Below are 60,948 nucleotides of genomic sequence, written 5' to 3'. Positions count from 1 at the left end.
GGGTATTACATCTTGCTTGCATACAGAATCATTTTTTTTTTTTGATACTGTTTGCTCATCTTTGTTTTACTCTCTTTCCAGGTCATCCTCCTAGCCATTCCACAATATCAACAGCTCCTAGCAGATCTCCCAAACCCGCTGGTATAACAAACTTTATTTATTTTTTATTTTTTTATTTTTTTTTGGTCACTTATTTTATTGCCCCTTTATTCATGTCCTTCATTTTCAGGATTTGCCACATCTTCTGTTGCTATGGCTACCTTCAAAGATATACAATTCTCGTGTTGAAGCAAAGAAAATTTAATGCCTCTCTTTTGTATAAAGGTCGTTTACTTCCCTTTTTGTTTGTTTATTTTAGATCATGCTTCTTCAAAGAACTTGTGGCGAGCTACCTCTTCAAATTTGTTGCCTTCATCAACCCCACAAGTCCAAAGCACTGGTAAATTTTACTAATTTATTTACCTTGCTTTTTTTTTTTCTTTTTTTTTTGACATGACGCTTCTTTTTATAGGAGAAGCTTCTTTGGACGACTTGATGGACCCTGTTGAACTAGAAGGGTTAATTGCTAGGATCGAGAAACCTCCTGTTCAGTCCATCCCTCTTTCGCTAGGATCGAGAAACCTCCTGTTCAGTCCATCCCTCTTTCCTCTAGTGAGGCTGCTGTCCACATCCAGAAAGGCCTTTTTATCTCACTCCAGTCATCCACAATAAGCATTGAAGACATTATTACTCAATCCAATGGAGTTATTTCCCTTTTGAAGAGTTTTAAAGTGGACCTTAGTTCTCTTTACGAGAAGGTGAAAGCTTTGGTTAAATATTCTGTTTTATGGACCAAAGTATCAGGTACTCCTAATAAGGATGTTTCTCTCGGAGAACTTGAGGCCCAATATGAGGTCAAAAAGACTAATTTTGAAGAAATGGCCAGTTCTTATGAGGAGATGGCTTCTTCCGTTTCCCAACTTTCAGAGCATGTCACCAGTCTTGAAGGGGAGATTGCTCGTACGAAGGAGTTACTCAAAAAACTTGAGTCCGAATTGTCTTCATGCAAAGCCAAGCATTCTTCTTCCCAAAGTGATTTATCCAAGTACTCCAAGACTATTTCTAAATCTGAGAAGGATCTTCATGTCGCCTTGGATGTTGTTGAGCAATGCAAGAAGAAAAGTGCGCATTATGATGCTGTGAAAGAAGCACTTGATGTTGCTAGAGCTTCTTTGATGAATTGAGCTTCTTTCAGTCATATAGTTTTGCACCCTTGAATAATGTCGCTTTGGTTTATTTGAACTCTAGATTTTTTTTTTCTATTTGAATTCTGGATTTTTTAGACTTTGTTTAGCCGTACACAGTTTAAACTCTTGCGGGCCAGGAGCATTGTTTATTTATTGAAATTGTTTGTCGAGATTATTTTGCCGTTCACAGTTTAGACTCTTGCGGGCCAGGAGTATGGTTTGTTTGGTTTGTTGGGGTTGTTTTGCCGTTCACAGTTTAAACTCTTGCGGGCCAGGAGTATCCTTAGATTTATCACCTTGGATTTCGGTGAGGTGTTTTAGCAGTTTAGCCACATACTGCACCATTGGTGGTTTGTTTATTTTTTTTATGAAGGATCTAGGATTAATTGCATCATTACTAAAGATGTATATCCCAACTAGGTTGGCACATACACCTCAGCCAATCAAGTGCATTCCTAGAACCACCCATTTTATTTTGTTTGCCCTAATTTTTGCCTAGGTCGGGTTTTTTGACCTAGCGGGACTTTTTATTTTACACCCTAATTTTTGCCTAGGCTGCCCTTGTGGGTTTTCAAACTAGCGGGCTTTTTTTATTTTTTATTTTTTTATTTTTTATTTTTTTTTATGCCCTAACTTTTGCCTAGGCCGCCCTTGCGGGTTTTCAACCTAGCGGGCTCATTTTTTTTTTTTTTAAGGAAAATACTTTTTCAAGAACCTTGCATTGGTGGGAGGGATGATCCGCTCGCCATCCATTGTGATCAGCAAATAAGCCCCATTAGAATAAACCTTCTCAATGACATAGGGCCCATCCCACTTAGGCTCAAGCTTTCCTTTAGTCCTTCGAGATATGACTATTGGTCTTCTAACCATCAACACCAAATCCCCTTTCTTAAATGAACGAAGCCGGACTCGCTTATTGAAAGCGTTGGCCATTCTTTGCTGGTATATCTCCAAGTTTTGTTGAGCATATAGTCTTCTTTCATCCAAGGCTTCAAGCTCTACCATCCTTATTTTTGCACTTTCTTCTTCCGTTAGGGATTCCTGTATTGCTACTCTTAAAGAAGGTATTTGTACTTTGAGTGGCAATACGGCTTCCCCCCCAAACACCAAGGAATAGGGTGTTGCTTGAGTTGGAGTTCTATGCGAAGTTCGATAAGCCCATAATGCTTCTTGTAACTTCTCATGCCAAGTTCTTTTATTTCGCTCAACCATCTTTTTGATAATTTTGCATAGAGTCTTATTGAAAGCCTCCGCTAAGCCATTAGCAGGCGCGTGGTATCGCGAAGAATGGTTGATCTTTATGTTGTACTTGGAATATAACTTGTATAATGGACTACTTCTGAAGGGTTGCCCATTATCAGTTATGATACTATCTGGGACCCCAAACCTATAGATGATATGGGTTCGGATGAAATCTGAGACATTCCCACTCTTCATTTCTTTCAAAGCAATTGCTTCTGCCCATTTTGAGAAATAATCAGTGGCAGCTATGATGTATTTATCACCCGTAGCGGATGATGGCTTGATAGGCCCAATAACATCGATGCCCCATGCTGCAAATGGCCAAGAGCATGTTGTCACATGTAAAGGCTCTGGAGGCTGATGGATAAAATTTCCATGATATTGGCAAACTTGGCAACTTTTTGCATAATTAATGCAATCAGAAATCATGGTTGGCCAATAGTATCCAAGGCGTTTTAATTGCATATGTAACTTTGGACCACTTTGGTGTGCTCCACATACACCACTATGAACTTCCGCCATAACTTCATGAGCCTGTTCATTGGCTATGCAACGCATATACATTCCATCTAAGGATCTTTTGTATAATGCGTCCTTCCACATGATAAATTTTGTGGCTCGATGCCTTACCTCTGCCCTTTTTGCTTTATCTTCTGGAAGCCTACCATGTTGGAGGTAATTTATAAAGGGCTCACGCCAATCTTCCTCACCTTCTTTTGTTGTGGCTGCAAAAACTGGCAATACTTCTGAGATTTCAGTTAAGGGCCGTAGAACTCTTCTTTCTCCAACTGTAACAGTTATTGTCTCCCTATCAGGCAGGGAAAGTGAGGCAGCCAAACTTGCCAAGGAGTCTGCTTGAGCATTTATTCTTCTTTTAACATGGAAAATGTTAACTTTCTTGAATTGTGAAAGCAACTGGCTAGCCCTTTCGTGATATGGGGCCAAGCTTGCTTTTTTAACAATATATTCTCCACGCAACTGTTTTATCACCAACTCAGAATCTCCATAGACTAAGAGCTCTTCGATCGGTATTTGCAATGCCAATTCCAATCCAGCAATTACAGCTTCATATTCTGCCTCATTGTTTGAACATCCTTCTGTCAAGGCAAAGGAATGAGGGATTATGGCATTATTTGGTGTGACGAACACAACACCGATTCCAGATTTGTTATTTTTTAGATCTTCTTGCTTTTGGCCATTCGGACTCCTTGTTGCCCCATCGAAGTACATCTCCCATGCTTTTTGAACTTCAACTTGCATGACCTCTTCATCTGGTAGATCAGTGGCTAGAGGTGAATCATCAGGGATTAGGTGCGCTGCTAAAAAGTCTGCTAAGGCTTGACCTTTTACTGCTTTTTGGGAAACATATTCAATTGCAAATTGTTGGAGGATTACAGCCCATTTTGCAATTTTCCCAGAGAGTATTGGCCTTGACAGTATATACTTCAAAGGGTCAGCCCTCGATATCAATTTGACTTCATGCTCCAAGACGTAATGTCTTAACTTTTGCAAGGCAAACACCAAAGCGAGACATGTTTTCTCAATCGGAGAGTAGTTGAGTTCTGCACCAACCAGAGTACGACTTAGATAATACAAAGCCTGTTCTTTCCCTTGTTCGTTATGTTGGGCCAAAAGGGCTCCCAATGAGCGGTCAAGAGCAGCAATGTATAGCAACAATGGTTCTCCTTTGGTTGGGCTCATAAGTACTGGGGGTTTCATGAGATATGCCTTGATACTATTAAACGCGTTTTGGCATGATTGATCCCATTTGAAAGGTATACCCTTTTTCATTAGCCTTGAGAACGGCAAGCATCGCCCTGCTAAGTTAGAGATGAACCTTCTTATATAGGCTAATCTTCCTTGTAACCCTCTCAACTCCTTCAAATTTTTGGGGGGAGGCATTTCGAGGATAGCCTTGATTTTCGCAGGATCAATTTCGATTCCTCTGCTTCGAACTACAAACCCAAGGAATTTACTTGAACAAACCCCAAAAGCGCACTTTAACGGGTTCATCTTGAGCTTGTACCGCCTTAAGCGTTCAAAAATTTGCTTCAAGTCATCCAAATGATCTTCTTTATTTCTGGTTTTGGCGACAAGATCATCAACATAGCACTCAACGATGTTATGCAACATATCATCAAATATCACTGTCATTGCTCTTTGGTATGTTGCCCCTGCATTTTTTAGACCAAAAGGCATCACTGTATAGCAAAAGATCCCTTTTGGAGATCTAAAAGCTGTCAACTCTTCATCTTCGGGGGCCATTCGGATCTGATTATAACCCGAATATCCGTCCATGAATGACAAGGTTTCGTAACCTATGGTTGCATCAACCAAAAGTTCGGTGATGGGTAAAGGAAAGTCGTCTTTAGGACAAGCTTCATTGAGATCGCGGAAGTCAATACAAATCTGTATTTTCCCGTTCTTTTTCGGGACTGGGACTATGTTTGCCAACCAAGTCGGGTATTTAACCTCTCTGATGAATCCGGCTGTAAGGAGTTTATCGACTTCAGCCTCGATTTGGGACGTCAATTCTGGTCGTGTCCTTCTTGGTGCTTGTTTAACAGGCCGTTTCTCAGGATGGATTGCGAGTCCATGAACTGCAACTCCAGGATCAAGTCCAGGCATCTCGTTGTAGGTCCATGCAAAAACATCGCGATGCTCTTTTAGAAAAGAGATGTACCTCTGAGCCTCTCCCTCTGCCAAGTTTGCACTGATGAAAGTTGGCTTATTCTCTCCTTCATCACCAAGATTGACTTCGCGAAGCTCGTCAATTGTAGCCTGACCTCCTTCTTCAGATTGTGTTGGTATGGGATATGTCTCATCTTCAATCCCATCATCTGAGGCCTCTTCCACTGTAATCATATTTATAGAGAGCTTTTCTTCCGCGGCTTGATAGCCCAATCCTTCCTTGGTGGCCACAATAGGACTTCCTTGCTGAAGGGATTTGGCTTGTGCATGAGTTAGCACAGAGTCAAAAGGTGCTACTGTTTGTGTGGATACTTTTTCAGGATCAAGACCAGCTTTCACTAACATTTTTGTAATGTTTGCAGCATAACTTGGTCTTTTTGGACTTGCTATCTCCACAGTTTTGAGATTATCATCCTGAACTTTCTTTTCCATGTCACCAAGTGCATGGAACACTATAGGCTTCATGCCTTTTGCTTTCGCAGGGACTACAAATTTACGATAGTTCTCCACATATGTGCATTCTGCCTTCTGTAATGGCAAGACAAATGCATCTTTTAACTCCAAAGTTGGGTTTATCGGACCTAAAGCACTTGTCCCTGGCTTCCTTTGAGACTTTGGAATGTAGCGAAATGCCCTCTTTGTCGGAGATTTCACGCTTTTAGTATCTGTTTCTATTGAGCCCTTCACTCTATTTTGCGAAGCTTTTGTGTAAAAACGAGCATCCGCATAGTAAGCTTCAACCCCATTAAAGGGATCATTATCCGCAACAATTGTCCCTTCATTTATAGGTGGAGGTAATGGATATTTGATGCACTGATGGTAGGTAGAGGGCACCGCCATATGATTATGTGACCATGGTCTCCCAAGCAAGGCATTGTAGGAAGTGTCTACATCAATCACCAAAAACTCGGCATCTTCCTCGATGCCACCAAATTTAGTTCGCAATTTGATTTTCCCCATGGGGCGTTGTTCATTTTGATTGAAACCTTGAATCACCAGATGACATGGCCGTAATTGGGATAATCGAACCCCTATTATGCCCAAAGCTCTTTTTGGCAGTAAATTTACTGCGGATCCACCATCAACCAAAACCCGAGAGATTTTGGTGTTAAGAACAAGACCAGTGATGAACAAGGGTCGATTGTGATCTAGTGTTTCTGCATACATATCCTCATCACCAAATGCTACTGTAGACAGGCATGCAGTTGTGCTCTTTTGCCCCTTTTCTTGGACCTCCTTGCGAAAATCATCCGGATTGGACAAGGCATAAACCAATGACTTTCTAAGTTCTGGTGACATCATCAAGGCATCATTTATGCTTACCAAAGCTGGGGTCTTCTTTAGATGGGCAAGAACATCATATTTCACTTGCTCCTCTTCTTTTGGGACTTCTTCTTGTGTGACTGGTACTTGCAAACTTTGGCTTGGCTAATTACGGGGCTGTCTTTTATAAGTCAGATATGTCTTGCACACATGGACAACCTCCTTCCCGTCCCCTTCTTTAGGCTCGTCGCTTATTTGCACCATGTTCACTGATCCAACAGATGAATTTTCATCATCAATGATCATTTCTTCTCTTTGGGGATGCCTTTCCTTTGCATTTCTCAAATATCGTGAGTCCCATCTATAAAAGTATTGGGATTGTATGAAGGCATTTTTCATGACCTCCCAACTAGGTATAATAAACCCAGCAAGAGAACAATACCAATCAAACGCAATCCCATCTAGAGAAAGAGGAAATTGTCGTAGGCACAACGCTTGATTTTGAGCAGTTTTCCCGCATTGTCTCAAAAAAAGCTTTATATGCTTTTCAGGATTACCGTGCCCTTCATAGATCGAGAAATTTGGGAGCTCATATCCTACAGGGAACGGTGTTTGCTGAACCCATAGAGGGAGCAAATCTCTAGGTCTCATACTTCCCATATCTCGTTGGTCCAACGCGGATTCGAGCTTTTGCTCCGCGGTTCCTTCTAGCAACTCATATGTTTGAAGTGAAACACTTTCATCCTGTAATGGCTCCCACATTTCAAGTTCCATTGGCCATGGTGTGTAGAACCTCCTATAAAACCGTTCTACCATTGTGTCCCAATCAAGGATTGAATTAGGAGGAAGGCTAAAATACCAATCAGCTGCCCATCCTCCTAACGAGAGTACAAATTGCCGCAGAAGTAGTGCTTGACTTCGTACCGTGTTTCTACATAGTGCTAGGAAATGCACTAAATGGCGCCTTGGACATCCAACTCCATTATACAAGGGAAAATGTGGTATGGAATATCCTCTTGGGAATAAGACCATTTCAACCCATTCAGGATATGGGTGATTTAAAATCTGTTCTACACCAATCGCATAGTTTTGGAGAATTCTAGACTTTTCCTCTTTCAAAGCTACAATTACCTTCGCTTGATTTGTTCCCTCCCTTCGAGCAAAAACTCTCGCTTTTTCATCATCCTCTGGACAACTTCTGATTTGTATATCCGCATCTTGAAAATTCACATCCACCGAAATTACGTTGCATGAAAAATCAAAATGGTCACTGGACACACTTTCTCCATCGTATGTTCTTGCTGGCGAAGGGTACCTGGGAGAGAAACTTGAGTTTACGGATGACTCGAGGATATGTGGGGATTGAGTAGAATGTTTCCACATCTCATCATCCGATAGACTCAACTTCTTATCTTCAAAACGAAGCCGCTTTCGAGAAGTTCTCACAAGTTTCGTATCCGATCTGTATCCCATGTTTCTTTGGGACGGACTTACTACATACTCTGGAGTATTTATGTAGAGCATTGGAGGTACATGGGAGTACTTTGGTGAAGGTGAAGCCACTGTCCTTTCAGGAGTCACACGAGCCTTAGGGGTTACCATGAACTCTCCCACCGCGAGATTTGGTGAAGTAGGAAAATCTGGCATATGAATCGAACATGAAACATTGCTTCCTTCTTTTTCATCGTCACTTATCACAATAGGGGAGTCTGGTATGTGAATTGGACTTGAAGCACTGCTTTCTTCTTCTTCTTCATCATCACTTATCACAATGATGTTAAGGCATGGGACCTGAGTTATTGCCTCGTCTCTCTTCTTCTCAAAATAAGCTTTTAGCTCTGGAGATTGCAGTTCTTTAGGCAAAAATTCTTCAAGAGTGATGGTAATGCGAGGAGATTGTTTCAAAGGCTCATCGAGGACAAGCTTCACTTTCTTTGCTTTCTTTTGGCTCTTCTTCTTATTCCTCGCGTTTTTACTCACTTTGGTGCTTTTTACCTTTTTGGACGTTTTTGGCTTTCGCGCTCTTTTCGGAACAAAGGGCGCCTTGGCTCTGGATAAAGAACTTCGTCTTTTCTTCATTCCTTTTGATTGATATACAACCCATTCACCCTCGTCATCGTCATCGGCTGTAATTGGGTTCGCTGTCACTTTCTCAGGAGAGGGAAGCTCAATAACCCTCGAGTCAAAGAGTTCTTGAATCTTGTCTTTCAAGACAAAGCAATCCCTTAATGGATGGCTGATAAGGCGATGATATGGGCAATACTTTGGATCACTTTTCTTGCCTTCTTCATGCGGCCTTTTCACATCGGGGAGTGTAATCAACTTCTGCTCCAAGAGATCTTCGAACATATCCTCTACCAAGTCATCTGTAAAGGAATACTTCTTTTCCAATCTTTCCTTCATGGTGACCTTTTTAGTTTCCTTCGGTCTTTGCGCTCCAACCACAACAGGAACTCTTTTCTTGGTTTCAACTATTGCAGCCGCTGAGGTTTCAAGTCTATCTACAACCCTCGGCCTTCTTCGTTTGCCCAAGTGTAGTTCCATGTCATGTGCTTTGGTACATAAGTCATTGAACCCTTCAAAGGTCTGAGCCATGAGCGCTGTAGAAAGCTCATGTCGAAAATTATTGAGACACATGCGAATGAGTTCCAACTGCGTGAACTTTTGTGGGCATGCAAACGTTAAAGCTCGCCATCTTGCAATGAAGTCCGTGACTGGTTCGTTATCTCGCTGTTTGGTCTCAATGAGCTCTGGTACCCCAACACGTCTTTGGGTATTGCAGAACTGTTTGAGGAATTCTTTAACCATGAAATCCCAACTTTGGATTGATCCTTCAGGGAGATTCGAATACCAAGAAAATGCAGAACCTTCAAGAGATTGCACAAAGAGTTGTAAACACAAGGCTTCATTCTGTGCTATTGGCCCGCATCGCGAGAGGAAATGGGCAATATGTTGTCTCGGATCTCCCGTTCCTCCAAACATTTTGAAATCAGGCTGGGAGAAGCCATGTGGGAATGGAACGGTATCCACCCATGCCGGATAGGGCTTTGTGATCATCCGAAAGCCCTCGTCATCCTTTTCTTTAGCCTTCTTTACTTGCTTCTTCACCATGTCATCGATCATGGCCATAAGCATCGGATTTGCATTACTGCTCATTGGGTCAATGAAGAAATGTCCGTTGCCCCCTGTGAACTTTGTTTTCGGGACTTCGAATGATTCCTCCTCAAAGGCAGATTTTTTCTGTTTGTCCCCTGTTACTTGGGCTTGCAAACTTTTGATCTGTTCCATCAGGTGAGACATTTCTTGGTCCCTTCTCTCTAGCTGTTCCTGTAGCGAAGCTACCTTTTCTTCCAACAACTGAGGGTTTGAACTTTCTTCATCACCCACTTCCGTAACCATCACGGAAACACTTCTTGGCTTCTTACTTGTGGAGGATGACGATTTACTGCTCGCGGGGGATGACGAATACACTGAGATAGAGTCATTCCCTTCGCTTATAGTTAATCCCTTTGGTTGTTCTTGCTTTGCCATAGACCTTGTTACTGTCCCTGGCATAGGCATCGAAGTAGCAGTTCTTTTTGCTTGTTCAACCAACTTGGCAAATTGTTCCTCTATGGTGGTGGTGGAAACAGAATCTCTCTCACCATCAAAAGAGTTCAACTCTGACTCACTTGATTCTGTGGAATACTCAAGGTCATCATTATAACTACCAAGAGCCTTTTCAATTGCTCCCATAACGTTGGCTGCTACAGACTTCTGTTCTCCCTTTTTGAGGGTTTTGTTCCTCCTTTGCCTCTGTCTTTTTGGGTTTGAGGCTTTAGTGGGGGTTTTTGGTCGAACCCCTACAGGCATGGAAGAGAAAACTTGTGTCTCCTGGATTTTTATGATTGATGCAGCATTTCTCACAATTGGACTTACGAGTCGATGATTCGTCACGGATGAATTATATAAAGCCGTCGAATTGTTGGTCTTTCGTTGAGCCAACGAATCCACCACTTTCGATTGGGCTAACGAATTAACGTGATTTCGGGTTTGTCTGACCATCTCCTTGCCAATGTTCTGGATGATGGAACAATTTTCCACAGATGCCCTCTTCTAAGCTTTTTCCGCAATCATAATGGAGTGCTCCGCCTGTGTAATCAAAAGACCCAGTGTGCTTTGAATTGTACGGGCCTTGGCCAGGATAACAGCGACTGCTATTGCTTCCTTAGCATCCTTTGCTTTTCTAAGGAAGTCCCACGAGCACCTTGTTGCTCTTACTGTCATATATTGTTTGGCAGCCTTTAACAGATCTTCGGCTACTCTTTTGAGGTTTTCAGCCTTTTGGAGTAGCGAAGTGCTATTGTTTGTTTGAGCTCGCGGTAAGACAGCCAAGAGCTTTCGCTCTGGAGCCTCCCCATGAGCAGGCACTTCTGGTAAGACAGCCAAGAGCTTGCACTCTGGAGCCTTCCAGTAAGCAGACACTTCTGGCGAGACAGCCAAGAGCTTACGCTCTGGAGCCTTCCAGTAAGCAGGAACTTCTGGTGAGACAGCCAAGAGCTTGCGCTTTGGAGCCTTCCAGTAAGCAGGTGCCGGAGAGACTAACACGTCCCTCCAGGATTTTTGAATCCCCGTCGTAGGATTCATCGGTGTCTTCACAGTGAGTCCGTTGTTGGCCTTCATGATTGCAGCTTCCATATTCGAATCTATCGAAGCAAGGGACACTATTAAAATAATTAGTTTTTATAATTAGTTTTATTCTTCAAAAGATGGGAGGAGAAATAGGTCCCACCGGGCGTGCCAGAAATTTGTAGACATAAATTTTGAACCGTAGAATTTATCCACGCTTCGAAATCCATATCTCAAATATCCACTGTTCAAGCGAACAGTGTTGATTTTTTTTATATGCAGGCTCCTATTTCCGATTTGGATTTCAAATCGTTAATTACATACTTAAAAATAAAACCTCCGATTAATAAAGAATAAAGAACAGGAAATAGACTGGAATAATTTAACTTTATTGATGATTGGGGTTTAAAACCCTTGTTTACATCAAAACAGAGAATACTGGATACATTTAGAGGGATTGGAACTCTTTACCTATCGCTTGATATGCTTACTCTTACTGGTCTTCGAAATTTGTTGAAGATTGCAGGTGGTAGTGAGCGAGTAGGTTGCTTTGATGGTTGTAGATCGTAGTGGTTTTGCGTGAATGGGGTATATCTTCTCTCGCTCTCCGTATATTTTCTACGTTGAGGGAAAAGAGGTGATGGTGAAGAGTTGAGAGATGAAGTATGAGATCTGAGGTTTGATCTTGGGGTCGATGAGAGATAGATGAGAGATGTTAGGTCTGATCTCAGATTGAGGTCCCCTCCCTTTGATGACGGACCTCATATTTATAGGAGCTTCATTCATCATCAGATGCTTGGCCGCCAAATAATTCATTTGAATTTGAATAGTTGTTGCCAGAGAATAGATGATATCATATCTTCTCAGCCTCTTCAAATTTTGAATATTGGTTGCGTCAGATGACATCTATCTTATAATATCCTTCTGCTTGCACAGAAGTATTTTCTTGGACTCTAAGTTCCAATTTGAGACTACGTGAACCCATATTTGGTTTGTAGGCCCCGTGAAATGCGGGCCTACATGGTTCAACCGAATATTTGATTTGTAGGCCTGCTACTTCTTCCGCAGGCTCATATATTCGTTAGGCTTGTCGGGCCAACACGTGTTTGTTGATTCGCGGGCTCGTCGGGCCAACATGTATTCGCGGGCTCGTTGGGCCAACATGTATTCGCGGGCTCGTTGGGCCAACATGTGTTCTTTGATTCGCAGGCTCGCTGGGTCAACACTTATTCCGTAGGCTCATATATTCGTTAGGCTTGTCGGGTCAACACATGTTTGTTGATTCGCGGGCTCGCTGGGTCAACATGCTTTTAGACTCTTTACATGCCTTTTAGTCCGCAAGCCCAACATAAGATATTCATCAATCTTTGGTTGAAATTTATGTGCCAACAATGTCATTTAAAGAATTTGAGACAGCCTCTGAACTGATTTTTTCTCCTTCTAACTTGCCATAGCTCTCGAAACACCTTTTAGTTATTAGCACTGGCGGATGTGCATGGACCATTGGACTTGAACCACATGTATTCTTGCATTGCTAACAAGATTTTCATCCTTATATACAGAGATATACATGTATATCAAAATATAACAAGAAGTAGATTTGATCAATATATGTTGCTACTTGCTAGGTTTGAGAGAGAGACGACATTGTGTGTAATTACCTGGCTGTTGTTTAATTTAATTCGCATTACCAAAATAATAAAAACTTGGAATTGTACTAAAGCTAACCCTCAGCTGTTCACTTAAAATTGCCAGTGATTTTCATCTTTCCTCTACTATTGTTGATGGGAAGAGGAGTTGAAAAAGAGAGCTAAAACAAGAAAACGGAAACAATGCAGACTCCACTAAGCAGAAAACCTACAGAGCCGTCAAAGGAGTTAAGCCATGGGAAGCCTTTCCACTAACTGAGTTCATTGGTGTAGCAGGTCCATCCCTAGTTTATTTTTTTTAATCGATACCTTACACATATTTGTTTTGCCAAGCCAATAATATGATTCCATAAATTGTAGATATATAAGACACTTGGTAACAATTTTAACTGCAACTTTGATGTTAGTGAGAATGTTGATTCGCTCATAGGATAGTCCTTGTTATTTAGATGCTCATTGTCTTTTGCATTTACATATTGCATCAGGTTTCTTTCAATTTACTTCTTGCAGTAGTTGTTGAGCATTGTGTTCAAGTCTGCTTTCACACGTCATTTCCCCATGTTCAATTGCTCAAAACTGCTTTTGTACTTCTGGTGACACATGAGAGGTGAATTATAAGTTGATCTAGCTGAGGCTGGTGTTAAGGTTAAATCAACCAAAACCTGCATTAAACACCACCTTTTCTCTCTGCAGGAGTATGTAATTGGATTCTTTATGGGATTCTAAGTGTTGAATATAGCTAGTTTTGAATTTCAATACAAACTTTTAATGCATGTATGCAGTCTCACGTTATTATTAGATACTTTCACTTGCCATTTCCAGGAAGGGTCTCCTCAGCATAGCTATTGTCACCAGTGGAGCTGGTTTTCTTAGTGTTTTTTCCCCGAACTATGTGTCTTTGGTCGTTCTGCGTTGTTTGGTTGGCTTTGGTCTTGGTGGTGGGCCTGCGTACTCGTCCTGGTTTCTAGAGTTTGTTCCTGCTCCAAATAGAGGGACTTGGATGGTGATCTTTTCAACTTTCTGGACATTTGGAACTGTCCTAGAGGCTTCGCTTGCATGGGTAAGTCCATGTTTCCTTGCTGCTTCTTGTTGTTCTTCAATCAAGTCTTTGTTGTTGTCATTATACTTTTCCTTTGTTCCTTTTTTTCTCTTTAATAACGTATGAATTCTAAACCTGAAGCTAGACAGGGCTTCAGATGGAAGTAAACAAGGTTGCTTGGCATTGTTGGATTATATATGTACCAGCTTTCATTTTCTGTCTCAGCTTACATTCATGAGCTTAAAATGAGTACCCTATTTCGCTGTTCCTACTCAGAAATGTTTACGGTCGCCATAGAGTTGCCAATCTTGTTGTCGATTTTGCAATGAGATCTGCTACCTTAGCTGCTTAATCAACAAGCTTACTGGCATCATAACCTGATTTTGGAACTGTGGGTAGAGCTTAAACTGGCTATTATTCTCAAGATGGAAAGAATGCTGAATCGGGTAAAGTCAACTCAATTGATTAAAACAAAATTGGCACCTTATCTGGACAAGACTAGCAATATTTTGATAATCTGTGGATTTCCTGATGAATTGCCGACACATAGGCATGAACTGCCAATATAGAATATGTAGAGGTGTCTTGGAACTGTTAATCTTTTCTCCTTTGTTGTCGTTAGTGAGGAGATAAAATCTCTAAGTTCCATTCACAGTAGGTTTCTCTATGCTTAAGTTTCTCGGTTGTCTAAAAAGAAGAGAGCAAATCTTCAAGTTACATATGTTGTATGTTTCTTGATGTTATGGCGGTCCCATGTGATAAATACTTGGTTATCATCATCATCTGATGAATCAAAGTTTTAAGTTAAAAGACCTTTCCAAACTAATAGCTGCTTCTGACTTCAAAATTTGAAAATTAACCAATTGGGGCCAACTCAGTCGGTCAGAATCTTTGTTGATGTTAAGTGTTCAAGTCTTGTGAAAGGAAATATCCCTCTCCCCAAGCTATGGCTTCCCGTGTACAAAAAAGGGGGGGGGGGGGGGGGTGGGGAAATGGAAAGCTAGAAATGTCTCCTTGCTGTACGAATAGTTTCAATCTTTTGCTTTGATATTGTTTTGGGGCCCCTTTTGGACAAACCTGAAGTATGAATTCACCTTCTAATGCTAAGAAACACCAATTGTCCCATCTTCTCATGGTGGTTGAAATCGTCTAAGCTAATTTTATACCTAACACTGTTCCCCTTTGACTGACCACTAGTACTGTAGTAAAATATCTCTTAATCCAGTTGTGTTTCCAATCATAATGGGACGTGTTTCGATGACAGATTGCCTCATTGCCTAGGTTATGGGTACGCCTAGGCATGCTGCACTACTATGGGTACACTGCAAGACTCTTGGTTTGTGTATCTCAGCGGGTAGGAAGTGGACACAATGGTCTCTTGGTGCTTGATCTGTTGTGGATCTATCTCCCTTTGGCCTGTCCAACCGAGAGTGCTTCTCCTTACTCTGGTATCTCTTAGATATGTCTTAGAACTTTCAGAAATCTCCAGGGCACCATCAAGAGGAAGCACATCCTAACAACCTCCTCCAATAGTTACCCATATTTCAGGGCCTCAGAATTTGTCGGGGTGACATCCGGTTATCAAAAAAAAATACTTACCATATTTCCTGATGTGCAGTTACAGGATGCGCTTCCCTCTCCCAGTTAGAAGGATGCACTTCTTCATCTCTTTTGGACCCACTGAACTTGCATAAATAAACAACCTGATTAGAAACTCAGCTATCGCTTCTCTTGCGGGCTGCTTTGCTTCTCACCTGGTCACTAGACTCACTACTAGTCCCTAGTGCCACTTGGCACGTATCCCCCTTTCTGTTGACCTTTCATCATCATTATATCATGGACTATTTTTAATTATAGTATCATCCAAGTCTGGAATTTCATTTCATTTCAAGTTTCTAAGAAGCAGTAAATGTAGGACAGATGGGGAACTATTGATACTTCTCTTTTTGTCATTCTACTGCAGATTATCATGCCAAGATTAAATTGGAGGTGGCTACTTGCAGTATCATCTGTACCATCTTTTATGGCACTTCTCTTTTATGGTCCTACACCAGAGTCCCCCAGGTATTTATGCACGAAAGGTAGAATAACTGATGCACAGAAAATCCTGGAGAAAATAGCAAGACAAAACCAGAAAAGCCTCCCTTCTGGCGTGCTTGTTTGTGATCAAAGTATAGGGGTTGATGAAGTATATGCTCCATCAGAGGATAACAGTTTACTTTGCCCAATAGGGAAAAAACCCAACGTTCTTAGAGCAGGATTTTCAGCGTTACTTATGCTCTTCTCATCGAAACTGATTAGAACCACCCTTAGCCTATGGTTGCTGTTCTTTGGGAATGCATTTTCATATTATGGTATTGTATTGCTGACCTCTGAGCTGAGCAGTGGGCAAAGTAAATGTCGTCACTCAATTGGTTTGCATTCAGAAAAAATTCGGGGTTCTAGCCTCTACGTGGATGTATTTATCACTAGCTTAGCAGGTGCTGCACATCTGGACTTGTCCCAATGAATATACAAATTGTAAGGGTTCGATTTAGGAGGAGGGACCTTCGGCTGAACTAGTACTTCACTTCCGCTGCTCCGTTCCTCCGCCGCTGAACCTGCAACAAGTCACTAAGGCTGGAATAACCTTGTGACCCTCCGACGATCAAGTTAGATGTAAGGAGAGTTGTTTTAGGTCTAGGGTTAGGGGAAGATGGCATACCTCTCAAAGATGAATATCCCTTTGTATTTATAGACCTAGGTTAACTTGGGCTCCAAGCCAGTGCGTGGAGGTCACGCTTAGGTAACCGCCCTTGGTGACATCATAGATGACGCCACGGGATAAGACGGTTACGAAGCACATGGGCAGATGATCCTTTTCGCCACGTATCGCTCATGGTCCCCTCCTGCTATGCTGCATTCTGCCAAAAGTCCCAAACGGAATGCACACCTCGGTAACTAACCGAAGTGTAAACAGGAGACTTGACTTCGAGCGAGTAAACAGAAAGATATACACAGGCCCATGTCAATATGAGGCCTCGGTTGATGGTGGTCCGGTTATATTACCGAGACGATTACCGAAGCCTCCACAATAGCCCCTCAAGTCCCTGGAGCGTTGCACCTCTGCTTCAGGGTCTTGATCCTATCGTATGAGACATCAGGCCTTGATCTTTCTTTTTGGAGAATAACCGAAGGGTGAAGTTGCTTCGGTAGATTTCGTTCAACCCGCGCCAGAGAAGAGCCACGTGTCAACTGTTGCCGAGATCTCAGAATCAAAAAGCTGCCTCGGCACGTGCCATGCCAGTTGATTGGTACGAAACGTCGCTTCGGTGACACGCGTCAACATGCCTAAGGTCCGAATATCCGGCGCCTGTCCTCGGTGCAGAGTCCTTGATACTAGCCGTTCGATGATAACACATGTCGATGATCTAACGGCTCAATGCACGACGCTTCGTTTCCCGCGCAGCTTTCCATCTCTATCAATATAAATAGGAGAGACAGAGGTGAGATCGTCACCCTTTCTTCTGCTTCTGAAGTCGAACCGCCGCCGCCGTATACTTTCAGCTTTCAGTCGAGATTTCGATCGTTTTGGTTGGGAGATCTTGCACAAACTTGAGGTATATCGACCTTCTTGCTTTATTCTTCATGTTTTGACCATTGTTTTTGAGTTTTTCGCCGTTTTCTTGCACTTGTTACGGCTGAGCAACCGCTCGCCACCGTCTGGTTCAAGGCGGCGCTGGGCTTCTCCAGCGTTGTTCACGCTATTACCGAGGTCTAAACTCATCCCGAGACCTAGATTCATCCCGAGGCCAAAACTCATCCCGAGACCTAGATTCACCTTGATCCCAAGGGAAAGGACTTCTGATTTTTAGAAATTCTTCCGAGAGGGAAACGCCTTTATAGGAAACGATTGTCCGAGGACTCCGAGGAGCGATGACCATTCCGCACCGAGCGCTAGACATTGATTTTTTCCCTGAGCACATAGCTAACGGGTTTTTGTATTCCTTTCCTTGGTTAGGCAGAAGCGAATGGTCATCGAGCTCTCTTCGGACAGTTCCGGTAGTTCAGGTTCTTCTCCTATCGAAATTCCCGAGGACATTCGCCAGACACTTCGGGAGAGGGCATTCTTCCGAACTCCAATCGACTGCGTTGAACCATTTGAACCCTCGAGAGCTCCTCGTGAGGCGACGACGTTTGACTCTCAAGAGATGGAAGCCCCAAGTACCTCGAACCAAGGTCCGGGTCCGTTCGCTGATGCCCCCGAGGAGGTACGGGGACGCAGAAGGGCGATGAGGCCATGCCCATACCGAAATCAGTACTTTGACGGCTCCTCGGCTTCTTATGCTGAATTCAAGAGGGTATACAGCGTACCTCATGATGTTGACGTTCGCATTTTACCGAACAGTGATCCCAAGGATCTTCCTCACCGGGAGGGAGCACTCATATTCCCCTTGATGGCTATCACAGAGGGGGGCGTTAGATTCCCCCTTCATCAGTTTGTCCGAAGGGTTCTCCGAGCCCTCTCCCTCACGTCTTCTCAGCTGACGGTGAATTCTTACCGGATCATCACGAGCATTATAGAACTGAGGAGACAATATAACCTCACGTTCGGACTCGAGGAGCTCTTCGGTGTATACCTCGTTGGAGTTAACCGGGAGAGCGACCGTCACTACCTCTCCTGTAGGACAGGATACGACACCTTCCTTATCGACCATCTTCCCGACTCGGAAGAGTGGGCGAGTATTTATGTTTCGGTCACCGGGAATTTTATGTTTGGGCCCGGGGAGAGCGCGGACACAGCCACCACAGTTCAGTTCGAAACCGGGGCTCCTGGTCGGTAGAAGCATCTTCTTAGCTTTATTATGTTTGCACATTTTTCTTTCCTCATTGTATACTGATTCTTCCATTCTCTATCTTTCAGCCGAGGGAATCGTTGCAGAGCTTCGGGCAAGGGCTAACCGAGCGCAAATAACAGCTGCTTACGCCATTCCTATCACGAGTCGGTATGCACCTGAACTGCTCGGATACAAACCGACTTATACCGGCTATTTGAAAAAGAAGCCGAGGCAGAAAGGAGTTCCTCGAGGGGGACGAGGACGTGGCCGAGGGAGAAGCCAAGGAAGAGGAGAAGGTAGGAGAGGAGGAGCTGGGGCGACAGAAGACGAAGTTGGTGATTCTGGTCCTCGAGGCGTGATCCGAGAAGAAATCGACCGGGAGACCCCAGAAAGGACGGGACTTAGTGGAGAGATGAGCGGCCGTGGAAGAGAAGTGCTCAACCTTCGGCGCCAAAGGCCACGAGGACGGGGTGCCGGCGTCAGGACAGGCTCGCCGGGGGCTGGAACCTCGAGGGTGATCCCTGTTTCTCCTCAGGAGCCTCCGGAGAAGAGGGCTCGGACCGAGGAGGAAAGCTTCGGACGAGGAAGGGGCGGGGAGCCGATCTTGATAGAAGAAACGGGGACCCGAGGAGATGAGGGAGATGTGGAGAGCCGGGGAGGAACCGAAACGGGGACTCGTGTTCCGGCGAGGGAGGTCCCCTGGGCCCCCGAGGTTCGTCACTACTCGGGGCGCCTAATTCATCACGCCGATAGCGCGTCTTCTAACATTGGGACGGCGTTTGGGCTGCTTCGGTCGTGTATTCTTCCGAAGGATGCCCGGGCTGTTGAGGGGTGCACCGTGGATCTGACAGGAGAGATAGCGCAGGCACTTCTGAAAGTAAGTTACTTCTGAAAGTTTCTTTTCTTACTCCTTTGATCGTTTTGTTGGAATTTTGATCAATTTTAATTGTGTTGGTAGGCCGGCGCTCGGGTGCTCGCTGTGAACGAACAATGCCAGGCACGAGAGCAGGAGATGGAGCTGCTGAGGAAGACTCTTGCTCAGAGAGAGGACGACCTGAAAGTGGCGAGGGAGACTTGTGACCTCTACCTAGCCGACTTTCAGCAGTGCGACCGGGAGCGGGTACTTGCCGAAGGGAGGGCCAAAAAAGCTGAGGAGGATGCTGATACATTGAGGGCTGCTGGAGCTCGGGAGGTCGAGTTTGCAAGGAACAAAGGCTACGATGAAGGCTGGGATGCTGCCGGAGTGGAATATAAGAAGCAGGTCCGGGAGATAGAAGCCGAGCTCTTCAGAGATCGGTTCTTGGACGGACTTCGGTACGGCCACGAGGCCTTAATAAGCAAGCTTACTCTGCCAGAGGGTTCGGAGCTTCGAACCGTGCCTGAGCCCCCTCCTGAAGAGCTCGTGCTACCGGAGGAGGAAAGCGAGCAGGTGCCGAACCAGGAGCCCCAAGCGACCGAGGAGCCAGCTGACCTTAGCGCCCCTGTTCCCTGATGAAGCATAGGAACTTTATATTTCGCAGCTCTGAAAAAGTATTTTAACTTTTGCTTGAATGGTCGGTTTACTGGACGGCTCCGGACATTTGGAGTTTGCCGTTCCAGAGATTGTAACCGTTTAATACTTGAAGCAGTACCCCCTTTTTGTTAATAGTTCGTGAATGAATGCTCTTCTTTTCTTGAATGTTTTTCTTTGAAATGCTTGTTTGATTGGTTTGCTCCTTAGGTTATAATGCCCCTGCTTCGGTGGGACTTGAAAAGTTTGTAGAAACAAGTTTAACCGAAGCGTTAACCGAATCGTTTTTTCAAGCATAAGAAAGATGATTAATCAAGAAGAGGTGACTCGTTCCGAAGCCCCAGCGAGTAGGAGGGTCGGTAGGGATCGAATCAGAATCAACTCGTGTAATGAATTTTTGACATTGCACGCCCCTGCTTATTAATAGAAATGAGCTTATCGAGCAGACGCGGGATGGTATTACTGCTAGGGACGTAGGCCGAGGTCACGAAGTGGTACGGCTTTTGCCATAGGTTAGTGACGCGGCGAGTCCGAACAGAGAGAAATTTCTGATGGGTCGGTGTTAGGGGCTCGGAGAAAAAGGCCGAGTATCCTTACAGCGAGTGACCAGAAATTTAGACGACCGAAGAGGTCCGGGCGACTTGGTGGGAATTTTTCTCCGAGGGTATCACCAATGGGAGAACAATATCCCTGAAGTCGGTATAAAATGGTCCGGGAAAGAATAGACCAAGTATAAGTAATTTAAACAATCAGTGTACGAATAGTGCCAAAGAGAATTCTCATTAAAACTCGGGGTATTGTCAATACATAAGCAGATTGCCTTCAAAACTTTCTCAAAAGAAAATGCAACGTAATAAGGACAAAACGGGCTTCGGTAGCCGAACACTATCCGTAGAACTTCTTCAAATTGTTGGCGTTCCATGACTTAGCAATGGGGGAACCATCCAGTTTTTCCAATTTGTAATTACCCGAACCGAGGTGCTTGAGAACTCGGTAAGGACCCTCCCAATTGGGCATTAGCTTTCGCTTTTTGGACTTCTCCACCACCTTTTTCCAAACGAGATCGTCAGGCTTAAACGACCGGAGGCGCACGCTTCGGTTGTAACCCTTTGCAACCTCCTGCTGGTATGAAGCGAGCTTTATCCTTGCGTTGTCCCGTTCTTCTTCGGCTAAATCGAGGTCCGAAGCAACGGTGGTGTTGTTGACCGACTCATCAAAATTTTCTGTTCTCATTGTTGGGAGTCCGACTTGGAGTGGGATGACCGCCTCCATTCCGAATGCCAAGGAAAAAGGTGTGCGACCGGTTGATCGCCGAGGCGTCGTACGGTAGCCCCAGAGTACCCTGGGCAGCTCTTCGGCCCACTTTCCTCGCCGTGACTCGAGTCGTCGCTTTAGCCCGGATGAAATTGCTTTGTTTGCCGCTTCAGCCTGTCCGTTGCCCTGGGGGTAAGCCGGAGTGGACGTGTCCCATTTGATACCGTATTCGTCAAGTAGAGCCCGGTACTTCTGTCCTGTAAACTGCCCTCCATTGTCAGTAATTATGGCGAACGGCACACCGAAGCGTGAGATGATGTTGCGCCACACAAAGCGGATGACGTCTGTTTCTTCGATGGTTACCAGGGGCTCGGCCTCGACCCATTTCGAGAAATAATCTGTTGCGGTTAAAAGGAACTTGAATCCACCCGGAGCGACTGGGAGCTTTCCAACGATATCCATGCCCCATTGGGAGAAGGGCCAGGGGCTGGTGAGAGGGCTCAGGTCCCGGGCCGGCTGATGGATAATGGGAGCGAACATCTGGCACTTTTTGCAACGCTTGACGAACTCTTCAGAGTCCTTCTTCATTGTCGGCCACCAATATCCCTGAGTGAGGGCTCGGTGGGCGAGCGATCGTCCGCCGGAGTGACAACCGCTGTCACCGGAATGAAGCTCTTCGATAATGCCCGGAACTTGATGTGGGTGGGCAACCAATAAGTACGGCCCGGTGAATGATCTTCGGTACAGCTTGCCGTTGGGATTGAGCCAGAAGAGTGCAGCTTTGTTTCGGAGTCGGTGAGCCTCCTTTTTGTCAGTGGGCAGGGAGTCCTCCCTCAGGTAAAGGACGATTTCATCCATCCAGCTCGGGCCCAGCTCTATGTTGAGTACTTCCTTCTGTAGGTCTTCGAGTTCAAAACTGGGCTTGTCAATAGAATTGAAGGAAATGGATCGGTGCCCAGTGCATGAGAATGCCGAAGCGAGACCTGCCAGGGCGTCGGCGTGGGCGTTCTGTTCCCTTGAAATATGCTCGACTCTGATTGCTTTAAAGCGTTGAATGAGCTGGACTGCGGCGCTTAGGTAGGTACGCATGCGGTCATCCCGAGCTTCGTATTCTTCAGAGAGTTGGTTAACCACCAACTAGGAGTCGCTGTAGACGACGAGTTCTTCGATGCCAATAGCTTCGGCAGTCTTGAGTCCGGAGATCAACGCCTCATATTCGGCCTCGTTGTTAGAGGCTGGGAAATTGATGGAGAAGGAGCTTTCGTGCAAGACACCGGAGGGTGAGAGAAGAACGACGCCCGCACCTGCGCCTCGGCTGTTGGATGCGCCATCGACGTACATTTTCCATACATCTCCGTGAAAGAGCTGCCAAGCTGTGCTAGGGTTGGCCTGGAGTACTGCTTCGGTGCTCGGTGGGGGTGCCGAAGCAGATACGTTGGGCGGTGTAAGCTCTGCGATGAAGTCAGCCAGAACCTGAGCCTTTATTGCTGTCCGAGGCTGAAAGTGGATTTCGAAATTGGCAATCTCAACGGCCCATTGTGAAATTCGGTTGGAGAGATCGGCCTTTCGGAGAAGAGATTTGAGGGGGAACTCGGTCAGGATGATGATGCGATGAGACTGGAAATACGGGGCAAGCTTTCGGGAGGCTGAGATTAGGGCGAGCACGAGCTTCTCCAGGGGGAGGTAGCGCGTCTCGGCGGGAGTCATGGTTTTGCTGGAGTAGTAGATTGGCTGGTGCTCCCGACCCTCCTGTCGGACGAGCACCGAGCTGACGGCGTGCGGGGAGACAGCTAGATAGAGGAACAGGTCTTCCTGGTCCCTTGGAGTGACGAGGAGTGGAGCCGTGGAAAGATACTCCTTTAGTCGCTGGAGGGCTCGGTCACATTCTTCTGTCCAGTTGAAGCTTCGTCGGCTGCCCTTTAGTAGAGCGAAAAATGGCTGACATTTGTCCGAGGAGCGACTTATAAACCGACTCAGAGCAGCAGCCATCCCGGTTAGACGCTGAACATCGCGCTTGTTGTGGGGAGCCGAGAGCTGATCAATTGCTTGAATTTGGGAAGGGTCGGCCTCAATACCGCGCCGGGAGACGAGATGGCCGAGAAATTTTCCGGAGCTGACGCCGAATACGCATTTCTCGGCATTGAGGCGGAGTTTGTGGCGCTTGAGTATCTCAAAGACTTCGGCAAGGTGAGTTAGATGATCACCGGCGCGAAGACTTTTAACCACCATGTCGTCAATGTATGCCAGCATAGTGTCTCCCAGTAATTGCTCGAACATCTTGGTTATCATTCGTTGGAAGGTTGCTCCGGCATTTTTCAAACCGAAGGGCATTACGAGGTAACCGAAGATCCCATGGGGGGTAATGAAGGCGGTGTTCTCGATATCGCCTTCGCTCATGGCGATCTGGTGGTAGCCCCGGTACGCATCCAAAAAGCTGAGTCGCTCGTGACCAGAGGTGGCGTCGACAAGCTGGTCGATTCGGGGAAGAGGAAAGAAGTCCTTCGGGCAGGCATCGTTAAGGTTGGAGTAGTCGACGCAGACACGCCATTTGCCATTCTTCTTCTTGACTACGACGGTGTTAGCCAACCACTTGGGGTACTGGACCTCTCTGATTGCCCCAGCGTTTAGGAGTCGGTTGACTTCTTCAATGACGGCCTCGGAGTGAATGGGAGAGGACCGTCGTGCTTTCTGTACGACCGGTCGCTTGGCTGTGTCGATGTTGAGCTCGTGGCAGATGAAAGAGGGGTCGAGCCCCGGCATCTCGTAGGGAGTCCAGGCGAACACTTCAATGTTTCGGTTGAGAAAAGCTACCGTCTCATTCCGATCAGTGTCACTAAGTGAGGAACTGACAAGGAAGAAGCGGGAGCCATCCTCGGTGATTGGGATTGTGGCCACATCTTCGACGGTTTTGTCGTCGGGGGATCTGCCGACGTCCTCCAAAACTGGGGCTTCTGGTGCTTCAATGAGATTCACCCGGGGGGTCTGTTTGGTGCTTCGGACAGCGTTGACGTAGCACTGCTTGGCCGCGGTCTGGTCTCCGTACAGGTCTTCCTGGTGCCCGTTAGTGCCGATGAAACGTACCACTTGGTGATAAGTGGAGGCAATCGCTTTAAGCCTATGCAGCCAAGTTCGACCAACAATGGCGTTGTAAGGGCCAGGGACGTCGACCACCACAAAGTCTATTTCAAGCGTTACCGAGCCGGCACGGACAGGAAGAGTGATCATACCGATGGGCCAGACAGGAGCTCCGTTGAAGCCGATAAGGGGAACTTCGGATGGACGGAGGTCGGTTTCGGGAATCTTCAGATCCTTGAAAAGGGAGTAGTACATGACTTCGGCAGAGCTGCCCTGGTCTACGAGGACGCGACGGACGTTGAAATTTCCGATGCGTAGCGTGACCACGAGGGCGTCGTTGTGGGGAAGCTGGACGCGGTCGAGATCCTTCTCGGTAAACGTTATCGTCCATTTGGAGCCGTCGTCGGTTCTGGGGCGCTTCGGTTCGGGGCCAACTAGCATGACCTGCTTGGAGGAGGAGGCTTCATTCAATTCTGCCCGGATGACTCGGGCGGCTTCGGGGTTCAAGGGACCGTGTATGACGTTGATTGTCTGTACCTCTTCCTCGGTATGTGATTCGGTCCTCTGTGTCCGAGCCGTCGTCTTCTCGTGATCGATGAAGTTGCCGAGGTGGCCACCAGCAACAAGCTGTTCCAAGTAGGCCTTGAAGGGCTTGCATGCTGTGGTGAAGTGACCTTGCTCGCTATGGTAGCTGCATCGAACGATGGGATTCTTGATTTTCCCATTTTCGGTTCCGAGCTTTTGATTGGGGAAGGAGAAGAAGGGCTGATCCTTCACTTGATCAATGATCCGGTAGATGGGAATGGTGAAGACGGTCTTTTCTGCGTTGAAGTCACTTGGCTTCGGCCCCCTCCTCGGCGACTGCTTGATCGTGTTGACCTGTTTCTTCGGGGTTGAAATAGGTGCGGAGGCCGGTATGGATACCGAAGTGTTCAACGCTTTTGAACTTGTAGGCTTCCCGATGCCTCTCTCTGCCTTGGACTCGATGAGCTGACACCAGTTCTCGATTCGAGTCATAAGGTCCTTCATAGAGTTCGGCTTATGGCGAGCGAGGTCGTCGTAGACTTGCTCGTCCTGGGATGTGAGACCGAGCTTGAATCCTCGGGCAGAGATGACACCGTCGCAACCTTCTATCTCATTGAACAACTCCCAATAACGGCCGGCGTACTGCCGAAGCGTTTCGTCGTTCCTCTTACGGAGGGCTAAGAGGGAGTCGATCTCCTTCTCGTGCTTGTTGCTCGTTACGAACCGTGCCATGAAGGAGTCACAGAGGGAATCGAATGAGGAGATTGACCGAGCCGGGAGTTGATTGAACCAGGTGAGGCCCAGGTTGCCGAGGCTTGCTGGAAACACTTTGCACAGGAAAGCATCGTCCGAGGGTTCATTCCGAAGAAATAGAGACATGACGGTTTTATACTGGACCAGATGAGTGTACGCCTCGGTCTTGCCGTCATATTTTGCGAACTTGGGTTGGGAGAATCCTTTGGGTGGGGTAACCGAGTCGATCTCTCTTGTGAATGGAGAGGTCGAGAGTCGTGCAAGTCGCGCATCGCGATGAGGTCGGATCGAACGGTCGGGGCCGTCTGGACGCTCAGTCGCTGTACGCTTCTTGGGGACGAGTTTGTCCAATCGTTCGTGCTCCTTTCTCTTTGGATCGATACTAACCGTTTTTCTGGGAAAACGCTCCTGGCGATGATGTCGGTAGCTATCCCGAGCGGAAGCCTCGAGGCGCTCGGTGACCGGGCTCCTGCTGTTTGCGCCGCCGGGGTGCGAGACGATGGGACTTCTGGCTCGGGGGCCCTTCAGGCGCTCCCGGTATCCTCTAGTCTGGATCTCGACAAGGCCGTCATCTCCCCTGGATGCCCTTGTGAGGCTAGGGGTAGATTCCCGGCCTGTCCTGCCCACAAGGACGGAGTGGGTGGAGGAGGCAGAGACGCTTCCACCACCGAGCCTGTCAAAGGCCGATGGCCTCCTTCGAAGTTGCGCAGGAGAGCGAGAACGGTCCCTGCGCGATGTTTCTTTTGGGGCTCGTGTGTCCACCGGTCTTGGTGACTCAAGACGATCCTTGACTGAAGGACGGGATCTGTGCTCTAGCAGGTGACCGGCTTCGTGACTGCGTGGGGGGGTGCGACGGTTTGTTTTGCCGCCGCGGCTCCCGGAGGAATGAGATGGGGAGATGAGGAGGTGTTTGATCTCTGCCAACTCGTCTCGGACGTGTCTGTCGCGGTCTACAACCGTCGTGAGATCATCGATTTTGCGCTCGAGATGGCGGATGTAGGAGTGGAGCTCGGAGGATGGGCCTGCGTCTGGAGCTGATGCTCCGGCGCCAACTCCGATGGATATGTGGTTCTTTCCATGGGCCGCCGCTCCTCCAGAAGCCAGGCTGTGGTCCACGAGGGAACCGAGCCCGTGGGCGGTACCACCGTGATGTGCGTCGTCGATCTCCACCATGTTTGATTCTGGATGTTTTAACGGAGCAGATGGGGGGAAGTGAAAGTTGAAAGGATGGCTAGGTCCCCAGCAGAGTCGCCAATTGTAGGGGTTCGATTTAGGAGGAGGGACCTTCGGCTGAACTAGTACTTCACTTCCGCTGCTCCGTTCCTCCGCCGCTGAACCTGCAACAAGTCACTAAGGCTGGAATAACCTTGTGACCCTCCGACGATCAAGTTAGATGTAAGGAGAGTTGTTTTAGGTCTAGGGTTAGGGGAAGATGGCATACCTCTCAAAGATGAATATCCCTTTGTATTTATAGACCTAGGTTAACTTGGGCTCCAAGCCAGTGCGTGGAGGTCACGCTTAGGTAACCGCCCTTGGTGACATCATAGATGACGCCACGGGATAAGACGGTTACGAAGCACATGGGCAGATGATCCTTTTCGCCACGTATCGCTCATGGTCCCCTCCTGCTATGCTGCATTCTGCCAAAAGTCCCAAACGGAATGCACACCTCGGTAACTAACCGAAGTGTAAACAGGAGACTTGACTTCGAGCGAGTAAACAGAAAGATATACACAGGCCCATGTCAATATGAGGCCTCGGTTGATGGTGGTCCGGTTATATTACCGAGACGATTACCGAAGCCTCCACACAAATTTTGTTGAGCATTTTCCATATAACGTGATGTGTATGGCTTGTCTTTTTCCTCGTCAATTTCCCCTAAACACTCTTTAACCCTGGCTTATACTTGTTGCAGAGTTCCCTGGACTTGTTTTATCTGCAATTCTTGTCGACAGAATCGGCCGCAAACTTTCCATGGTGATTATGTTTGCGATGGGTTGCATTTTCCTGCTTCCACTGGTTTTTCATCAGAAGGAGATTTTAACAACATGTTTACTGTTCGGGGTGAGAATGTGCATCATGGGAACCATTACTGTTGCCAATATTTATGCCCCTGAGGTATGAACTTGGACTCTTGTTTTTGGACTATAGACTTTCCAGTATATGTTTACTAGTGGACGACGTTATCTTTATCACATCAGTGGGACATAATTATTATGTGTTATTTGAGTTCTTTACATAAGTTATTGCGATACTAATTCATCTGTCTCCCTCATAGATATATCCAACATCTATAAGAGCAACTGGCTATGGACTCGTGAGTGCTGTGGGAAGAATCGGCGGCATGATATGCCCTCTTGTGGCCGTTGGATTGGTAACTGGTTGTCATCAAACAGCTGCAATCCTTCTGTTTGAGGCTGTGATGGTCGTTTCAGGGGTATCTGTTATGCTTCTTCCACTCGAAACCAACGGAAGGGAGTTGACTGATATTGTTGCTGTCCCTGAATGATTTATGCAGCTCTTTTGAGCCCCCTCTTCTGTATCTCTCTCTAGCCTGTTAATTATTCGGGCTCAGCATGTGAATTTCTTAAGCGAATTTCTGTTAAGAAATTGACATGGCTGGTGTCCAGGTCTGCCCGAGGGTCTGTTTGCTTTAGATTGGCGTTTGTGTTTGCCGAAGCACAATACATAGATTGTGGATCGATCCAGAATTAAATTCACACTAGAAATATGATCGCAAGTCACATAATTCACATTTTGAAGGATTAGATGACAAAGATATGATCGAAGTTATCAGTGTACCAGCGGCTTAAATGTGTCAATTTCGCGAGCTTTGACACCAAGCTAAAAACATCCTCCATTCCTTCTGGGTCCCAAGGGCTTGATGGTTCGAGTCATGCCAGGGCTTCTTACTGATAAGCTTGACATAGCTATAACCTTAAATGGAGAAAATCAATCGCCATTTAAGGAACGAACAAGATTAACATGAAAGGCTGGTTATTTTTATATCGGATCATGAATGTCTCGCTCATAATACTATTTTGAGTTGTGGAATTATAGTGGGATTTCCCTCGACAACATGGTATTGCTTAGCAGAAACCGTACACTGCGGATTAAGGTGATAATATCATGACACCAGTCACCATTTCGATTTTCTTTCCAACTCATTGGGGCCTAATTGGAGAACCGACCATATCAAAAGTATTGAAACGAGGGATTGTGAAACAGAAGATACTGATTTATTCATTCTGAAAACTGATGTATAAATTTATCTTGCAATCAATGCAATAGGCAACAAGAACGTAGGGCAGTCTGCAACTGCCCTTTTGGCAAAGAAATGTGCCACTATAGCATCTGATATAACCACGCCACATGCCAAATTAAAGCTTAAAATGGACACAAATTAACATATCTGACTATGGAAATATCGCAGTCCATAGGTATCAGAGTTAACCTCAAATCTCGAGTGCACTTCTAACTGGTTGAAGTCAACTGCACTAGCTACTCAAAACATATCTGAAGCACTTAAATCAATTGCTTCTTGCTTTGCTTCTTGAGTGACCCACTTAAAGCTGCTTTAGCCTTCGTCCACTCCCTCATGGAAGCAGCACTCCTCATGAACAAGCAAGTTCCATCAGTTGTAAAGTTTCTGACAGACAGTTGCTCTGCCGCTGCATGATTTTTTTTTGGAGCAGTCTTGTCATCGGTTTCTCCCAAAGTCTGCAGATGTTTTGGAAGATTTGGCTCAGGATCCAGAGCGATAGTATCCAAAACAATCATATTGGAGCTATCTAGAGCAGTGACGATATCCTTGTTGCCAACTCTCGAAGCTTTAGAACTATCTTCAACCGATGCACAGGTACCTGTCTTAACCAACTTGCTGTGTGTACTTCCAATTGAGTTTGCGGCGCTCTTCGGCTCAACCTGCTCTTGTTTTTCCAAACTTGTAGCAGGCAGAAGTTGCGATATGCTGAATGAACCATGTTTCTCACTGACCAGTTGGGTCCACGAAGACTTTTGTAGCCAAGAAGCTCCTCTAGCATATTTGTTTACATCTGCATACGATTTAGTCGGTTGAGCAATAGCAAGTTCCTCGGTCTTTTCAATAAGGTTGGATTGGGATTCCAGGTTTATATTCTTTACCGCATTCTCGTTTTGGCACTCTTTCATGTCGGGCACATTAAAACCATCAGACTCGAATTTTTCTCTATTAGGAACAGTACTTTGCATAATATCGGAGATGCTGAACGAATTGTTGCCCCTTCCACCAGCGAGATCTCTCCATGCAAACTTCTTTGACCCTGAATTTGTATTTGTTGTTTGGGAACCTGATTCTAATTCTATGGGTTGAGCCGTTTGATGTAAATGGGCTTTTTTTGTACTCCCTTCCCTCCCGGACTGGTTAGCAGAGAGAAATTTATTTCCATGAGCCTCTTCCCTGGGAGGTGATTTTCTCTTCTTGTCAGAAGCTATAATCCTCCTTCCCTGACTTTTGAGCACATGCTCGGATGGCCTGTGTTTAGAAGCTTGCAGTTCATCAACTATTTTCCCCTGTAACCACAGAAGGTAAATGTTAGGTTCAAAATAACAATGACACTCAAAACAGGTAAACCCTAAGCGAACAGTTGCACTATGTAAACTGAGCAATAAATTGTACCTCATTTGACAAATTTACTTCTTGTGCCCATTTCCCTGACAACTGTGTTCCTTTTTTACCCCCAGCCACCACATTGATTATGAGGTCGTCTTCATCAGTCATATTATCCATTTCATTCTCACCAGCAACCAGGTAATCAACTGATCCAGTGACATTGTCTGTTATATCATATGTTTCATTCCCATCGCTAACCAGGTCTTCAACCGGTTTAGTATTGTCTCCCTCCTTGACCAATCCAGCCCCTTCGCTTGAAGTCTTTGGAACATATTCCCTCTCAAGGAGCTTGTTCATCACCAACTTCATCATATCAAGCTCTTTCTTATCTAACCCACCACCTTGTGCTTCAAGATCCAAAAAATCTTTTCCTTCGGCAGTATAAGAATGATGAGAATGCTCCTCACAATCACAAAAATGAACTGGCAGAGGAGGAACTTCTACTCGTTGGAAACTGTATTTGTGCTTGCCAGTCCCTTTGAAGGGCAATTCTTTCACCTACAAAAGAAACCCCACTAGTTCAAACAAAGAACAAGATGACCGATGACAAAAGTACTTAGAGCATCTCCAGTCTTGACCCATTTTAAGACTCAAATTTAAAAATGGGGCAAAAACCACAAAAATCTCTCTCCAATCTTTGACCCAAACGCTTCCCCATTTTGGGTTTTACCCATTTTTTTGCCCAAATCTGAGACAACTTTTGTCTTGACCCATTTCTCCAACGGCTACTTAGAGAGAGAGAAAGAGGGAGATGTGTAAAATTTGGGTTTGATGGTTGGAGATGCATCTACCCAAAATGAGTTTTTACCCAAAATTTGACTCAAATTTGAGGAAAAATATGGGTGAAGGCTGGAGATGCTCTTAGTCCACCTCTAAAATACAATTTCCATGCAGCCCTACCAAAGCAAGCACCAAAAGACAAAATGCAAGGGCATATGAGAGCACAAAACCTGAGAGAGAGAGAGAGACCTTTTTTAGTTTGGGGAAGAAAAGCCGAAATTCCCTCTTTTCTGGGTTCAAGATATTATTGAACTCTTCAGGAGAACCCGTCTTTCTAGTTCCGGTGTTACTAGGTTCACTATTGGTAAATTTAGCATCTTCTGCCCACTCCTTTCTCAAGCGAAGAAGATAATGTTCTTTAGCCTTCTCAAGTCTCAGCCTCCCTCCCTTCCACTTGCACCCATTATACTGCAGAGTAACATATCAAATGACAAGGATAAGCGCCTTTAAACATGCATATAGATAGAACCTCAAAACAGCTGAAAGAATTAATAATCACTAGGAAATAATTAGGAGTCAAGATACGAATGGCTTGATTGCCAACATTAGTCACCAAAGCTGTGAACCAGAGGAACAATTTTTCACTGGAGAAAGCTCTAGTAATTGATGACTGTAATCAGCTGAAGAGCTATTTTCCTGATGTTTCATTTCATTTTGTTGGAGGTTGGAAGGGTTTGTAAAGGGCACATTTTAGCTTTGCATGTGCTTGTAATGGGGCAGCACATGCAAACGCTAAAATGTGCCCTTTACACTAGAGGAACTAATGCCTGGAAAACCATCTTTCCTCGGTTTTCTCAGAATTTTGGCCATTTGACCTTTTCTCTGATTTTTGTCGAAATAAGGAAGTATTTTATATAGGACCATATTCATATATTGGACTCAGTACTTCTAGTCTCCCCTCCTGTAAGTTAGTGATCGTAAGTGTAAGAGAAACAAGCATGGTTTGAAACTTGGGCCCTGATCTACAACGTATCAAATAAACCCTTGGGGTCTATAGCGAGCATTGCACCTTGATATAATTTCAAGGACAACTAAGATTTTACCACCCCAGTGCCTTTGTTCTTTCTGTAGACAAGCACTTCTATGTGCAACTCCAGACACACAGTGCTCAGAGTACCATACTTATTACACAACTAATTTTCAGTTGATAACTTGATATCCTTGTGCCAGGATCAAAAGTTCACTGCTTGAAAGAATCTGCTGAAATGTTAATTCATGTTTGTGAATGTTGGGATGTTACCCTGATTTTGGTATACTTCCTTTTTATTTGTTTCCATCCTTTCTGGTAGGTCTGTTGTTTAGCTGCTATTATATACTCTGGAACTAAAAAGTTTTCAAGAGCATGCAGGGATAAAGTATTCACTGTATATTTCTGGATAATCTGGAACATTCTACGATGTTACTCTAAAAACTGATGAAGCATCCTGATTTTATCTGGATAGAAAATCTGCTGCAACTCATGCAGAAGAAGAAGATTGTAATTCTTGTAGGAAATGCGTCATCAAATTATGTCTATTCCTTACAAACTGATCCAAATATGTCTAAAATTGGCAGCGTACCACTGTAATTTATGTTGCAGGAATGAAGAAAGATTGCAGCAAACTAAAGCAATCCCTTCATCGTTTCTTGACACTATCATTTCTTTCAAACATCCCAGTCGATGACTACAATTATTCTTTTTCGAAAATAAAATAGGTTGCAAAAAAAATTTGATTTGTAGGTGTATCAAACCAAATCACACAATACGCACCACAAACTGTATGATTTTTGCGCTTCCGCAATTCACTCAACAAATACGAATCGATAGCTGGGTGCATCAAATCGAACCGGACAATAAGTTTTGTGAATCATGTGGTTCTAACTTCTAATAACTGCGTTCTTAACTCATTCAAATCTGTAACTACTAATCACTGCTTGTTGGACCAATAGATGGTCGGAATTATCAAGATCCAGTTCATCCATGGTTTTTCCATCACCAAAGTTTTTGAATTCTTATAATAATAAAAGAAGGTTTTCAGATTTGAAATTGAGTATCAGTCTATCAGAAAATCCAGACGGATTTAGATCATCAAGAGAGAGACGAGAGCCTAGGCTCCCTTTGCATTGCTATGGAGTTCAAACAAAGGGATTTCATGGAGCATTATTTATCTTGATCTAGGTTGTGATAATGTACAAACCGATTTTGATATTCCATTTGAGAGCTCTATCGCATTGGATTCACAATTAGTACTCAATAAGAGGGATTAGAATCCCTTCATGTAAAAAATTATAACTGTGCAATGGTCACAATAATTTCCCGTCTTCTATAATCCATCTTCCACCCAAGCTTTTGCAAAGACACCATAACTAAATCTCCGATTTCTCTTGTTAAAATTGAACATCAAATCCCTCCATTTGAAATCCCTCCGTATGGCCGGACTCCAAAGGAGTTGGTAGCAGCTCAGAAGTTTCGAACCTGAGCTCCCCTTTGGATTGTGTGATTTGATGAGAAAAGAAAGGATTATGGTTTCTCAACATTTTTGAAAGAAAACATGTCTTCCATTTACACACATTCCTCATCATTCTCCCCCATTAATCCAAACAGGGGATGAGATGCAGTTTAGAGAGCAAACCCTAATCCGAAAGCCTTGACCAACAGGCCAACCAAGTCACGGCGTGCGGTTAGTTAGAGGTTCTTTCTATTAACATTCATTGAGAATCCAAGAAAATACAAAATGAGAAAAAGAAATCCGGCAAATCAACTAGCTGTATATAGAGTGAGAGTGAGAAATACCGTGCCGAAGAGTTTGGAGAGAGATTTGGGGGACGAGGGGACGAAGTCGAAGTAAGCGAAGCTGCGGCCTTGGTTGCGAATGATCTCCACAGATTCAAGCTTCCCCAAGCAAGAGAAAGTGTTTTGCAGATCTTCCGCCTTCACATTCAATCCCAAATCCCCCACGAATATCCTCATTCTTGTTGTCATTTCAGTCGTTCCTGTAGTCGTGGTTGTTGTTGTACCACTCTCATCTTTTTCTTCATCATTCTCAAGATTATACGGCCCTCTTTCCCCTCCTCCCATTTCAACCCCAAGAATAAGGAAAAATCCGGATAACGGCTCTTCTTCTTCTTCTTCTTCTTCTCCTATACAATACTATGAATACCCGCTTTCAAAACCTAATTTTTTGGCTGAATTACGATGACTACCCCCAATATTTGCTTTAAGACCGCGTTTCGACTAAATTTTCTCATTACAACATTTTAGTAGACGTTCTGCTTTTTGGGACTTTTTTCAATTTTGTTCACCCTCTCGAGTCTCAACCTCTTTGACAGGAGGGAGTGATTTCAAGAGAATAGAAAAGAAAGAGTAGAGTTTGAATTTCTAGCCAAATAACTCATTTTGATTGATTATTTTGGTGAAAAATTGAGAAAAAATTATAAAATTAAATATTTTAATTGGCTCTTCTTATTTATCACAAAATCTCAAAATGTGAGATTTTGTAAGAAATAACTCTCCTTTCTTATCTCACTCTTTCTCACCATCCAAAGGGGCTGTAAGATTGAGTGAACATTACCTTCTTTTCTATTAGTTGAAATGATGTAAGCACAAAGTGATGTCATGCTTACCAAAAGTTCAACTCACTTTTTCTCGTTTTGTCCATGTTCGAATGTTTTTCTTGTTTGCTAGTTTTGCATCAAACTTTTGTGAATTATTGAGTTATCGACCAAAGGAATCAAAAAACCCAACACTGTTTACTTCTATCCACACAATTTTGGAAGTATTCATGATAAAGTCCCAAAAATTGATTTTTTGGGCTTTATCCTGAATATTTTCAAAAATATTTGGGTGAGAGTAAAAAAAATTAGTTTTCCGATCCCTCTCAACAATACGATTTAATAATTCACAAAAGTTTTTTGTAAAATTAATAAACGCAAAAAAAATAAAAATAAAGGCAAAATAAGAAGGGATTTTTACCACTAGGTCCATATTTTACAAAATACATTTACAATTAATGAAAATGTCATCCTTAGACACCCTAGGGTTTTAGGGTTTAGGGTACCCTAAGGTTTAAGTTTAAGCGCTTTCATAGAGCCCTAGGGTAAGGTTTAGACACTTTCATATGGATTTTAGGGTGCATTTTTTCTATCATAGAGTTTTAGTGATTTAGATACTTTCAAATGATACCCTAAGATTTAGGCATTTTCACTTAATACCTTAAGGTTTAGGTATTTTTTATAGGGCACCTTAGGGTTTAGGTACTTTTTATAGAATACCCTAGGTTTAGGCACTTTCATAGGGTACACTAGGCTTAGGTACTTTTAGGGTTTAGAATTTTAGGTACTTTTGTAGGATTTTAGTGTTTCATTAATTAGAAATAACCCGGTGGAAATTGCTTTTTATTTTCTGTACCCACACATCAATAGAGAAGAAGGCCGAATGCTAAATGAAAATATTTTTTCCACTAAAATAAATATTTAATAAATTTTTTTCTCCTAACCCAATATATTTTCTATACATTTTTAATTTGATAAAAAATAACTCGATTACAAATAACTAAAAGAAATAGTCCACACTGTTGAGCTCAGAGTTACCGGCTCCTCCCGGATTGGGGACACTGCCATAGTGCCATGTGTAAAGGACAGCAGGTGGTGCCGCGAGATAAAAACAGCAATGTTTCCAAATTGTTTGCCTCCTCAACTCTTTTTTCCTCATCCCCTATTTCCACCCTAAGGTCTAATGTTCGATTTTTCTCGTGAACAATTCTTGAAATAATCTTATCCCATGCATAAGCGTGCGAAACGCTTGTGGATAAAGTTGTACGGACACCCTGCATTACCAAAAAAAGGAAAAAAACTAGCCTTCGTGCATTCAAAATAGCAATATGGAATTAAAGAATCATGATCTAAACTCTAATTTTTTTAATTAGAGAAGACAACAATAAGCCAAAAGACAGTTTTCTCGACTTATTTTTATCTTTATTCCTCTCGCTATTAGCGTGTCATCTGAAATTTCTTTCAAGCCGTGATGAGTGTTTATGTTTTACCTTTAAAAAAGGATAAGGGAAGGGCATACTATTTGCAACCCATAATTTTCTAAATACAACCCATTAAAAACCAACAAATTTCAAGACAATATTATCATGTGTAATAACCATTTCTGTTTTGTTTGGAACACTTTTTGAAATTTTTTTTGAAAAAGTACTAAATGTAATAAGTGGAGAGAGATAGAGAAAAAAATGTTCCAAACAAGGCAGATTTTTGAAAATTTCTCCCTCCTTCTCCCTACACTACAAACTCACAACCTCGGTCCTTCCTACACTATAAGAGCATCCGCAATGGTAATAATCAAAATCAATAATTAAAATGTGCCACGTCAGCATTTGATTATCCATTTAGCTCATAATCAAACTTAATAACCTCTACCTCCACATTGGTTATTTTTGCATCTCTAACCAAAAAACCCCGCACAATACAAAATGCACATTTGTCCAATCACAAACGAATTTCAATTATGCACCCGACCACACCAAATTATTTGTCTCGATGAGACGATTCCAATGTGGGGGGCTTTTGAGTTATTGAGTTTTGAGTTTGGTTATTAAGCTTTGGTTATTGATAAAAGTTGTTAAGTTTGGTTATGGAATGAGTGAAATTTGATTATTTACTAAAAGATTTGTAATTTTGCTTATTACAATGTGGGGTATTTTTTGAACATTGTTGTTAAGTTTGATTATCCAAACTTATTTGTTTATTACAATGTGGATGCTCTGAGCCTTGTCTCCTACACTACAAATCACTCCCTTCTTCCATTTCTCGTCTCCCTCAATAGAAAACCAATCAATGGCGTCACGGACATAGTAGTTTGGGAGATGAAACAATGCATAGAGAAAGTCCACAAAAAATTCCACTTCAATTAGGTTTTTCGACATTGTCGGATATAGAGTCTCGAAATTCGCAAGGTTTTTTAAATTTTAAAATCCAAATGTTGTTTCCTGTACATGGTTCAAAAATCCTTCGCATATTAAAATTCGAAAATATGTGTAATTTATGAATTTTAAGATATAAAAATATGCCATATGAAAATATGTGCAGCTTTCAGATTTTAAAATTCGACAATATTGAAACAGTCTAATTGAATCTCAGAAGTGGTGGGGTTGGTGATGGTAAATGATAGAAAGGAGCTATGGAGTAGAGAGAGGGAGTGACGGGAGGGGTTGATGGAGTTTGCTCGTGGTGGCGGTGATGGAATTTGCTAGAGGCAGCGGCGGTGGTCCCCAACAATCACACAAGGGGCTGCTGTGGAAAAGATGGGGTTTTTTGTTAGGAAGGGTAGTTGGGAACTTTAAGTTGGGTTGTATAGTAAGGAAGGCAGCGGCGGTGGTCCCCAACAATCACACAAAGGCTTTTTGTTGGGTTGTATAGTAAATTGCTTTTAAGTACAAAAAATAAAACCAAAAATGGGGCGAGATTTACGCAGCAATGGGTGGCGGGTTGGTGAGGGAAAAAGAGCAAAGGAGCTGATAGAGTGGAAACGTTGCCGTTTTTATCTCACTGTTCCCGAATCCCAACCATGGCAGAAACAATGTGGACAGTGCAAGAAGACTCGATAAGAAGAGGGTTACGCCAAGCAGAAGTCCGTGCACTGAGCTCTTGGTCCTCCGGAAGTCCAGAGAGAGAGAGAGAGAGAGAGAGAGAGAGATAGATGACTCTGGGCCTAATTAATGCGAACCCAGTGGTTCACGCCAAGAAGGAGAGGATTGCTCGCACCGAAGATCTTCACTGTGATGACGCCGTTGATCCACTCGAAATCTATGATATCCTCTTCTCTCTTTCCTCCTTTCGCCTTAAGTTTTTTTCATTTGTTTGTTAGCTCTTTGTTTCCAGGTATATTCTGCTTTTCCTTCCTCTGCTTGATTAGATAATGGAGGGAAAGGGGAAAAAATTACACAACTAGATGAAGTTAATTGACTTTTCAGATCAAAAAATTGAGACCTAGGACAGTCACTTGCTTATTGTTTCCTCAAAAATGTTGTTGGAACGTAGGAGGTTTGTTGTGATCTTTGACTAGAATCTTGATCACATTACGTGAGGGATATAAGAGATCCGGAGCATCCGTATTCACTGGAACAGCTCAGTGTTCTCTCTGAGGAGTCCATTGCCGTTGACGAGAAGCTCGGCCGTATTCTGTGAGTAGTAGTAATTGTTTTTACCCAATTACGATTACCTCCTTATTACCAATTTTTGTTAGATTATAGAATAGATTATATGAAACTTAACTTTGTTGATGTTTAGTTTTATTGTCCGATGACTCTGATCGCATGAAATTTTGGAGTAATATGTTTGTGGACTAAGCTCTAGTCCAGTCCCTCAATCCTGTCCAGTTTGGTACATTGTGGTAGTTCATTTGGTAGCCCTCGCAGAGAAGTTTATTCATGCCAAAATTTGTTTAATTAACATTGTTCTAAATATTGGCCTCGGTACTAGGTGGTGGTCTGCCGCCTCTACTTGGGGCCTGGGCACTGAATTAGAAGGAGATGCGATTAGTTGCCCGCTAGGTGGGAATGGGATAAGTCCACAACTAATTGGCTAGGTGGCTGGGTGGGATTAGGTGGTTGGGCGGGATTAATTGGAGAATGAGGCGGCTAGGTGAGATTAATCGGAGAATGAGGCGCTTAGGTGGGATTAATTAGAGAATAAGTTCGGATTAATCAGGGGTTGAATACATAATTTTGCTAATCTAAGAGGTTAAGTGTTGTGGTAATCTATCTATCTATCTATCAATATATTGTAGAAATGTAGTTGAGTCCTCAATAGCCTCCAAACTTCTATTCCTAATTTTTTAGATTTTTTATTTTTTTACATTTCTTAAAATTGGAAGAGAGAGGGAGATAGGGGATGATGTGGGAGAGAGAGAGAGAATGTGGGAGGGGGAGGGAGATAGCATGACGTGGGGGGGTGGTTGGGTTGTGAATAACTGTGCAAGTATATAAACTGTTTTCCCCATCCTATTGATTAGTACTCTTACCTTCTTTTTTCTTTTTCTTTTTTCACGATTAGTACTTCTATTATAGTTCCTTCTTTGTGAATTACAGTTTCTTTTGAAAGAGATTAAAATTAGCATTGTGCCCGCTCGATATAAGAAAGAGAAAAAATAAATGTAAACTCCTTTTTGTTGCCTCGTGCATAGAACTAGTACATTCGATACACGGATTTGAAAAAACCAATGTTTTTTTATCCCATGCATGGAACGGGTACGTTCGATACACGGGGTCGAAAAAAAATCAATGTTATTTTTTTATCCCGTGCATAGAATGGGTACGTTCGATACACGGGGTCGAAAAAAACCAATGTTTTTTTATCCCGTGCATAGAATGGGTACAAACGCTAGTATACTATTAAGAGAGGGAGGGGGATAAAGGAGGAAATGGGAGAAGAAAGAGGGTGTTTGTTGGTGGGAGAAGGAAGGTGGAGAAGGGAGGAGGGGAAAGCTTATCCCCCTCCAAGGGTGTTGGCTAACAACACCTCCCATCCTAGGATTAGCTTATCCGGGTGGGGAAAAAGACCAAATTACCCCTCAAATTATTTTCTATTCTCAATGAATTAAATAAGGGCAACCACGTAATTTATCGCATTATCCACTCTTATCCATCCACTCTTATCCACCCATATCAACTACTTCTCAAGTATAAGCTAATCCTCACTCCTTAACTAATCCCCTCTTATAACATATCCACCTCTTATCCACCCTTGTTCCTTTTCCACCCAAAACCTTATCTTTCCAACAAACGGGCCGTTAGGGTTTTAGTGTAGTTTATATGATATATATACCTATACACTATACAACGTAAATGATTTAAATCTAAACCTTGTCTTCTCTGCTCGTTGCCGCTGCAAACAAACCAACGATCCTCTCTCTCTAGCATCTCTTTGTATCATTTCTCTCTCTCTCTCTCTCTCTCTCTCTCTCTCTCTCTCTCTCTCTCTCTCTCTCTCTCTCTCTCTCTCTCTCTCGGCTCTGTTTGTATGTAGTCATTGTTTTTGTTCATATTTTTGTTGTGAAATAAAGTGAATTATGTGTATATAGGCTTTGTCTGTTGTGAAATTATTTGTATGTAGGCTCTATGTCCTCTGTTTGGTTGTTATTCAATGTTTTATTCTATAGTTCTACTTATGTTGTTCTACTTGCTCAAAAATTGGGGAGGGAGGAGGATAATATATATATATTTTTAAATAAAAGAGAAAAACTGACTACTCTCTAGGCTCCGATTAGTCTCTGCTTAATCGGCCTGGGCTCTAGGCAGTGTCTGGCCGTTCAACTAGCGCCAAGCGACTTTTAGAACATTGTTAAATGTTAATTAACCATCGATATATAAATAAACAAATTACATTAGTAGAACAAAAAATGGACGGCGCCAAATTTTAATGGTTAAGTCTTTCATGTTTTTGTTACACGTGTTTAGTCTACATAGCTTTTGAAGTCCGATTAAGCTAATTTTTGTGAGGATCAACTGTTATGTGCATGCTACAAGATGAACGGTTCCCATTATTGTGATTGGTTTCGAGCAAGCCCACCAACAGGGCAAAACTGGAGCAAACCGAACTGGATTGAGACTGGACTTGAGCTCAGTCCTATGTTTGTGGGCCAATGTTGAGTGTTGCTATTTTTTGATTCAGAGTGAAATCTAGTGAGGTCACAACATATTGACAGGAGAAAGGAAGAATAAAGAAATTATTGCTTGTGAAATCAATAGTAATTCCACAAAAGTTGTGAACAATCATGTTATTTTGAGCCCCTCCTCACTGCGTTGTGGTCTGTACCCAAACCATACGAATGGACATCAAGATGTGGACCTAATGGATTTGGGGGCAGGCTGAACAATCTTCCAGTCCTTGTGGATTTGGGTCCTTCCTCGGGAACCTTGTCATCTAAAACCACAAATCTCAACATAGTTTTGCTGCGACAGCCTCTCTAACAACGCTATCCATGGACTCACCAACCTCACCTTATTATTCTAGAAGGACAAAGAAGTCAACACTAATGGAATTGAAACTAAAGTGTATCAATTCACCTCATTTTAGGATCAGTACCATTATGGCATAGATCTCTTACAGTATGCTGTCTTGTAGCCAAATCCAATAAGATCATTGATTCTCTGAGATCTTTGAAATACATATTAACTGCTCTGATAGTATCAAGAAACGAGTAAAAACCAGCTTGCTTTCTTTTAGTTTTTTAAGTCCAAACTAATACTCAGCCAATATGCTCTAGTTATGTAGTAGTACTAAAGTTTCCTATTTGTAGGATAACTTTTACCCCAACCATTCAGCACTGCAGCATGGCAACAGTAATTGGCCTTTGCCTTAGAGTTAAACTAAAGGAATGTTTCCCTCCACATTTTAAGGTCAGTTCCTATATCCATCTGGTATTTGATATTTTCTAATGACATATATTGTAAGTTGAGCCTGATTAAAACTGATGGTGAAGTTTGCCTGCCAATCTTTCCCTAACTTTTGCTTTGCTGGAGTTAACAGAAACATTCCATGGATTTTTCAGTCTTGTGTGTATCTCTTCTGGATTCTTCTTATCCTGACATCTTTAGTTCTAGTAACGCAATCTTTAGTTCTAGTTAGTTGGTCTGCTCATAGGGCTTCTTCACATAATCACAATTGTGTAATTGTGTTACTAACTTTTCGCAATAAACTCTTTAGTGCAAATTCTAGTTAGATAGGTTGACAAATACTTACCCATTACCTATGTTACTTGGACTCGGCTCCGGTGCGGTTAAATGATTTTCATTCTGAAGGTATGGGGGACACACCAGGAATTTATAACTTTAATATTTATTTCATATTTTCTAGCTTTATTGATGTTTACTAGCTATCTTCGATTTTTTCATGCATGTTGTAGCACTTGTATGCTTGTTGTAGTAGTTCTATGCTCGTGAGAAATTGAAGTTAGAAAATGTGCTTGCAAAGTTATTATGCAACTAAACATGTCCAACACGGATCCAATACACTTGTGCAATTGTTGAGTGTCTGACACAGGTACTTTATGCATCTTACTTGATAGATTTTAAAGGATCCATGTGACATAGCCCATTACTCAAATAGTATATGAGGCATTAGTAATTGGCATCCAACGCTTGTTACATTCTTATATTTCCTTATCACATACGCATCTTACATGCACTGTACATAATATGTACACAGGTAGATAGTTATTTTTGTTTTTGAAATTAATAGTAGCCGGTAATTTAATGTTAAGGATGCCTTAAATAGCTAAATAGTATTTTAGAAGTCCCTCTCATGCAAGTCTGTTCAACTTCTTGGTAACACAATTAAGGTTGGGGCAAAAGAAACTACTTACAACAGAGTTACTATAGCTTACTGGCAGCATACAAAGTGATTTGTACGTATACCGTTTGGTGTCTTATTCTCCTGCGCATAAAACAAGTGCGTCGACACTGGAGAACTTAAGTTATATTGAAGCATCATTTCTTTTGCCATCCGTTTTATAGTTTCGTATATTTTTCCAACCTAAACTTTTACCTGAATAATTTTGCAGGTAGACATTAAAGTGGCTCCTGGATCCCATGCAAATGAAGAATCAGGTGAGTTTAAGAAAAGCCTTGAAACGTGTTTATAATAGTTTCCCTTATTGCTTTGGTTGTTAGCGTATGGGTTCTGAAACTGGTTAGATTCGTTGGAAATAAGAACAGAACATTCTATCAGAGTTATTCGTGAGGCACATGCAGCTTTATCTCACTGAGGGCATATATTGAACATAACCTTAACAAATTGCTTCTACATAATGGACCACAAAATTATAAAAACTTGTGCATTACTGCACTGGAAATAAGTATAAATCATACCAAACCAAACTGACCCTTAAGTCCAATCAATTGGTGTCGGTTACATGAATGTGTTTTCCCCCTTGAGCTCTTCTGAGGGCATTGTGTAAGGAACTTTCTAAATGAAATGTTTATGCATTTTGTAAACTGCAAAACAACTCTGGTTACACATAACCTACCAAGTAGCTAGAAAGGAGAAACACTTTTGAATAGTATGTTTCAAACAAATCAACCATTCCTCCAAATTTTCTAGCAAGCTAATAGAAAAGGGTAAATTTCTATCTTTTTAAAGAGTGATATCCACGAACAAATCATCGTCAAAATAAATATAAGCATAAACAGAACCTCTAATTGCATTTCAGAGATAGCAAGAGAGAGTATGGTTGCCTTATCAATTGGAGTTAATTTGCAGCGTGAGATAGACATAATGTGATTGCGAAGATTGTAGAAGCCCTGGCTCCAAACCAATTACCTTCTATTCAATGGAATTAAGGAAAAAATCATGTTAGAAGGATTCAAAAACACATGCCTTATTTTTTTCGTCTCAGAGCGCACCAGCTACGATATCGTAGTGGTGCTGGCTGCTGCTCACTTCTTGTCAATGCCGATGTAGCCTAATGTTTGAGAGATTTTGGGGAGGGACAAGGAATGAAAGTGGTTTAAAGAACTACGTATTTGTACATGAAAAAGGATTTCTTTGAAATCTTGAATAACACTCGCAGGGGCTAAAAATAAGTTTAGTGTAGGCATCTATCTTCCCTTCTTGTTCAATTAACTCACCATAACCCAATTTGATTCAATTAACCCAACTGGGTAACTCGCCAGGTTTTTCATCCACCCACTTATTTAAGTCAGAACTTAAAGCCTACCATCGAAAAACTATCCATATTTAATCCATACACATGCTTCCATCTACATGTTCATAGGGTGCGAGCTGATTGTTGTAAATATATTGGTTTCTTCTGACCATATCTAATTGTTTTAACTTAAGCAATGAAAGGATGAGTTGAGTCATGACTCATGTTGGCACTTAAATTTATTTTCATGCATTTGAGTGCATGGAGATATGAACAACAGAGTGTAGGAAGTCATAGCGGAGAGGCTTGCCTCATAGAGTTGATGGTAAAAGATTATATGTGATGGACAAGGAACCCGAAGTTACCATTCTTAGTATTTTACATTTATAAGATCATTGTTTGTTGCTGATGCCTTTGTCTTGATCCAACCTTTGTAATGCTTCAAGTACACTTCTGGTGTGGAACTAATGAACCTTTTCTATTCCTCAATATTTTAGTTGAGACCTATCTCAATTGCTTCTGTTGTGAATCCAAATCTGTAAATAGAAGTGTTGAAACTTTCTGAGACCATCCACTTTATGCATACATTGTCAAAGATAAAGGGTTGTCTTGAGTTCTCCTCCCCCATAGCCCGGTCAATTGGGGATTACATGGGTACTGTTTCTGCTGTTAATCTTGTTGAACTGCTGAAAGTCATGAAGCAAAAGAAGCAAGTAGAAAGCTTTGGTATTACAATTGCATCATTCAGTATTTGTCAAGCATCAAATTCTGTTTTGGTTTCTCCGATTTGGTTAAATCCTTCCGTTTTAGTTTCTATTTCTCTTCCCGAAGTATAATGGAATTCTTGCAATGCAAATTGGATTGCTGCAGTTAACAAGCAGTTGAATGATAAAGAAAGAGTTGCAGCTGCATTGGAGAATCCAAACCTCCGACAACTTGTGGACGAGTGCCTTTACTCCAATGAACTTTGATCAATTACACTTGACAGCCATCCCCTCAATCCATTGTGTACATAAATGACTTAACGAAGACAACTTTAGCTTGTAGTGGTTTGCAGTGTGTATATTGTAACATCCTATCTTTATCTAGAATAAACTCCAAAATACACTGCATTTTATACACTTTTAGGCCTTTATTCTTTCTATAAACAAATTACATCACCAAAATAAATAAAAGCTGCCAACGAAATAATCCTCTAGATACTTCAAAAATGTTAAACTCTTCCGACTCTCCAAATAACCTTTAAATGTTCTGCCTCCACTAATCCAGTTTCACACTTGAAAAATAAATTATTTCGGGAAGTATACAATACAACAGAATGACAATGCTCTTATTCAAGTGGAATCATTAAACGATAGTCGACCACTAAGTCGAAACAAATAATCACAATGGACCTCATACCACGCTTTCCTCAGTACATGATCAGTGACCTTCTCCAATACCTTCCTCACTGCCCATTCAGGATATTGGACAAATTATAATTGCTAAGGTCACTCGATCCCTGTACTAAACAGTTCTATAGCACTCAGCCAACAATATCATAATCAATAACAATTATTCACTTTTTAACAATATTTCATAGGATTGAACAAATATTAGAGATAATCAAAAGGAGTACAAAAAAAAATGAGAATTTAGAAAGGATTCTGAAAGTGGGAAGTATATCGTATACTCTATGGATTATCTCAAAATAATAATGTTTTGACTGCCTCCTGAGAGCATCCTACAACCTCCTGGTTCTCGGCCAACTCATTGGCCTAAGCCCCAAAGCACGCCTTGTGAAATGAAAATCATATTTTTTTTCTTTCTTTTCCTTTTCTCCTCCTCCCAGTAAACACACTCTCTCCCTCTTTCTTTGTTGCCGAAAATTATGGAAAATGTGATGGGAATTGGGGGGTGGCTAACTTTGTAGGGAATTGAGAGGAAGGTGGAGTATGTGGGAAGTTGGTGATGTAAAAATGATAAGTGGAGAGGATATTTATAGGGCAAAGTCACCTTCCTCTCTCCTTTTTTTTTTTATTTATCCGAAATTCATTTCAATAAAGTCAAGCGGCACTTACAGCGAAACCATCCGAATACAATGTAAATGAATCTACAAACTACCCATCACAGAAAAAATACATGAAAACACAAGGATAAAGAGACAAGCTAGCTTCTAGATCTATGCCGAGCCTAAGCTCCCTCCACACCGCCTCAAAAGGTCGGGTCACGTGGCGCATAAAATCTGTCCACCAAACTGCCTCGGGTATGCGAAGAAACTTGAATAAAGACAGCAACCAAGCATTGATGGAAACAGATTGAACACAAGCAGGTCGGTTGCCGCGCCACCTTGAGAAGCCCCAAAAAGCAAGCTGGCCTGCTCTGGCCGTAGGATGCACGCCCGACGTCATCAGATGCTAGGACGGACCACAACCAAAGCGATGGAGCTAAGAAACTCCGGCAAGCCCTCGCTGTCACGACGAGCTCCGGGCACGACGAACGGAAAAGAAATCCTCCTGGGCTAAAATTCCGAATGACCCATGACCACGGCGGCCGATGAAACGAGACACCACAGCTTACCTGTTCAATCCCAAAGCTGAAACTGACAAACCTCTCCACGGGCAAAGCCCGGGAGTAGCGTCTTCTCCGAGAACCAAGCCTGAAGTCGACACAGAAGAACCAAACCCTAAGCTAGCGTTATTCGCCCACCACCACTCCCTTCGGATCTGGGGAAACCAGACCGAAAACTAACCGGACTGGGGAAAAACCAGCCGGTGGAAGAAAAGAGAAAAGCCGGACCAAGCCGGAAGACCACGGACCAAACCCTAACCCTACCTCTTCGATTATTAACGCCCACCACCGCTGTCAACCTCCCACAAACCAGATCAGAGAGGGTGAGGAGGAGCCGGACAGGAAAAGTCACCCGCCATCGCCGGAGACTCACCCACCGGACAACACAACGTTACAACCTCCAAACCGGAGAGGAAGAAACCAGACCACAGAGGGGGAAGAGGGAAGAGGGAAGGAGAGGGGAGAAAGACGGGGGCGGGGTCTGCCCCCCACCCCAGGAGAAAAAACCTAATGGCGCAAGAGGAAGAGAGAAGGGAGAGGAAAGTTAGAGAGAGAGTTTTCCTTCCTCTCTCCTTGCTCCCCACGGCCTCTCTCTCTCTCTCTCTCTGTCTCTCTCTCTCTGCCATTTTCTCATTGAATTAGGGAATAATGTCCCTAGGTGGATGAGTGTTCTAGCTTACCCCTTAAAAAATAAGTATTTATTTGTAATTTTCAAATTTAAAAATAATTGGTTTACTGAAATAAAAAAATATGCAATATGAATCTTGTTTATAGATTTCGATGAGATCAATCAAACTTTGCAAAAAAATTAAGAAATTATTTTCATAATCCCATTATTTTTAAGTTTGAAAATAAATTCTTATTTTTTAAGTACTTATTTGAGAAAGTGGAACAGGGCCAATAATCATGGTGGTGCATGTTAGTGTGATCAAAACCCCATCTCCCTCTCACCCACGTGCTGTGCCAGTTTACCCCCTTAAAAAATACTGTAAGTACTTATTTGTAATTTTTAAGTTTAAAAATAAAAGGCTTACTAAAATAAAAAAAATATGTAATATATATCTTGTTTGATAGATTTTGATAAGATCTATCAAATCCTATAAAAAAAAATTAAAACTTTATTTTCGTGAGTCCATTATTTTTGAACTTGAAAATAGGTCATTACTCCCTCCGTCCCTATTTAATTATTCACTACGGTTTTTCGGGTATTTTCAACGACTTATATCTCTCAATGTGTATTATATGTTTTATGTTTTTAAAATCATTATTTTATAGAAAAAATTGAAATCTATCAAACAAAATTCATATTGCATATTTTTTAAAATATACGTTAAGAGATATAAGTAGTTGAAAATACGAGTAAAACCGTAGTGGACAATTAAATAGGAACGAAAGGTGTATTTTTTAAGTATTTATTTTAAAATGCGGGCTAATCTCTCTCTTGTGACATCAATATGTACTATGTAGGTAAAACGCATGCATGTGATTGTGTAAGGGGATCCAGAACACAATCCCATCCTTTCCGCGCGCTCTCTCTCTCTCTCTCTCTCTCTCTTACACATGGAAAATGCTGAAGAATAATCCTTATCTCTTTTTCTCTTGCTCCCCACACATACATCTCTCTCTTCCTCCAGATTTCTCTTCCTCAAACTAACTCTCTCTCTCTCTCTCTTTCGCACACACTAAATTGATTTGATGGAAAGAAATAAAATGAGTAGACGTGGTGGGTGGTATAGTATGTGCATGCATGTATTAAATACGTACATATGTATGTGTACATAAATCTTCAGGTTAAGGACCTTAAAATGAGGACCTTATATGCGGACCTTTCATTTCTCGCCTTTCCCGATCGGATTTCAATGATTCGAGCCGCTCAATGTGTTCAGAACGTGATTTTAATCGGCAAAAAAAATGACCGGAAATGGCTTGATTTGAACAGTTGTTATTTGAACCGTTAGATGAAAAACAAACAAAAACTGCTCGGATGAAGCCCTTCCCGATTTTTTTTTTGCTGATTTCTCTCGAGTAACCCTTAAAATCACATTCTGAACATATTGAGCGGCTCGGATCATCAAAATTCGATTGGAAAAGGGAGGTCCATATTTTATTAAAATAAAGTAGTCCTTATAAGAAGGAGACTCTGTATGTGTGTGTGTGTGTGTGTGTATATATATATATCAGGTCTAAGTTATATATGGTTTAGACTTAAGTAATATTAATTACTAAAACAATTTAATGAGTCAAAATAGTTTAATTAGTTTCATAAGCTATTGATGTAAATAATAAAATATTTAAATATTTATTCGAAAAAAATTGGGTTGAAATTTCGGATTGTTACAATGACCTCCTAAAAGTAACTTGGCATTGTCCGGACTTTTACATACGTTGATTCCCATGGATTTGCTTGTTGGCCCAGTTTGTTATCACTTTTAAATTATATTGTTAAATTACGGTTATTTAGATTAGTCACTTACAAAGTTTAAGATAAGTTGGAGATGTTTTTGTTTTAGCTTTTCATAAGTTAAAATAAAAGTTCAGACTGTGTTTTAGATAAGTCGTAGAGTTATTATTATCAAGTAAATGTCTAGAGTAACCTTAATTATTACTATATGGAAACACTATTGAGTTAAGTGCTTTTCCATGAAACTGTATTTTTTCAACTCCAAATAAGCACAAAAAATCTACAAATTAGAGTTTGAAATAATCTTACTTTGTTGGGTCAAATAAGCTAAAAAAGCTAGATAAATGATTATTAGTAATTGATATCAAACACCATTCATCAAAAGGGGGCCGTTATCTTGAAGATCGAGAACGGCAAAGTGTTGTTACTAGATAGAGAAGAAAATGTTATTTACTTCGGTAAAAAAAGAAGGGGGGTTATCACTATATGGTGATTAGGAGGAGCACTTAATCAATTATTACTCCAAGAAAGACTGTATCTTTTTTTCTTTTTTGTTTTCCTTGATCATCGAAATTAAGCAAGAAAGCGACTAGATCTCAAATCTAACTTATTTACCACCATGATCTGATCATTTCTAAAATTCCAGGCTAATTCTTAAAACCAGACACAAATTTTAATTTGGGTGTTACGTACAATTAGTAGTTTCCCTGATGAAGGCATTCATGATCAACGTCTACGATTAGATATATAAGTTTATGATCCATAATTAATGGTCAATTATCATGCCTGACCCACAATATAACATTAGAAGAGTTTTAGTTTAACTTGACAACAATACATAAATATTCCGGTATAAATAAATTTTCATCGAAATATCCTCGATCAACATGCAGCTCTTATTATTTTATTTCTACTAAACAAAATAACATAATAGGAATATATTAATGCAAGTTTTAATTAGCTCAAGTACTCCTCCACAAGTGGACGTACAGTAGTACTACTTGTAAAATTCCATGACCCATAGAGTACAAGCATAACAATCCAGTTTGATGCCAGAAAATCCAGCTCCAACGGCTAGGGTCCGGTACTCCTGTTCTGTGCGCTCCTTCCCTCCGAGTTCGGTCATCATCAGCAAATCAATGTGGAAAGCGGTTCTTGCTGCATCGCTGGTATCTACGATCGCTGGAAGAATTGTCTCCACCACAATTACCTTTCCATGCTCCGGTAGAGCTTTATGGCAATTCTTCAGTATTTGTAGACATTGATCGTCACTCCAATCATGAAGTACACGCTATGATCACATACATCGCCAACAATTAATCGTCATTAGTATTATAACTAGATCAATGTATCGTACTTTATCGAAACCATCTTAATTAATTACCAGAGCATATATAAATGCTATATATGCATCCTAATTACTGATCACAGGTTTACTGATTTTATCTTAGTCATTTTGAACGGAAAACACAATCACCATCATTTTAAGCACGATATCAACAAATTAAAGGACCGAATTGTGGAACAATTAATATTTATGCCTCATGCATGCATGGACATATGGAAACTGAAACTCACCTTCGTGAAAATGGCATCACCCTTTGGAACATTTTCAAACATATCTCCTCCCACATGTTCCACCCCTACAAGGATCGAATTGTGAGACAATTAATATTTATCCGGGTTTGTTTTCAATCGCGCGCCCTCAATAGTGAACATTGAGGTCGGCATATGTTGTTTTTTTATTATTAAAAAAAAAAGGATTAGAAATCATACGTACCGGGATAGGGCGGGGCTTGCTGAATAACATGTGGGAGGTCAAAATTAATGGCCTTGATGTGTGGGTACTTGGCGGTGATCAAGCTGAGGCTGACACCAAGGCCGCCGCCAACATCAACAAGGCTTTGGAGTTGTTCAAAGCCCTTGTAGGAGTGCACGATTTTCTTGATGAGAAGTTTGGTGCCACATTGCATGGCCTTGTTGAATACCTCATTGAACCTCACATCTTTCCCGCAGTATTCAAATGCATGCATCCCGTGTACCCGTTCGAAGGGTATCCCTCCTTCCAAAACTGCCCCTTTTAGTTCGTACCTAGTTAATTAATTAAGGAAATTAATCAAATCATAAGACGGACAAAGTAAAACTACTATTTATTCAAGGAAATTATTAAGCTGAGTTCGAATGTGTGCGTATGATTTAAGTACTAATTACCAGCTGTTAATGTGGACTTTGTCCTGGGACATGAACAGCAAGTACCCTAACGAGACTCCGTCTTGGTCGGGAACGAAGTATTTGGCCACAGGTGCCAGCCCATACACTCTTGTCTCGCCGACTGGGGCAGCAGGCCCAGTCGTCGTTGGGTCATCCGAGGAGGAGATGGCGGCCGAGCATGTGAGAATTGAGTGGCTGGCCAGGAAACGCAGCATCCGGTCCAGCATCTCGGGCGCGTCCGGATTGCGACCGGATGCAGCAGCAGAGGGTGGCAACCGCGACGCGATTTCCGAGGCAGAGAGTTGGGCTCCAGGACCCTCCTTGGCTATGATGTCTAGCGCTTCTAACTCTATCACCGCCTTCAACACCAATGGCAGCACTGAGGAGCGTATCACTTCCATGGCATAGCTATACTGCTTTTCGTCGTCTTTGTCTTCGTCTCTGTTATCTCTATAACATGGCTCCATTTTGTTTCTGTAATTCTAGTTCTTTCTAATAAGGGAATACTGGACTAGGAAAGGCAGCCAATTTTACTACTATTTATAGGAGGAGCAAAACAAAGTTACGTACCGATCCTGTTAATTAACCACTCCCTAGCTTTTCCTCCACGGGTACTTTCTCTATCTTCTCACTTGTTCTTCTTTGCTGTCCTTTTCTGGGTGTTTACACTAGAGATTAAATTATGCAGCATATGTTTTTGGTTTTGTTTTTATTCAATTTTTTTACATATTATTATTTTTATTCTCTTACACCAAATTAAAGTATTCAATGAGCACTTTAATTTGGTATGAGAAATTTAAAAGAATAATATGTGAAAATATGTTTTTTTTTTGGGTTGAAATTGCATGAATTCTTGTAGGGGACAGTTAAAATAGGACGGAGGGAGTATGATGTCGAGGGGCAGAGCTAGGATTTGGAAACGGGGTGGCACCATAATTTATTCATACAATTACGTAAATCAACATGTTTTTGAATTCAATTTTTATGTCAATAAACACTCACTATAACCCGTAAAGAAACATGCAATTAAAATACTAAACTTTTGGAAAATAATTAATGTCCAAATGTGTTACGTCCTCTCCAATTAGTGGGAAAAAAATACAAACCATGTGAGGAAAAAAATATTAAACTTATGGGAAAAAATTTAATGTCCAAACGTGTCACGCCCTCGATTTTCAACATAAATAACAATACCATTTTTAAATACAAACCTTCGCAATAGTACATATGATAGCCCCCAAATATATTACAGTTTCCGAATCCACAGGTTTGTCTAACCGATACAGTATTCCAAAAATAAAGAAAACAATACAATGCAATTTGTTTTACGAAGATATGCAAGTACTTCCAAAAAATATATATATAACCTTAGCTTGTAATGTCTGCATGCACTTCACACCCTCCAAGACTGTGTCCCTGAAGTGTACCTGAAAATGGTAGGGTGAGCTACACTAGCCCAGCAGGAAAATCTATACATAAGCTATATGAAATGGTGATGAATCATTCACCTAGAGTGAGTGAATATGATGAGATCTACAAAGAAACATGGGTCTTCCACCACAAACGAGCATACTACAACCAAGGAATCATGATTTCATAAAGATAACCCTAATAGCTCACATGTCAAACTAGAAGCAAAAATTGACTCGAATTATTCCAATTAGACCACAACTTATCATCAATCGTCATTTATCCATCGCTACGCAATTACTCCATTCTACCTTGATCTATACGAATATGTGATGATCATGCACCAACAGTAGTACGTGAGCAACATTATATATGTACAACGAACCCCAAGATGCTAATGACAATGAGTATATCTATCAGCAGAACAACACGAACATATCATTGGATTTCCTTTTTGTACATAATTGATTTGTGTTTTATTTCTCAAGTATTAGCCACTCCATGCAACAAGAACTGGTTTTCTTGATTTGTACCGAACAAGAGGCTCAATGAGGAAGGATAGTAATCCAAGATACAGTTCAAAGTCGAATGACAAGCCAAATATTAGATTAACAACTTTATCTCTCTTTTCATTTCTCAAGCAACACAGGTCATAAGTCTAGCTCAACCAATCAACAATGCGTGATATGTGATGCAAAGCAATGCACCGGGCAATGTTGGGCCCCATAACCCTCGCCAAGGTCCCACCAAGAAAGTGAACCAGGCTCCGTCCATATTGACGTGAATTCCGGGCGGTGTTGGGTCCCGTAACCCTCTCCAAGGTCCCACCAAGAAGGTGAACCGGGCTCCGTCCATATTGACGTGAATTCCGGGTGGTGTTGGGTCCCGTAACCCTCGCCAAGGTCCCACCAAGAAGGTGAACCGGGCTCCGTCCATATTGACGTGAATTCCGGGCGGTGTTGGGCCCCGTAACCCTCGTCGACATCCGAAGTTGGATATGACTCCATCCATTGTCCATATGCTATGACATGCCACTCCACGATACGTACAAAGTTCGATATCACACATAGCCATAACACTCGAATCATAGGTCCATAAACATCCTTCATTATGCACAATCCATCCATAATCAATCTCACACCCATTATCGAGTTAAAACAATTATACAACATCACTAAAAATTGCATACTCAATATTTTTCAATAATTCTAACGCCAAAATATCATCAACTTACCAATCTTTAAAACCCATAAGGACTCATAACCAATAGCGTCATTTAACCATAACAAACGATGAAAAACGCAGCCCTGTATGCCGCTCGAATTTCCAGATTTCAGTTCAATTTTCTAAAAATCACTATAAAGCGAGTTCTTAATACTTTTAAACGATTCCAGTCCCAAAAGTTGCGCGAGTGAACGAAGCTTAAAAGGTATGAAGGAACCCTAGTCAAATCTGAACTCCAAGGATGGTTAAACAGGCATTTATCGAAGCAATACGAATTTGTCACGCATCAACGTGACAGATTGACACATCTCCACTCAAACGATCATAACTTTTGGCGTACTAAGAGTTTTAAGGCGATTCTAGTGGCAATACAAAGCTGACTTCAAGATCTCGAAATCGATATGAAGTTTACATGAATCGGACATCAGACGAGAAAGTTACAGCCATTTGAAGTTTGGCGCAAACCGAAAACGAGCAGAAACCGAGACAGATTCGTGACCAAACTTCTAAAATCCACCATTAATTCAATTCTCAACGGTTTCAAGTGATTCCAGCGGCATTAGAACGGGCTTTAAGTCTACTCTATTCCATACGAAGGAACCAAAATTAAATTCTAAGCTTAAGAAGGCGTAAAACCCCGAAAACAAAGACCCTGTTCTGCAGATTCTCGGAAATGGAAGAAACAACCTCAAACAACAAAACAAGGCACGATCTAAGTATATAAACATCTGGGAGTGGAATGGGTGATCACTTAATAACATCTGGGACCTCTCCACTCATTGTCAATTGGTTTTGAGATGGACATAAAGTTTCTACACGGTATCAGAGCGGGGCCCGTTCCACCCCACATTTTAAAAATTAACAATCCACACCTCACGATGACAAACCAGCACAAAGGCTGCACAATGATAGGACCCAAAAAGTGGCCACACGTGACAGACCTCAAATGCGGCTGCACGTGAGGGGAGATGTTAAGGAAATAGAATCTCACATTGCTTGGCAGTGGAATGGGTGATCACTTAATAACATCTGGGACCTCTCCACTCATTGCCAATTGATTTTGAGATGGACATAAAGTTTCTACAATATAAAACGCATAACGAGGGTAAGAAATCCCTACCTCATGGGTTTTAAGCAAAACCCGACCCTTTGACCAAGTCAACCGAGCTCCCACGTGGTCCAATCAAGATTTTTTTTGGATATTCGGAAAGCCTGTGCTCCGTGTAGCAATTTTAATTCTTGGACTTCGTCCGGAATCACGCTCTAAGGTGTTGAGATCGAAGAGAGAAGGGAGGAGAGAGTTTCGGAGGAGAGGAGGAGAGAGTTTGGCCGAGAGAGTGAGAAAAAGAGAAATGGGAGAAAGTAGTCTCCTGGGGGGAATTATTGGCATGGGGAGTAATCCTATGCTCCCACCCCACACACACACATGCGCACCTCTCGCACAATTACCCTTATATCCTCCCACGAAGATGTCACACCGAATATCCGAACCGTTTATCTCAACGGGCCGTACATTAACAAAGAAAAAAAAATATAGCCAAAAAAAAATCACGGGTCTCTACAAAACGCATTACGTTTCTTTCCAAGTAGTGAAAAAAAAGAGAAACCATGTGAGAAATATGCAGTAAATTTGGGAAAAAATTGATGTCCAAATTTATTTGCTTTGTTTGGTTTAGTTTTTGAAAAAAAAATTATGAGAGTAGTAGGGGTAATAAGTGGAGAGAAATAGAGATAGAAATGATTGGAAGTAGAAGAATCTATGAGGAATCTTTTGAAAAATACTTTCCAAAAACTAAAACAAATAAGGCAATTAAATTCCTCTCCAATTAGTGCAGAAAGAAATACAAACTTTTAGAGAATTTATGGAGAGAGAGAGAGAGAGAGAGAGAGAGAGAGAGAGAGAGAGAGAGAGAGAGAGAGAGAGATGAGGCCCCGTTTGATAAACAGAGAGAGAGAGAGAGAGAGAGATGAGGCCCCGTTTGATAAACAGATTGGAGGTTGGGATTTGATTGCTAAGGTGATGGTATTAATAATATTTTGTTTGGTTTTCAAAATTGGTCCGGATTGGTAGTTCCATGGAATGAACAATCCAGCCCATAGGGGGTATTAGCAATAGTCCAATTAGTGCAGAAAGAAATACAAACTTTTAGAGAATTTATGTAAAAACTTCAAATATGAGAGAGAGAGAGAGAGAGAGAGAGAGAGAGAGAGAGAGAGAGAGAGAGAGAGAGAGAGAGAGAGATGAGGCCCCGTTTGATAAACAAATTGGAGGTTGGGATTTGATTGCTAAGGTGATGGCATTAATAATATTTTGTTTGGTTTCCAAAATTGGTCTGGATTGGTAGTTCCATGGAATGAACAATCCAGCCCATAGGGGGTATTAGCAATATCCTTTGGGATTTGGTATTCTTAGTCCAATTCCAACCCCTTCTCATTACCAATTTCTTCTATCAATCCAATCCCATCATCTAATCTCATTTCAAACAAACATACTCAGGTTCCGTTCCGGAACCAAAAATAAGTCCTTATTTTTTAAGAAGGTAATTTCAAGCTCAACAATTATGGGTTTATTGAAATCTAAAAATATGCAATATGAATTTTGTTTGGAAGATCTCGATGAGATCTTTTATACAATGCAAAAAAAAATTGAAAAATTATTTTTTATTTACTTTATTTTTTAATTTAAAAATGTGAAATAAGTTGCTTATTTTTTAAGAAGGTTTCTGGAACGGGGCCTCAATATCAATCTCTTCCTATTAACAATTTATTCTCATTATTAATCTCAATCATAATCCCTTTTTTTTACAAATTTTATTCATCTATCACTGTTATTAAACGGCGTCTGAAAGAGTTGAAAAGAGGAAAATTTTAAAATGAAGAATGCCGAGTTTCAAATCCTTGTGCACCAACACCCAAAGCCAAGGCATGTGACTGAACCACTAATGTCAAAGTGACACTGAGCACATTCTACGTACTTTTTTACTTTAACTCTTTCTCGGTTTTTTTGGTTTTTTCTAAACGGGAGTGTGGCACATGCCACCTCTCCCATGCTAGCTCCGCCCGTGTTGCTATTGTTATTATTTTTTTGTATAAATCAAATAGCTCCGCCCCTATGGTGTTGCTATTTATTACTCTCTCCGTCCCATAATATTTGTTCGGTCCGCAAAACGAGGACTATAAAATAATGTATTTCTTTCAAGAAAAATTTCAATTTTTTTTCATAAGTTAAAAGAACTCGTCAAGATCTAGTAAATTGTTGAATTTTTTTCCAACTTTTCTTACAAAAATCGTATTATTTTTACGTCTCCGTTTTGCGGACCGGACAAATATTATGGGACGGAGGGAGTATTATTTTTTGGATAAATCAATTTCCTATCCTACCGTTATTTTTATTTTTATTTTTATATATCTCCTACCGTGAATAATAAGGGGGAGGCTTTCGGTGGACAACTTTCGATTTGGGACCAATTTGCCCTTTAATTTCCACCATTTTACAGATTGCCCAGGGTATGATTTGGCACGATTTTTCCAATTATGTCCCCCACATGTTTCTGGCTGCGTGGTCTTCCTGGGGTGGTTTCGTCATTTTCCAGCCTGGGCCAAAAAACGTGAACGTGATTACGCCACGTCTCCCTGTGTCCTTTGCTTCGTTTTCTTTTTCTTTTTCTCTGGTTCAGAGAAAACAGCGAGAGAGAGAAAGGAGTTTGGGGGTTCCTTCCGTTCCTTTGCTCTGCCGCTTGCCGTCGAGAGGTATTCCGCGAGATTCGTGATCGATTTCGTGCGTCGATCCTCTCCTGTCTTCCTTGAAGCGCTGGGGGTTGGTACTGTGCAACCAAGAGGTTTCTACTCGCTTTCTTCTGGTGTTTTCTCCCGGTTCCGGTTCTGCTTCCATCTGTGTCGTCGTCTCGTCCGGTGGGAGGTGAGTGCTCTCGGATCTCTGGTTTAGGGGTTTTTCTCCTCTAATTTTTTTTTAGAGGCGCTTTGTTTCCGGCTTCCCTCGACTTCTCGATGTGGTTGTTTTTCCCTGCAGTGTCGGTGTGTTGGTGGTTGTGTGTGTGGTGGGTGCATTTGTCTTGTTTATTGTTGTTTGTGGTTTTGGGTCGTGGGTTTTGGATTCGGCGTTAAGATCGTAAAGCAACGGGAGGAACTGAGGTGGCTGCCGACGGATTTGGGTCTGGGCTGGCCCGATGTATTCCACGGCATCTGTGATTGACGGGTGGCGGCGATGTAGTAAAGTGGGTTCGTTGTAACTATTCTGACCACTTTGCTGGTTTTTTGCTATGGATTCCCTGTTTCCGTTTAGTGCATGTAATGTGTTTTTTTTTGCTTCGTGTTTGGGTTGGGGACTTGATTAATTTTATGTTGCTTCTTTAGGTTTATGCGTTTTGTTCTTTATTAGGTTTATAGTCGAGACTCGAGAGTTTGTGTATCGCTTCTTTTGCATTAGCTTTTCCTTGAATTTACGGGTTCTGTTGTCCTCTTCCTTCTCCTGGTAGCGTGGATTGTTCTGATCTGTTTTGTCTCCAGCAGCTTATGCAAGTATTTACCTATTTTGGACCAATTATGTGTGCTAAAGTTAATAGAGAGAACTTCCTATGGGTCCTGCATGGTCATTCTTTAACCCTTTTCCAAATATAGAAGTGCTCTTTATTCTAGCTTTCACAGTTTTACTTGCTTAGTTGCTTTAAAGTACAGGCCATTTAATATTGGCTATTAGTCCGGTTTTGGCTTTTATGTCTAGGGTTTTCCTGTTCTTTTTGGGTGTCTTTTTTTCCCTGTTTGTTTTGGCTGTTGTGTTGGAGGATTTTCCTGTTTGTTCATTTGTCTTGCTGTTGTGTCTCGTGTTCTTTAGGGTGTCTTCGGCCATTAGACAGTCTTCGTGCCTGGAAGGTACATTTGTTTCTCTATTGTTACTTGTGCACTTTATTGCTCACTACTGCATATGAGGGATCTTATTGCAACCAGTTTTTGCAACACAAAGTTACTGCTGAAAATATTTTGATGTTGCAGCTGGAACCATCGAGTTCGCCGCTTTTGATTCGGGATTGACTAAACCTGTGGGGAGGGAACGAATGGCATGGCAAAGATTCCAGCCTTTCCATCAGCTGTCACTATATGCTGCAGCATTGTTTCGAGGCTTCCTAATTCGGAATTCATTTACTAATCTGCTGCTGCTGGTAAGATACAATCAAAATGCTGATCATGAGTCTGCTATTTTGCTATCTTTTCATGCTGTTGCATAATTATGTATTTTATCTATTTATGTGTTGTATGTTAGCTAATTATGTATATTCTGCTGCTGGGTTCTTACGCTATAATTATGTATGTTATCTATATATGTGTTGTGTACTTGTGATTGAATCATGTGTCACATTGGTGGGAATTTTTGAGTCAGGTATGCAATTTTTTCCAAAGATTTATTCATATAAGGTTGTTCTATTTGAATCACTACTCCTTGGCTTCTCATGAACTTTCCCGCTTTTTAAGTAGTCTTCTCCTCTTTTAAGTAGTGTCAGAGTTTCTTTTATTGTTGTTAGCTAATAATGCCCAACTTGTTTTCAGAGTAACCTTTATCAGTTCCTCTGTTTCATTGCAGACACGTAATAGGGATAGCAAGAGAAGTGCATGCGAAGGGATTTTAAAGGACATGGAAGGATTCTGGCATTAGGCGTGGTTGTTGGCTTCCCTTTTGAATCTTTTAAATCTTGAATTGATATTTTGCCAATACATTTTATATATATATATATATATATATATATATATATATATATATATTATATTTCAGTTCAAATGTGCATTTACCATTTTACAATCATGAGCATTTTATTTCTTGTTTTGTGTGACTGTACAGTCTGTACTATATATCCAAGAGCGTTAAATAAAAAGGAGAGTTTCGATGTGCCATTTTCTAATTTGGGACCAATTTGCCCTTTAATTTTGCCCATTTTACGGATTGCCCCAGGCATGCCAATCCTTTTTTTTTCCTTCTCCCGGTTAATGTGTGTTGTACTCATCTCCCCTCACAACACCTCTCTCTCGCCTCCCTCTTTCTGTTCACTCCCTTTCTGCCCCTCCAGTCCACCACCACTGCACCACACCACCACACCGCCTCTCTTCTCCATCAACGGCATCACCATCAGGTATTTCTCTCTCTCTCTCTCTCTCTCTCTCTCTCTCTCTCTCTTCCCCCATTTTGCTTCTTTTTTTCTTTTTTCTTTTCTTTTTTTTTTTTTTGGGGGGGGGGGGGGTTTCCTTGCCAGTTCCGTTGATTTGCTGATGTTGTCGTTTTGCCCGTACGCTCAGTGCATTACCGCCCTTTGGGTGGGTCTTTATTGTCTGTTTTGGTTTGGCCCCTATGTGTGCTCTGTGCATGTCAAGCTATGTAGGGTTTTGGGTTGTTGATTTTGGGTTTAACCTGGGCATGTGAACCTATGTTAGGATTTTGGGTTGTGGATTTTAGGTTTGGCCATCGATTTGTTGGTCATTTGCTCATAAGGGTTGTGGGTTTTGGGTTTGGTCGTCAATTTGCTGATTAGTGTGTTTGTCATTGATTATTTCACTTTTGGTCTTTTGCTCATAATGGTGGTACGTCCGAAAGGCATTGAGAGGACCCATCTTTTTGGCCATGATATATAAATTTAGAGTTGGTATGGTTAATTGGAAAATCGAAATGAAGCCATGATATATAAATTTGAGTTGGTATGGTTAATTGGAAAATTGGAATGAAGCTTGATGTTCAGCAGATATAGCAATTGTCTATGGGTTCTTTTTGTTTTCCCTGCCAAAACAGAACATAAAGGCATGTGTGCTGGTGTTGAATGGTGTTGGAGCCCAGTTTAGATAATTGATGAGCAATAATAACATTAAGATTTGTTTAGATGCCATTTGGCTTTGTGGATTTCAGTTGCTTCTGCTCTTTTCCAAGACCAACAACACCTTCTGCTGATTTTCAAGACTTTCTTGCGTTTTCTTCATTTCCTGCGGTTCATGAGGCTAGGTAACTATTCCTTCCTTGCCTCCTTACTTCGTTTCTTCCTCCACTTTCAATAGTCATTATTCGTCGTTTTTTGTCTGCCTATAGCTTAGTAATCTGGTTTCAATTGGGAAAAATGGGTTTTCAGATCTACTTGTTGCCCTAGAACGGGTAATCCTAGAAACCACAGATTCTTGTAGCAATTTGTAAATAGTTTCTTTATTCATGCAGATCTATTGCATCTGCATTTGTAAATGTTCTATGCACGCTCAGTTACAAAACCAATTTTCGCGAATGAATTAGACAATCATAAAAATGCGTACATAGAATTTATTCGAACTCCATTTGTGAATCCATTCAGTATGGTTTTGGTCTATCTTGAGAAATTACTCTTATTCTTTCCAATGCCATTTTGACGCCAGACCCTTTATTTTTCTTCATAAATTTCAGCCAACCCAAATCTTGCCCTAA

The 60,948-nt window shown here is 42.0% G+C and overlaps 5 protein-coding genes and 1 long non-coding RNA gene across 7 annotated transcripts; 3 read left to right on the top strand and 3 right to left on the bottom strand.

Moving 5' to 3' along the window:
- Window positions 1-1,916: 1,916 nt before the first annotated feature.
- On the bottom strand, window positions 1,917-6,458 carry LOC131298578 (uncharacterized). The gene has a single exon (XM_058324060.1). The coding sequence runs from the start codon at window positions 6,456-6,458 to the stop codon at window positions 1,917-1,919; it is 4,542 nt and encodes a 1,513-aa protein (XP_058180043.1).
- A 6,650-nt stretch (window positions 6,459-13,108) lies between these two features.
- LOC131297887 (organic cation/carnitine transporter 7-like) lies at window positions 13,109-28,414 on the top strand. 2 transcript variants are annotated; one of them, XM_058323079.1, is made up of 4 exons: window positions 13,109-13,739; window positions 15,682-15,782; window positions 27,568-27,770; window positions 27,931-28,414. In XM_058323079.1, the coding sequence occupies exons 2-4, from the start codon at window positions 15,758-15,760 to the stop codon at window positions 28,159-28,161; spliced, it is 459 nt and encodes a 152-aa protein (XP_058179062.1). In that variant the 5' UTR covers window positions 13,109-13,739; window positions 15,682-15,757; the 3' UTR covers window positions 28,162-28,414. The 2 variants fall into 2 exon arrangements, with proteins under 2 accessions (XP_058179062.1, XP_058179061.1); XM_058323078.1 differs by lacking the exon at window positions 13,109-13,739 and having other exon boundaries at window positions 15,054-16,198.
- Window positions 28,415-28,869: 455 nt separating this feature from the next.
- LOC131297886 (protein REPRESSOR OF SILENCING 3) lies at window positions 28,870-34,408 on the bottom strand. Its single transcript, XM_058323077.1, has 4 exons — window positions 33,857-34,408; window positions 31,273-31,491; window positions 30,310-30,801; window positions 28,870-30,203 (listed from the first exon to the last, which is right to left on the bottom strand). The coding sequence occupies exons 1-4, from the start codon at window positions 34,139-34,141 to the stop codon at window positions 29,178-29,180; spliced, it is 2,022 nt and encodes a 673-aa protein (XP_058179060.1). The 5' UTR covers window positions 34,142-34,408; the 3' UTR covers window positions 28,870-29,177.
- A 3,334-nt stretch (window positions 34,409-37,742) lies between these two features.
- LOC131297885 (protein AE7-like 1) lies at window positions 37,743-44,829 on the top strand. The gene is made up of 5 exons (XM_058323076.1): window positions 37,743-37,876; window positions 38,143-38,246; window positions 41,363-41,462; window positions 42,626-42,671; window positions 44,579-44,829. The coding sequence occupies exons 1-5, from the start codon at window positions 37,763-37,765 to the stop codon at window positions 44,677-44,679; spliced, it is 465 nt and encodes a 154-aa protein (XP_058179059.1). The 5' UTR covers window positions 37,743-37,762; the 3' UTR covers window positions 44,680-44,829.
- Window positions 44,830-49,478: 4,649 nt separating this feature from the next.
- Window positions 49,479-54,853, bottom strand: LOC131297882 (caffeic acid 3-O-methyltransferase-like). The gene is made up of 5 exons (XM_058323075.1): window positions 54,625-54,853; window positions 50,871-52,297; window positions 50,440-50,750; window positions 50,238-50,302; window positions 49,479-49,950 (listed from the first exon to the last, which is right to left on the bottom strand). Exons 2-5 carry the CDS (start codon window positions 51,335-51,337, stop codon window positions 49,657-49,659), a joined length of 1,137 nt encoding a protein of 378 aa, XP_058179058.1. The 5' UTR covers window positions 51,338-52,297; window positions 54,625-54,853; the 3' UTR covers window positions 49,479-49,656.
- Window positions 54,854-57,173: 2,320 nt separating this feature from the next.
- LOC131297884 (uncharacterized) lies at window positions 57,174-59,174 on the top strand. Its single transcript, XR_009190387.1, has 3 exons — window positions 57,174-57,423; window positions 58,515-58,681; window positions 59,101-59,174. It is a non-coding gene; the product is annotated as an uncharacterized LOC131297884 (long non-coding RNA).
- The last annotated feature ends 1,774 nt before the right edge of the window (window positions 59,175-60,948 follow it).

The sequence above is a fragment of the Rhododendron vialii genome, chromosome 8a (assembly GCF_030253575.1).
Source record: "Rhododendron vialii isolate Sample 1 chromosome 8a, ASM3025357v1".
Lineage (NCBI taxonomy): Eukaryota > Viridiplantae > Streptophyta > Magnoliopsida > Ericales > Ericaceae > Rhododendron > Rhododendron vialii.
The sequence above is the reverse complement of the archived record's forward strand: the minus strand, read 5'-3'. Positions and strand labels throughout refer to the sequence as shown.

Excerpts from the sequence above, each read along its gene's own strand:
- LOC131297885 (XM_058323076.1), top strand. The coding sequence starts at position 37,763 with ATGACTCTGGGCCTAATTAATGCGAACCCAGTGGTTCACGCCAAGAAG. Across the intron at positions 37,877-38,142 it reads ATCCACTCGAAATCTATGAT|TACGTGAGGGATATAAGAGA; the intron begins ATCCTCTTCTCT and ends TCTTGATCACAT. Across the intron at positions 41,463-42,625 it reads GTTTCCCTCCACATTTTAAG|GTAGACATTAAAGTGGCTCC; the intron begins GTCAGTTCCTAT and ends ATAATTTTGCAG.
- LOC131297887 (XM_058323078.1), top strand. The coding sequence starts at position 15,688 with ATGCCAAGATTAAATTGGAGGTGGCTACTTGCAGTATCATCTGTACCA. Across the intron at positions 16,199-27,567 it reads ATTTATCACTAGCTTAGCAG|AGTTCCCTGGACTTGTTTTA; the intron begins GTGCTGCACATC and ends TACTTGTTGCAG. Across the intron at positions 27,771-27,930 it reads CCAATATTTATGCCCCTGAG|ATATATCCAACATCTATAAG; the intron begins GTATGAACTTGG and ends TCTCCCTCATAG.
- LOC131297882 (XM_058323075.1), bottom strand. The coding sequence starts at position 51,337 with ATGGAGCCATGTTATAGAGATAACAGAGACGAAGACAAAGACGACGAA. Across the intron at positions 50,751-50,870 it reads AAAGTCCACATTAACAGCTG|GTACGAACTAAAAGGGGCAG; the intron begins GTAATTAGTACT and ends TTAATTAACTAG. Across the intron at positions 49,951-50,237 it reads GTGATGCCATTTTCACGAAG|CGTGTACTTCATGATTGGAG; the intron begins GTGAGTTTCAGT and ends ATGTGATCATAG.
- LOC131298578 (XM_058324060.1), bottom strand. The coding sequence starts at position 6,458 with ATGTCACCAGAACTTAGAAAGTCATTGGTTTATGCCTTGTCCAATCCG.
- LOC131297886 (XM_058323077.1), bottom strand. The coding sequence starts at position 34,141 with ATGGGAGGAGGGGAAAGAGGGCCGTATAATCTTGAGAATGATGAAGAA. Across the intron at positions 31,492-33,856 it reads TCTCCAAACTCTTCGGCACG|TATAATGGGTGCAAGTGGAA; the intron begins GTATTTCTCACT and ends GTTACTCTGCAG. Across the intron at positions 30,802-31,272 it reads TCTTCCCCAAACTAAAAAAG|GTGAAAGAATTGCCCTTCAA; the intron begins GTCTCTCTCTCT and ends TTTCTTTTGTAG.